The 72,089-nt window shown below is 44.4% G+C and overlaps 1 protein-coding gene and 1 non-coding gene across 4 annotated transcripts; both read left to right on the forward strand.

Annotated features, from left to right (window-relative positions):
• Window positions 1-11,953: 11,953 nt before the first annotated feature.
• Window positions 11,954-26,121, forward strand: LOC100279542 (uncharacterized). Of its 3 annotated transcripts, none has more exons than XM_008656589.4 (5): window positions 11,954-12,358; window positions 17,577-17,773; window positions 17,912-18,101; window positions 23,850-24,241; window positions 24,981-26,121. In XM_008656589.4, exons 1-5 carry the CDS (start codon window positions 12,253-12,255, stop codon window positions 25,518-25,520), a joined length of 1,425 nt encoding a protein of 474 aa, XP_008654811.1. In that variant the 5' UTR covers window positions 11,954-12,252; the 3' UTR covers window positions 25,521-26,121.
• A 3,563-nt stretch (window positions 26,122-29,684) lies between these two features.
• On the forward strand, window positions 29,685-29,889 carry LOC111590065 (U2 spliceosomal RNA). The gene has a single exon (XR_004852351.1). It is a non-coding gene; the product is annotated as a U2 spliceosomal RNA (small nuclear RNA).
• Window positions 29,890-72,089: the final 42,200 nt, after the last annotated feature.

Here is a 72,089-nt window from a genome sequence, read left to right on the forward strand (position 1 = left end):
AACCGCCGAAGCCGAGTACATTGCCGCAGGTCATTGTTGCGCGCAATTGCTTTGGATGAGGCAAACCCTGCAGGACTACGGTTACAAATTAACCAAAGTCCCTTTGCTATGTGATAATGAGAGTGCAATCAAAATGGCCGACAATCCCGTCGAGCATAGCCGCACTAAGCACATAGCCATTCGGTATCATTTTCTTAGGGATCACCAACAAAAGGGGGATATCGAGATTTCTTACATTAACACTAAAGATCAATTAGCCGATATCTTTACCAAGCCTCTTGATGAACAAACTTTTACCAAACTTAGGCATGAGCTCAATATTCTTGATTCTCGCAACTTCTTTTGTTAGATTGCACACATAGCTCATTTATATACTTTTGATCATATCTCTTTTGTATGCTATGACTAATGTGTTTTCAAGTCTATTTCAAATCAAGTCATAGGTATATTGAAAGGAAATTGGAGTTTTAGGCGAAGACAAAGGCTTCCACTCCGCAACCCATCCTTCGCCGTCGCTCCAAGCCACTCTCCATCTTTGGGGGAGAGAACAAAAGGACTTCATCTTTGGTATAATCTTAACTCATTTGTTTATGACCAAAGAGGAAGTCATTACTTCGAGGGCTCTAATAATTCCGTTTTTGGCGATTCATGCCAAAGGGGGAGATAGTATGAGCCCAAAGCAAAAGGACCGCACCACCACCCATTTCAACAACTTAGTGTTTTCCAAGAGTATTTATCAAATTGGTATCCTATTGTGTTCAAAAAAAAGGGGGGGAGAAAGTAGTATTTCAAAAATGATATATCAAAACCCTCTTGAACACTAAGAGGAGGATCTCCTTTAGGGGGAGTTTTGTTTAGTCAAAGGAAAAGCATTTGAAACAGGGGGAGAAAATTTCAAATCTCGAAAATGCTTTGCAAAACTCTTATTCACTACCTTTGACTATTTGCAAAAGAACTTTGAAAAGGATTTCCAAAAGAGTTTGCAAAAACAAAACTTGTGGTGCAAGCGTGGTCCAAAATGTTAAACAAGAAAGAAACATTCCATGCATATCTTGTAAGTAGTTATATTGGCTCAATTCCAAGCAACCTTTACACTTACATTATGCAAACTAGTTCAATTATGCACTTCTATATTTGCTTTGGTTTGTGTTGGCATCAATCACCAAAAAGGGGGAGATTGAAAGGGAATTAGGCTTACACCTAGTTCCTAAATAATTTTGGTGGTTGATTTGCCCAACACAAATAATTGGACTAACTAGTTTGCCCAAGTGTATAGATTATACAGGTGTAAAAGGCTCACACTCAGCCAATAAAAAGATCACGTTTTGGATTCAACAAAGGAGCAAAGGGCCAACCGAAGGCACCTCTGGTCTGGCGCACCGGACTGTCCGGTGTGCCACCGGACAGTGTCCGGTGCACCACCGGACATGTCCGGTGCACCAGAGGACTCCAACGCAAACTCGCCACCTTCGGGAATTTCCAGAGGCACTCGCGCTATAATTCACCGGACTGTCCGGTGTACACCGGACAGTGTCCGGTGCGCCACGGAGAGCGGCCTCAGGAACTCGCCAGCTTCGGGAAACTCCAACGGCTAGTCCGCTAAAATTCACCGGACATGTCCGGTGTGCACCGGACTGTCCGGTGCGACCCCGGAGCAACGGCTACTCGGCGCCAACGGCTACCTGCAGGGCATTTAATGCGCGCTCTGCGCGCGCAGAAGGCAGACGCGCCCATTCCGGCGCACCGGACAATGAACAGGTGTTGTCCGGTGTGCACCGGACACCCAGACGGGCCCACAAGTCAGAAGCTTCAACGGTCAGAATCCAACGGTAGTGATGACGTGGCGGGGGCACCGGACATGTCCGGTGTGCACCAGACTGTCCGGTGCGCCATCGTGCAGTCAGCCTCCCAACGACCACATTTGGTGGTTGGGGCTATAAATACCCCAACCACCCACCATTCATGGTATCCAAGTTTTCCACTTCTCAACCACTTACAAGAGCTAGGCATTCAATTCTAGACACACCAAAGAGATCAAATCCTCTCCAATTCCACAAAAGGCTTTAGTGATTAGAGAGAGAGATTTGTCGTGTTCTTTTGAGCTCTTGCGCTTGGATTGCTTCTTTTCTTTCTCACTTGCTCTTGTGTTCAACACTCAATTGTAATCAAGGCAAGAGGCACCAATTGTGTGGTGGCCCTTGCGGGGAAGTTTTATTCCCGGCTTTGATTTGAGAAGAGAAGCTCACTCGGTCCGAGGGACCGTTTGAGAGAGGGAAGGGTTGAAAGAGACCCGGCCTTTGTGGCCTCCTCAACGGGGAGTAGGTTTGAGAGAACCGAACCTCGGTAAAACAAATCCGCGTGTCTCACCTCACTATTTGCTTGCGATTTGTTTTGTGCCCTCTCTTGCGGACTCGATTATATTTCTAACTCTAACCCGGCTTGTAGTTGTGATTATTTTTGAGAATTTCAGTTTCGCCCTATTCACCCCCCCTCTAGGCGACTATCACTCTCGGACTCGTTTATATTTCTAACGCTAACCCGGCTTGTAGTTGTGCTTAAGTTTTAAATTTTAGATTCGCCCTATTCACCCCCCCTCTAGGCGACTTTCAATTGGCATCAGAGCCCGATGCTTCATTAGAGCTTAACCGCTCGAAGTGATGTCGGGAGCATCCGCCAAGAGGGAATTCGGGATCGGCGAGAAGTCAGCTACAAGCCATGGGAAGGCTCCATCCGGGGAGTCCGCTAACAAGGTGAAGGGATCCCCTTCACACAACAAGTCGCGTCGGAGTGGTGACAAAAAGAAGATGAGGAAGGTGGTCTACTACGAGACCGACTCTTCGTCGCCATCCACCTCCGGCTCCGACACGCCGTCCGTAACTTCTAAGCGCCATAAGCGCAAGAAGTTTAGTAAGATTCCCCTACGCTACCCTCGCATTTCCAAACGTAGTCCATTACTTTCCGTCCCATTAGGCAAACCACCTATGTTTGATGGTGAAGATTATAATATGTGGAGTGATAAAATGAGGCATCATCTAACCTCACTCCACACTAGCATTTGGGATGTTGTTGAAATTGGAGTACAGGTACCATCACCGGTGGATGAAGACTATGATTCGGACGAGGTCGCCCAAATCTGGCACTTCAACTCTCAAGCCACCACTATACTCCTCGCCTCTCTAAGTCGAGAGGAGTATAACAAGGTGCAAGTATTGAAAAGTGCCAAAGAAATTTGGGACGTACTCAAGACCGCGCACGAAGGAGATGAGGTGACCAAAATCACCAAGCGGGAGACGATCGAGGGGGAGTTCGGTCGCTTCCGGCTTCGCCAAGGGGAGGAGCCACAAGACATGTACAACCGCTCGAAGACCTTGGTGAACCAAGTGCGCAACCTCGGGAGCACAAAATGGGATGACCATGAGATGGTCAAGGTTATTCTAAGATCCCTCGTTTTTCTTAATCCTACGCAAGTTCAATTAATTCGAGGAAATCCTAGATATACACTAATGTCTCCCGAGGAAGTGATAGGAAATTTTGTGAGCTTTGAATTGATGATCAAAGGCTCAAAGAAAATCATCGAGCTAGATGGCCCCTCCATGCCCGAAGCACAACCGGTCGCATTCAAGGCAACAGAGGAGAAAAAGGAGGAGTCTACATCAAATAGACAACCCATCGACGCCTCTAAGCTTGACAATGAGGAGATGCCGCTCATCAACAAGAGCTTCCGCCAAATCCTCAAGCAAAGGAGGGGGAAGGATTACAAGCCCCGCTCCAAGAAAGTTTGCTACAAGTGTGGTAAGCCCGGTCATTTTATTGCAAAATGTCCACTATCTAGTGACAGTGACAGGGGCGACGACAAGAAGGGCAAGAGGAAAGAAAAGAAAATGTACTACAAGAAGAAGGGCGGTGATGCCCATGTGTGTCGTGAGTGGGACTCCGATGAGAGCTCCTCCGACTCCTCCTTCGACGAGGATGCCGCCAACATCGCCGTCACCAAGGGACTTCTCTTCCCCAACGTCGGCCACAAGTGCCTCATGGCAAAGGACAGCAAAAAGAAGAAGGTAAAATCAAAATCCTCCACTAAATATGTATCCTCTAGTGATGAAGATAATGCTAGTGATGAGGAGGATAATTTGTGCATCCTTTTTGCCAACCTAAACATGCAACAAAAAGAAAAATTAGATGAATTAATTAGTGCTATTCATGAGAAGGATGAACTCTTGGACACCCAAGAGGACTTCCTAATTAAGGAAAATAAGAAGCATGTCAAGGTTAAAAATGCTTACGCTCTAGAAGTAGAAAAATGTGAAAAATTATCTAGTGAGCTAAGCACTTGCCATGATACTATTGTCAACCTTAGAAATGAGAATGCTAGTCTAATAGCTAAGGTTGATTCAAATGTATGTGATGATTCAATTTCCAATCTTAGAGATGATAATGCTAATTTGCTTGCTAGGATTGAAAAATTGAATGATTCTCTTGCTAGCCTTAGAAATGAAAATGAAAATTTTGATTGCTAAGGCTAAAAATTTAGATGTTTGCAATGTTATAATTTTCGATCTTAGAGATAACAATAATATTTTACGTGCTAATATTGTTGAACTTAATTCTTGCAAACCCTCTACATCTACCATTGAGCATGTCACTATTTGCACTAGATGTAGAGATATTAACATTAATGCTATTCATGATCATATGGCTTTAATTAAACAACAAAATGATCATATAGCTAAATTAGATGCTAAAATTGCCGAGCATGACTTAGAAAATGAAAAATTTAAATTTGCTAGAAGCATGCTCTATAGTGGGAGACGCCCTGGCATCAAGGATGGCATTGGCTTCCAAAAGGGGGACAATGTCAAACTTAATGCCCCTCTTAAAAGATTGTCTAACTTTGTAAAGGGCAAGGCTCCCATGCCTCAGGATAACGAGGGTTACATTTTGTACCCTGCCGGTTATCCCGAGAGCAAAATTAGGAGAATTCATTCTAGGAAGTCTCACTTTGGTCCTAATCATGCTTTTATGTATAAGGGTGAGACATCTAGCTCTAGGCAATCAACCCGTGCAAAATTGCCTAAGAAGAAAACTCCTACTGCATTAAATGATCATAACATTTCATTTAAAACTTTTGATGCATCTTATGTGCTAACCAACAAATCAGGCAAGGTAGTTGCCAAGTATGTTGGGGACAAACACAAGGGCACCAAGACTTGTGTTTGGGTACCCAAAGTTCTTGTATCTAATGCCAAAGGACCCAAAACCGTTTGGGTACCTAAAATCAAGAACTAAACTTGTTTTGTAGGTTTATGCATCCGGGGGCTCAAGTTGGATCATCGACAGCGGGTGCACAAACCATATGACAGGGGAGAAGAAAATGTTCTCCTCCTACGAGAAAAACCAAGATCCCCAACGAGCTATCACATTCGGGGATGGAAATCAAGGTTTAGTCAAAGGATTGGGTAAAATTGCTATATCTCCTGACCACTCCATTTCCAATGTTTTTCTTGTAGATTCTTTAGATTACAACTTGCTTTCAGTTTTGCAATTATGTAAAATGGGTTACAACTGTCTTTTTACAGATATAGGTGTTACTGTCTTCAGAAGAAGTGATGATCAATAACATTTAAGGGAGTGTTAGAGGGTCAGCTATACTTAGTAGATTTTGATAGAGCTGAACTCAACACTTGCCTAATTGCTAAGACTAACATGGGCTGGCTCTGGCATCGCTGACTAGTACATGTTGGAATGAAGAATCTTCACAAGCTCCTAAAGGGAGAACACATTTTGGGACTAACAGATGTTCATTTTGAGAAAGACAGGATTTGTAGCGCATGTCAGGCAGGGAAGCAAGTTGGTGTTCATCATCCACACAAGAACATCATGACGACTGACAGGCCACTCGAGCTCCTACATATGGACCTATTCGGCCCGATAGCTTACATAAGCATCGGCGGAAGTAAGTATTGTCTAGTTATTGTGGATGACTATTCTCGCTTCACTTGGGTGTTCTTTTTGCAGGAAAAATCTCATACCCAAGAAACCTTAAAGGGATTCTTGAGACGGGCTCAAAACGAGTTCGGCTTAAGGATCAAGAAGATTAGAAGCGACAACGGGACGGAGTTCAAGAACTCTCAAATTGAAGGCTTCCTTGAGGAGGAGGGCATCAAGCATGAGTTCTCTTCTCCCTACACGCCACAACAAAACGGTGTAGTGGAGAGGAAGAATCGAACTCTATTGGACATGGCAAGAACCATGCTTGATGAGTACAAGACTTCAGATCGATTTTGGGCCGAGGCGGTCAACACCGCCTGCTACGCCATCAACCGGTTGTATCTACACCGAATCCTCAAGAAGACATCATACGAACTCCTAACCGGTAAAAAGCCCAATGTTTCATATTTTAGAGTCTTTGGTAGCAAATGTTTTGTTCTTGTTAAAAGAGGTAGAAAGTCCAAATTTGCTCCTAAGGCTGTAGAAGGCTTTTTACTAGGATATGATTTAAACACAAGGGCATATAGAGTCTTCAACAAGTCCTCTGGACAAGTTGAAGTTTCTTGTGACATTGTGTTTGATGAGACTAACGGCTCTCAAGTAGAGCAAGTTGATCTTGATGAGATAGGTGATGAAGAGGCTCCGTGTGTCGCACTAAGGAACATGTCCATTGGGGATGTGTGTCCTAAGGAATCCGAAGAGCCACCACATGCACAAGATCAACCATCTTCCTCCACACAAGCATCTCCACCAACTCAAGATGAGGTTAAGGCTCAAGATGATGAAGGAGAAGATCAAGAAGTTGAGCCACCTCAAGAGGAGAGCAATGATCAAGGGGGAGATGCCCATGATCAAGATGAGGAAGATGAACAAGTTCCAAGGCCGCCACACCCAAGAGTCCACCAAGCAATTCAACGAGATCAACCCGTGAACACCATCCTCGGCGATATTCAAAAGGGGGTAACTACTCGATCTCGTGTTGCTCATTTTTGTGAACATTACTCTTTTGTTTCCTCTATTGAGCCACACAGGGTAGAGGAAGCACTACAAGATTCGGATTGGGTGGTGGCGATGCAAGAGGAGCTCAACAACTTCACTAGGAATGAGGTATGACATTTAGTTCCACGTCCTAACCAAAATGTTGTAGGAACCAAGTGGGTCTTCCGCAACAAGCAAGATGAGCATGGTGTGGTGACAAGGAACAAAGCTTGACTTGTGGCCAAGGGATACTCACAAGTTGAAGGTTTGGATTTAGGTGAAACCTATGCACCCGTAGCTAGGCTTGAATCAATTCGCATATTATTTGCCTATGCTACTTACCATGGCTTTAAGCTTTACCAAATGGACGTGAAAAGTGCCTTCCTCAATGGACCAATCAAGGAAGAGGTCTATGTTGAGCAACCTCCCGGCTTTGAAGATAGTGAGTACCCTAATCACGTACATAAACTCTCTAAGGCGCTTTATGGGCTCAAGCAAGCCCCAAGGGCATGGTATGAATGCCTAAGAGATTTTCTTATCACTAATGGCTTCAAAGTCGGAAAGGTCGATCCTACTTTATTTACTAAAACTTTTGATAATGATTTGTTTGTATGCCAAATTTATGTTGATGATATTATATTTGGGTCTACTAACGAATCGACATGTGAGGAATTTAGTAGGATCATGACACAGAAATTCGAGATGTCGATGATGGGGGAGTTGAAGTACTTCTTGGGATTTCAAGTGAAGCAACTCCAAGAGGGCACCTTCATTAGCCAAACAAAGTATATTCAAGACATTCTAAGCAAGTTTGGGATGAAGGATGCCAAACCCATCAAGACACCCATGGGAACCAATGGGCATCTCGACCTCGACACGGGAGGTAAATTCGTCGATCAAAAGGTATACCGGTCGATGATAGGTTCTCTACTCTATTTATGTGCATCTCGACCGGATATAATGCTTTCCGTATGCATGTGTGCAAGATTCCAAGCCGACCCTAAGGAAGCTCACCTTACAGCCGTAAAACGAATCTTGAGATATTTGGTTTATACTCCTAAGTTTGGGCTTTGGTACCCTCAGGGATCCATATTTGATTTAATTAGTTATTCGGATGCCGATTGGGCGGGGTGTAAAATTAATAGAAACAGCACATCGAGGACCTGCCAGTTCTTGGGAAGGTCTCTGGTGTCTTGGGCTTCAAAGAAACAAAATTCCGTAGCTCTTTCTACCGCCGAAGCCGAGTATATTGCCGCAGGCCACTGTTGCGCACAATTACTTTGGATGAGGCAAACCCTTAGGGACTATGGTTACAAATTAACCAAAGTTCCTCTTCTATGTGATAATGAGAGTGCAATCCGCATGGCGGATAATACCGTTGAGCATAGTCGCACTAAACACATAGCCATTCGGTATCATTTCTTAAGGGATCACCAACAAAAGGGAGATATCGAGATTGCATATATTAACACCAAGGAACAATTAGCCGATATCTTTACCAAGCCACTAGATGAACAAACCTTTAACAAACTTAGGCATGAGCTAAATATTCTTGATTCTCGAAATTTCTTTTGATGTCTTGCACACATAGCTCATAATTATACCTTTGATCATATCTCTTTCATGTGCTATGACTAATATGTTTTCAAGTGTATTTCAAACCAAGTCATAAATTGAAAGGGAATAAGAGTCTTCGGCGAAGACAAAGGCTTCCACTCCACTCCATCAAGTTACTCATCCTTCACCGTCGCTCCGAGCAACTCTCCGTCTTTGGTATAATCTTCACTCATATTTTGTTCGCCAAAGGGGGAGAAAGTAGTTACCAAGGGCTTATATTTCACTCAAGTATCCGTTTTTGGCGATTCATGCCAAAGGGGGAGAAAGTATTAGCCCAAAGCAAAAGGACCGCACCACCACCAATTTTCAATATTTGAGTTAAGAAAGGATTTCTGAAATGATGAATTTTTCAATTGATATCTAAGGGGAAGAAAGTAGTATTTTCAAAATTGGTATATTAAAACCATCTTGAACACTAAGAGGAGGATTTTATTAAGGGGGGGTTTTGTTTAGTCAAAGGAAAAGCATTTGAAACAGGGGGAGAAAATTTCAAATCTTGAAAATGCTTCTCAAAATCTTATTCATTTATCTTTGACCATTTGCAAAAGGACTTTGAAAAGAATTTACAAAAGAACTTGCAAAAACAAAACATGTGGTGCAAGCATGGTCCAAAATGTTAAAAATAAAGAAACAATCCATGCATATCTTATAAGAATTTATATTGGCCCAATTCTAAGTAACCTTTGCACTTACATTTATGCAAACTAGTTCAATTATACACTTCTATATTTGCTTTGGTTTGTGTTGGCATCAATCACCAAAAAGGGGGAGATTGAAAGGGAATTAGGCTTACATCTTTTTTCCTAATTGATTTTGGTGGTTGCACGCATGATTAAACGTGGTTATTGCACTTCGTCGACCCTGTTGAGCGCAACTATAAAAGGGTTGGCCTTCAGGGGAAAATAACAGCCACATACAACTCCACCATTGAGCCTTCTTGTCAGCGTGCCGCCAAGCAACTCATGGATCGTAGTCCACGAGCAACCAAAAAGGTCACCCTCTCTAAAGGCATCTACAATTGCTTGTTAACGGCCTAGCCAAGTAGATTGGATGATCTCCAGCTGCTCCAAGTGACAAAGGATAGCTTCTGCAGCAGGCGTGACAAAACTAAATTCAAGTTGGAAGACATGTGGCATGCACTTTGTCATCAACCAAAGTGGTGCATGTGGCACATTGTCTTCGATTCCGGCGATGGGAGCAAACGATCCCACCTCAACATGGAGGACAATTATAGCTACACATCGCCTGATAGTGTCGAACCACCACACCCTATTGGTCGTGATAGGGCTAGAGGGCAACACAAGGGCAAAGGGCTAGCAACGAGTAGTAGTGAGACCCCTGGCAAGAAGAAGACAATAGCAAAGCAACTCTAGTGGTCAGCGAGAAGTTAAATTATACAAAATTGTACGAGCATTACACCAAGTTGATGAATCAGAACATCGACGACATGAATGATGACATGAGAAGGCTTTACATGTTGCATGTTAAAAATTTGGCTAAACCATTAAAAAGAGACGACCATGGAAATAAGGAAGACAAATTGGACAAATAAATCTAAAAGGTTGAATTGAGAAGACAAATGTTCTGAAATTGAGAAGGCAAATGTTCTAAAATTGAGAAGGAAAATTAGATTGAAGACCTGCTGGTGTCAAGTACTGCTTGAGGGTGTCCGGCGGCATCTCGTCGAGGTCAACCCAAATCTTCTCGGCTACGAGGCGTTGGTGGAAGGGACAACGACGGAGTTATGGTCTGCCCGACGCTGTCAAAGACGTGGTTCGCTCGACGGCTACAGTTGCCAGAGAGTTTGAAGGCGTCAGGGGAGGTGCGGCGGCGGCAGCTGTAGCGCGCGGGTGGGTGGAGGGAGGAGGCGTCGTGCTCTGCACGCCTGGTCTCTTCAGCTAGGAAGGCGTAAATCGAGTAATCTGCACGGGAAATCGACGAAAAACTGAGATTGGGAAGGATGGACACATGCGAATATCTGACAACCTCGGCTAGATTTTTCTGGCGCGCGCCAAGTAGGGAACACAGGTAAGGAACCGTTGGAGGCTTGTTTTCATGATTTTTCTTAAACGTGATTTAAGAAACACAAATAGAGAGCTGTTGAAGATGCTCTAAGATGTTACTGATAATGTGTTTTTGTTTTTCATTGCCACCATATCGTGGCTAGCTTGAACCCAAGGCATTCTATCGTACTTACCTATACGCCAGTATGATACTATATGCATTTTTCTATTTACCGATAGACCACTACGATACTATATACTCTCTCCATTCTAAATTAAAATCTGTTTTAACTTTTTAGTAAATTTATACAACAATTAATATATATGTTTTGTATATATGTTTAGGTTTATTATAATCCATTTGAATATAGACATAAAAATTAGGAACTAAAACAAATACTATTTTAGTACGTAGGGAGTACATTTTTGCGAATTTGGGCACTATCCCGCCTCTCCCAAAACCCTAACTCAAAGTCTCACACGGAATTATTTTAGCACATATAGGGGTGGTAATGGCTCACGATCCAAATAATTCTTCATAATTTATTTGAACCCTTAATTACTTTTAGTTAAAAAATAAAAAATAAATAGAAATAGAGCCCAATATTAATCTGATCCGATTCTTAAATTTTAAGTGTAAAATTTAGAACCTATTACCACACATAAAAATAGATAACACATTTATTTTCTGTTAACACAGTTGGAAGTTTTCAAGGTCACTTCTCCTATATTGACTTCGATCAACTTCTGATACGAAGACCACTTTTGAGAAATCATCGTGCACCTTTTCTTTTATGCAGTTATTAATAAATCTGCAATATTTTGTTGTAAAATACACACTATTACTTTCTATCAAGTTGCTTTGTAATATCTTTGGTCAATACACACTCAACTATGATGCTAAAACTATTTAGTAATGTACGTAAGCACTTGCTACATGCTTAAGCAACCATCAATGCTGCATTAACATTATTATACCCTCTACGTCTGATCTGATGAAAATACATCACATTCACGCCTTCAAAAACATATAAGTCTATGATCTGTAATTATTCAAAATTTATAAAATAGTACTAACCATAAATAGAGACTACACCAAAAAAAAATACTATAGAAATAAAAAAATGTGTGCGCAACGCCACACAAAAATTCCAGTAATACTTTATTCGTTCGTAAAGAGTCAAAGCATCTAAAATTTAAACAAATTTATAAAATAAAAATAATATTTATAATATAAACCAATATTATTAAATTCTTTAATACTTTTATAGTATATTTGAATTTATAATTTTATCTATATTTTTTAAAAGTTTTACAATGTGAAAGGGAGGTAGTAGTATTATATAAAAAATTTCGCACGGGCTGACGTGGACTGAATTCCGGAAAGGACGTCTCCTCCAGTCCTGCTTGCTCTCTCTAGAGCTGACTTTAGGACATTGGAGGCTTTGACGCCTTCGGTGTCCTTGCGTCCGCGTCGTGTCCGCGCGCCTGCTGCCCGCCAACCCGCCTCTCCCAAATCCCATCCAAATTCCTCCGCGTCTTTCGAAGATCATATTTTGGGAGGGGCACCGCCCCCAGATCGGGGAGGAATCCCCATTCCGTCTGGTGGGTCGGTCTCCCCTGTCCGTTTTTGGCTCTTTTCCCCTCTCACAAGGGCGGCTCTTGGATGGGCTGCCTGCCGTGCTTCGGGTCGGCTGGTGAGGGGGCGGCCAAGGAGGGCGGTGCGCGCAAGGACGGTACGTCGGATCTTCGCGTCACCCGGGTCGAATCAGGTGGCGTTCCTTGGAATTTGGAAAGAGCTGGATCTTGGATGCGTTTGTGGTAGGAAATGACCCTTAATTTCTTGTGAAGTGGCCCGCTGATGCGTGCAAAGCCGGGATTTGGGTGGGTAGTGTTACAGAATGAGCGAAGCTAGCTGTTGTGGCCGTATTTTAACTGTTTATGTTATTGGATTTAGATATGATAGAGCTGAAGTTAATCTCTCCTATTTCGTTTATCAAACGGCATTTAGCATTTGTGGAATTAGTATTTATGTTGGGGTATATGATGAAGTGATGTTAGCTTACCTTGTTCGAGGAGTTTAATATGTGGAAGAGAGGACGACTATCAGAGTTCTATGCACCTTTCTTCATGAAGGGGAGAGCTTTGTGCATCCTTTGTTCATAAAGTAGCTGGGATAATATCCCTTAAACTAAAAAAGGACCATAACCATCGCCTTGGAAGTCATAGAGTAGTAGAGCTTAGGCTCATAAAAAATATGTTCTTTCACAGATAAGAACTGACAAATATTTGTTGAGTAAATTTCATTGAACCACCACATAGATGATACAAGTGGGTACCCAATGCTATTTTAGTTCATCTCTCCCCACCAAAATTAGTTATTACATGTCATGCTGTTTTAGTTCACTTCAGAAAGTTTTGATCACCCCAGTGAACCCAGCAAGTGGACCTTGCATCCCTAACCCCAGATCCTTGTCTTAACTGGGAAGACTGAAGCCAAATTTATTTCAAGTCAGCTCGTTTCTTGTTTTGTAAAACACGCACGAACATACTCTGTGGACAATGGGGTGGGTGGGTATGTTATATGTTTATCTTCTATTAATGTAAATACACAATTCTCCTGTGTATTCACAGAAAAAGAAAAGAAAACCAGACTCATGTCTTGCCAAGCGAAACTACCACTGGTTTTGGCCCCCTTCCACAAACTACCACTATTCTCCTCCTACATTATCCTGAGCAGTGAGCATCTGAGCCAACTCGGCAGTGTCACATAGTGCAAAACAGAGTAAAACAAAGTAGTGGTAAAATGTGACAATGACAAGTGGGCCCAGGTGCTGAGGATACTGTAGGAGGCATAGCTTTATGAGAAGCGCCCAAAGTAGTGTGGTTCTGTGAAATGGCCTTCAGAAGTTATGTGACAGTTAGGACAGAAATGTGGTAGTTTTGGGAAATTTACTCTGATTTGTTTGATGATGATTATTGAGCACATATCTGCCTGCCATATCCCCTAGATTTTGCCCTGCACTCTATAATCATGTGATATTGATTAGCATCAGTAGCTTCGGTTTTATCTTTTCTTTGTTTGTTATGTATTTCACCAGTAGATTTAAGTATCCCTTTATTTATTTATTTTTCTTGAAAGCGCAGGAGAACTGCGCGATAATATATTAAAGAAGAGGGGCAGATACAAGAACAAACTGGGGGCCCCTACGGCGGCCAATAACAGGCATACAGAAACCCATCCATGACTAAAAAACTAACAAGAACTACCACAATGCTAGCTAACTAGCAGGGAGGCCCAGAATGGGGGCGGTGAGCAAAGACAACTTTGCACAAGCCATCTTCCAAAGGTCAACCTCCAACCCAACTCTTCTAATTGCGTCAGCAATACTGGGGCTCTTACTGTCAAATACACAGCCATTGCGCTGCTTCCATAAGGTCCAAACTCCCAGAATGACTAGAGAATTGAGGCCATCCCTTGCAATTCCAGAGTCCTTAGTGCATAACGTTCTCCACCATTCAAGGAAGGCACTATCCTCAGATTGGGGGGCAAGAAGCTGAAGGTTCACTTGAAGAAGCAGTTTGAACCAAAATTCTCGAGCAAAAACACATCCAATCAACATATGGTCCAAGGTTTCTTGATCCTGGTCACATAATGGACATCTCTCCGGATGGTCCATGCCTCTTTTCTGCAGCCTATAATTATATGCTGTCCAAACCTTCCTGTGTGCGACCAACCACATAAAAAACTTGGTTTTTGGAGGAGCCCAAGTTTTCCATATTCTATGAAAAGGCTCAAACTCAGAAGATCCCATAAAGAAACCCCTATATGCTTCCTTTGAGGAGAACTTTCCGTTTGAAGCTAGGCGGAAAAAAAATGCTTGTCTTCAACTTGAGGTCTTAGAACAATTGAGTCAATTAAATCCCACAAGATGAGAAATTCATTGATAATTCCAACAGAAAGAGCTCCCTGAATGTCAGAAATCCAGCTCTGATTAGAGATAGCATCCACCACTGTTCTCTTGTTAACCCTTCTCTTAGGAAAAGTATCCCTTTATTTATCACTTAATTCTTCCAGTTTAAAAAATCAGCTGTATTAGGATTTTAGGTAGTCAAATTTCTTTAACTTAGCCCATCAATACATGCACAGTTACATAAGTTGACAACACATGATTGATTTTATTAGATTTTTTGTAGACCAAGGCATTTAGCCCTGCTTATTTTGAAAGCATCACATAAGTTTTGCTGGGGATACCAGTTTACAAGAACTGCGGAGCCCAGTTAAAACTCACCTCCACTAAAAGCCAACACCAGGCCCTACCCAACCAGAGAAACACTAACAAAACAGGTAGGTTGCTACAACGAAAAACAAAAAGGAGGAAACCACAGCAAGAGAGAAATTCTGAATAGCAAAATGAAAAGAAGGAACAGCTAAGCCACAGATGCTTTGCCTTTAGCCTCCTTTTTCTTCATGTCTTTTGGCAACCAGACGCTCCTAGTTGTTTGACACCATCTTTCCGTCTAGGCACATTTCACTATCTTGAAAGTCCATCCTTTATCTTCAACAGGAATTCCTCCATCTTGTCTCTGTCTTCCTTCTTCGTCGTCATCTGCCACTGGTTTAGAAAACCAAGACATTGAAGCCACTTGTTTAGGAGATTTAAGCATTTTTTTGGAGAAAACTAGACCATTTCTTGTTTTCCACAACACCCAATCCACACCAACTACTATCACCCACAAGGACTTGTTCCTATCTCCACCATCTTTGTTCAGGCACAGCTCCTGGAATTTATCAACGATGGTGGTATTTTCGGCCAGCCCAAGCTGTCCTGACCCAGCACCAGGCCACCATCGCTATAAGGCATCTGAACAGCAGATGGTCCACTTGATTTTTACTAGATAGCATATAACTTCCACTATTTCGAATGATATATCACTACAAAAATCACAAGTAAAAGTGTCACATTGGAGACTGTCACTTTCTTAAATGACTTACATTTGGAATCAGAAGGAGTACTATGTTTTTAGATTAAAGTCCATATCAGTGGGAATGGGATGGTCAAACTTTGCTCTGAGAGACTAGATATTCACATTTTAATCACGTGAAAAAACAAAATATATACACTGTTGCATTATTTGGTGGGCTTAGACACTATTGTACATCAGTGGGATATGGAATGTGCATATTAGAATTGTTATAGTTTGTTAGTTGCGTAGTTAATACATGTATGTTTTCAGTTATATATATTAGACCTTTATAAGAAACACAACTCTGTATATTTGCAAGTATGGAACGTGGCCGACAATATTATTTTACACCAGGAGGTGCCTTAGCAGCACAGGTGGCGCCTTAGTCTGGTTCCTGTTCTAGTAAGGCTGCATACAATGCATTCTTCTTTGTGTCCATCAAGTTTGTGCCTTGGAGGAGAATTTGGAGATCCTCGGCAACCCTGGGGTGTAAATTTTTTTTGTGTCTTGCTGTCAAAAAGTGGTCTGGATGGCTAATCAAAATTGTACAAACAATATTGTACAAACATAGTTTAACGCATCCTGCTGCTAGCTTATTGTGTGATCAAGCTGAAGAGACCATCCTGCATATTTTAGTTTCTTGTATTTTCGCTCGGCAGGTCTGGACCTTGGTATTACAGAAGCTTGGACTTGTGGCACTAGCACCTGATTCTGATGTAACAAGTTTCCCCAGCTGGTGGTGTGGTGCTATCAAGAAGATACCTAAGGACGTGAGGAAATGATTTAACACTTAAATTATCCTGGTAGCTTGGAAAATATGGAAGCATCGAAATGCATGTGTTAGCTCAAACGTGCAAATGGTTTTACAGGCGGTGGGTACTGAGAGAATCCTTTGGTGCTCTCCAGGAGCTTCTGCTCTTTAGGAGCTGCTCCCCCCCCCCCCCTTCAGATTAGGTTTGAGTTTTCCTGGTTGTGGTTATTTGTATTTTTTTTAGGTGTGGGTGTGTGAGTCTCAAGGTTTTCCTGGGAGAAGGTTCCATGCCCTCTCCCCCTGGTGTTCTTTCTTCCATCTTAATGAAATGACATGCAGCTCTTCTGCATGGTTCGAGAAAAAAATTACTGTAAGGTATCTCTATCTAATATCAGAAGCAATATGGTTTCTTCTAGAAACCTTCTTGAACTGTGCACATGAACAGCCATGTTGTCCCCTGTCTTTCCGTTATCATCCATGACGCTTGGAACTAGAGTTGTTTATGTGCAAAGTTCAGAATCTATCTTTTGTATGCCTTCTATGATCCAGTAAGAATCAAAACACAATTCACATTCTATCAATGCTTACTGGTCAAACAGTCCATGTACCAAACGGCAAACCTCTTACTCATACATGCATGCAGATGCAGGCGGCGTGTTCGAGCCCAACACACCACATCATTAGAGCATTTGTTTTACAAAAGAGGCTGCCATGGCATTTTTTTATGAAAGAAGAGATCTGTGAGGGGAAAGGATAAGCTGTGCTGTGTGCTTGAGCACATGAGTCTCATACGTTATTAGGCTGGGAGTGGGAGCGCTGGTTGAGGTTAAAGTGTGCTGGACCAGGAAGTGGTGGCCCAAGTTGACCTTTATTCATTTTATTGTATTACTTTTATTGTTCTCTTTAAAACATGTAATTTATGTATAGCCCAATAAAGATGTGCATCAACCAGTTGCTTGGACCCTGGGTCATCGGCCTCATAAACTTGGGTTGGGTTTGCATACCAAGTCCTAAATTGTCATTAAATGATATATTCTATTTTCTAAATGTTGACAGTAAGATCGTTACTCTTAGCAACACATGGGTATGTTTGCTAGTAAAGATAGGTGCTAAGTGCTCTAGATCAACTTATTCCGAAATACTTGATGCACCGAATTTCTTTTAGTTTTCATTTACTGCTTTAACTTCGCATTTTCGGTTGTAGTTCATCTTGATTATGTTGAACCCTTTAACCCGGATGTGACCTAACTCTAGACTAACTTCTGCTTTAGATAAATCAAAACCACAGGGTGGACTAGACTCTAAGAAGGATGCAGTCATTTTGAGGGAGGGGAATAATCAACATATTGCAGCACACACTTTCACTTTTCGTGAACTTGCAGCTGCCACTAAGAACTTCAGACAAGATTGCTTATTGGGTGAGGGAGGTTTTGGTCGTGTTTATAAAGGACGTTTGGAGAATGGACAGGTTTGTGATTCAAAATGCTTTGATGCTTCCGTATTCCATTTTTCTTATATTGACCCTCTTGTATTTTATGATATGGTTGATATATAGGTAAGAATACATTTTCTTCAGTGTAACACTTAACCAAACTACATCGTGCAGGTTGTTGCAGTGAAGCAACTTGATCGCAATGGCCTTCAAGGAAACAGGGAGTTTCTGGTTGAGGTTCTAATGCTTAGTCTGTTGCACCATGACAATCTAGTAAACTTAATTGGATACTGCGCTGATGGAGACCAACGTCTTCTTGTATACGAGTTTATGCCATTGGGATCACTTGAGGATCATTTGCATGGTAAGTTTGCTACAATTATCAATATTTATTACTAAGACACTTATCTTGAAAGAGTTCTATTAAATAGCTTCAATCAACAAATCTTTTCTGAGAAATCTAAATGGACGTAGGCATAACCGCATCACTTATGGTAGTTCTAAAACCCATCCTTCTACATTTGATATGCTTTGTTTTGTGGACAATGGGCATGTAGCCAGGTTATTTCTTATTGAACATTTAGTACTTGGAATTTTGCAGTTTTAGAGCTTCTTAGATCACCATCCAGGAATGAAAACGTTTTTTTTCATTTCCCTTTAATTATGACTTGTGATTTGTTGAGAAACTCTTATTTTTTTCTTGAAAAAGATATTCACACACTTATTCTTGTGGGAGAATAAGTCAAGGGGAAATCATAGATTGATTAATTTAGGAGCAAGGCTACAAATTATATAGGCAAGGATGCCAAGTCGGACGATTTGCTAGTCGTTCTGGCTGACCGACTAGGACGATTAATCGCGACTAGTCGGACGACTTGGGCGATTAATCGCGATTGGTCCAAACCGACTTGGACGATTAATCACGACTAATCGCGATTAATCGGACGACTTGAAAACAAAACAGAACCAATCTATGGTAATCCTTGCCTAATACAACTTGTTATTGGAAACCCTAACCCTAACAGGGGTTGGGTGGTGTATTATAGACTTGGGTAAACTGGGCCAGGCCCATTACAGAGGGGCGAGACAGTAATTCCACAGGGAAAACCCCAAACCCTAAACGGGTATTCTAACACCCCCCCGCAGTCACAACTCTATCCTGTACAGATGTTGAGACTGGAGCGAAAGTCTAAAAATACACTCGACGGTAATCCCTTGGTGAAGATGTCAGCGAACTGCAGCGTGGTGGGGACGCTGAGAACCCGAACATCACCGGCAGCGACACGCTCGCGGACGAAGTGCAGGTCGATCTCCACGTGCTTCGTGCGCTGATGCTGCACGGGATTGGTGGAGAGGTAGACCGCGCTGACGTTGTCGCAGTAGACGAGGGTGGCGCGCTGAAGGGGACTATGGAGCTCGTGGAGGAGCTGTCGCAGCCAGGAGGCCTCTGCCACGCCGTTGGCCACGGCGCGGTACTCGGCCTCAGCGCTGGAGCGAGAGACGACGGGCTGCCGTTTGGCGGCCCAAGAGACGAGGTTGGCGCCCAGGAACACGACGTAACCGGAGGTGGACCGGCGCGTGTCGGGACAGCCAGCCCAGTCAGCGTCGGTGTAGACCACGAGCTCCGACGTCGGGGATGGTCGCAGTAGGAGGCCGTAGTCGAGGGAGCCGCGGAGGTAGCGCAGTATCCGCTTGAGAGCGGTGAGGTGGGGCTCCCGCGGAGTGTGCATATGAAGGCACACCTGCTGGACAACGTAGGCGATGTCGGGCCTGGAGAAGGTGAGGTACTGGAGTGCGCCGGTCAGGCTCCGGTAGGACGTCGCATCGGCGACCTGAGGCCCGTCGTCCTCAGAGAGCTTTGCCTGAGTGTCGATAGGCGTGGAGCAGGGCTTGCAGTCAGACATGCCAGCCCGCTCTAGGATGTCGATGGCGTACTGGCGCTGGTGGAGGAAGAGACCCTGAGGCCGGCGCTCGGCGGTGATGCCGAGGAAGTGGTGAAGGGGCCCCAGGTCCTTCATGGCGAATTCCCGCTGAAGGGCGACGATCGTGCGATGAAGAAGGTCGGCGGTGGATGCCGTGAGCACAATGTCGTCGACGTAGAGCAGGAGGTAGACGGTGTCGTCGCCGGGCCGATAGATGAACAAGGACGTGTCCGACTTGGCCTCGACGAAGCCGATGGAGGCCAGGTAGGAGGCGAAGCGACTGTACCAGGCCCGTGGCGCCTGCTTGAGGCCGTACAGGGACCGGTTCAGCCGGCAGACCAGATCCGGACGGTCAGCGTCGACGAAGCCGGTGGGCTGGCTGCAGTAGACAGTCTCCGTCAGAGTGCCATGGAGGAAGGCATTCTTGACGTCGAGCTGGTGGATCGCCCAGTCACGGGAGAGGGCGAGGGAGAGGACGGCGCGAACAGTGGCGAACTTGACGACGGGGCTGACGGTCTCGTCGTAGTCCACTCCGGGGCGCTGGGTGAAGCCCCGAAGGACCCAACGGGCCTTGTAGCGGTCGAGGGAGCCGTCCGAGGTCAGCTTGTGGCGAAATAGCCACTTGCCGGTGACCACGTTGGTGCCTGGTGGACGTGGCACCAGGTCCCAGGTGTGGTTGGCCAAGAGGGCCGCGTACTCCTCCTCCATAGCACGACGCCAATGTGGGTCAGCGAGGGCAGCACGAACGGAGGAGGGCACAGGGGATGCGTCCGTAGGAGTGTAGGTCGTATCCGCTGCCAGGATCAGCCGGTCGACGGGGCGAAGAACGCCGGCGGCGCGCCGAGTCACCATCGAGTGGACGTGCCCGGGGTCGCGGTGGATGGCGACCGGGTGGTATACTGACGACTCGGAACGGGCCGCCGGAACGTCGGGAGCGGCGGGTATGGCCGGCTCGCGACGGTGATAGACGACGGCGGGGTCGGCAAAGCGGGCCGTGCTCGTCGACGGGCCCGAGTCGGCAGGCGCCGAGGTGGCGGCGTGGCTGCGACGGTGGTAGACGAGCGCGGGGTCGGCGAAGCGAGTCGGGGTCGACGGGGCCGCGCGTGGCACAGGCGGGGTCGTTGGGGCCGCGCGTGGCGCAGGCGTGATCGACGGGGCCGCGCGTGGCGCAGGCGTGGTCGACGTGGCCGCGTGTGGCGCAGGCGGGGTCGACGTGGCCGCGCGTGGCGCGGAAGAGATCGTCCGTGGTGGCGTCGTGGCTGTACGAGGAGCAGGTAACGGCGCAAGACGGGGCGCCGGGGGTGGGGGAGGAATCGGGTCGGACTCGAGGAGGGAGTCAAGATCGGTGGGTGGGGTGGAGCCAGCAAGGGGAAACACATCTTCGTCGAAGACGACGTGACGGGAGATGATGATGCGGTGGGAGGTGAGGTCTAGACACCGGTACCCCTTGTGGTCAGGAGAGTAGCCAAGGAATAGGCAGCGGGTGGAGCGAGGAGAAAGCTTATGAGGAGCGGTGGCGAAAGTGTTAGGGTAGCAGGCACAGCCGAACACACGAAGGTGGTCATAGGAAGGGGTTGTGCCGTATAGGGCGAAGTGAGGTGTAGGGTGGCGCACCGTCTTCGAGGGAAGACGGTTGAGGAGGTGGGTGGCGGTGTGCAGGGCCTCTGCCCAGTAGCTGGCAGGGAGAGACGCCTGGAAGAGAAGGCACCGGATCATATTGGTGGTGGTGCGAATCATGCGCTCGGCCCGGCCGTTCTGAGCAAAGGTGTAGGGACACGAGAGACGCAACTGGACGCCGTGAGTAAGGAAGAAAGAACGGGAGGCGTTGTTGTCGAACTCGCAGCCATTGTCGCACTGCAGGGCACGGACCGGGCGCCGGAACTGGGTTGAGACCCAGGCGAAGAAGTGAGTGAGGGTGGGAAACGTGTCGGACTTCAGGCGAAGGGGGAAAGTCCAAAGGAAATGGGAGTAGTCATCCAGAATGACCAGGTAGTATTTGTAGCCGGAGAGGCTTAGGACAGGAGACGTCCAGAGATCACAGTGGACAAGATCAAAGACCTGAACAGCCCTGGACGTGGAAGTGGAAAAAGGAAGACGGGTATGGCGGCCGAGCTGACAAGCATGACAGAGGCGTTCAGAAGAGCCCCGAGTATATGATATGTCAGAGTGGCCAGAAAGCTGGGACATGACGTCAGGTCCAGGGTGCCCGAGGCGACGGTGCCAAATGGCGGAGGAGGTGGTGGTAGTAGCAAGAGCATGGGATGTGGTGGTAGTAGTAAGTGCAGGAGATGAGGCTACTGTGGTGTGGGTAGTGGAGGGCAAGTGAAGAGAATAGAGAGGGCCGGAGCTGTCACAACGAGCGAGCACAACATGTGTGGGAAGATGGCGTATGGTGAGACCCCAGGGGTCGAACTCCATAGAGCACTGGTTGTCACTAGTGAAGCGACGAACCGAGAGGAGGGGATGAGTCAGTCCGGGAGCAACAAGGACGTCGTTAAGGCAGAATGGTCCTGGAAGAACCGATGCACCTACTGAGGTGACCGGGAGGGTGGAACCGTTGCCAACGACGATGGAGGAAGGATGTGAGGGGTGTGGTGGATGGGAGTGGAATAACGAACTAGTTGTGGGGGTAGTGTGGAAGGAGGCCCTGGAGTCAACCACCCAATCGGTGGTGGGAGGGGAAGGTGGTGGTGGTGAAGGTACGGTGTGAGCGGAGAGGGCTAAAGAAGGTGCCCCGATAGAGGCGCTAGGGAGGGAGGTAGATGACACGGGCTCAACCGCTAGTGAGGCGATCGCAGCACATGGGAAAACAAGCGGTCCAGGCACGTGACGGCCCGCCTGAGGGTGGATCTCGACACAGTCCCGGAGAATAGGGTTCCAGACTGGATCGAAGGACACGAACATGCCCCGGATGAGATGACCGTTGTGGAGGAGGGCACGCACAGTCACAGGAGCGTCTTGCGAGGTAAAGCTCATGAATGGCGGGGGTGACGCCATGAAACCGATGTGGGTGGGGACAACACTGGTAGAAGAAGCGCAACTGCGCAAGAAGCGAGGAGGGCCGTCCAGAAGGGCGCGCGCAGCCACAAGGATCGAGTCGGGCAGCGGCCGCGGTGGCGCGGCTGGGAGTAGAGGCTGACAGCGCCCCGACGACAAGGGAAGAGGAGGCCGCAGCGGGGAGCGCTCGCGGCAGGGAGAAGGGTGGCTGGGGGCCAGTGGCCGACGGGAACGAGGGGAGGAGGCCGACTGTAGCGCCAGAACAGGGAGAAACGACGACGCTGGCAGAGGGAACGGAGCTCGCGCGAGGTGCTCTGCGCGCACGGCGTAGCGCTCCACGGGGTACGGGCACGTGGCCAGGACGGAGCTGCGCGCAGAGCGGAGGCTGCGCGCCGTCGGCAGAGGACCCGCGGCCTAGAGATGACCAGCGCGGCCTCCGAGGGCACTGGCGGCCCCAGACCAGGAGGCGGCGCGAGCGTGACCGCCGGAGAGGAGGGGGAGAGCACGGCCACCGAGGGGAGGACGCGTGCAGGGAGGGCGCGGCCGCCGATGGGCGCGACCAGCAGAGGGGCGGCGGCGCCTGAGCTGGCCGGAGATGGAGGGGAAGGGGCGGCGTCCAGCAGGGGAGGGGCTGGCGGCGGCTGGAGAGGAGAGGAGGAGGCGGCGGCCGGAGCAGAGGGGGGCAGGGTCGGCGGCGGCCGGCGCGAGTGGAGCAGGGCCGCGCGGAACCGGCGGTGCAGGAGGGCAGCGCAGGTGCCCAGCCCAGGCGGCCCACGCGGAGGAGGCAGCCGGCGGCGCAGTGGAAGCAGGGGAGAGCAGAGGAAGGTGGCGACGGCTGCTGTGGGAGAGAGGAGGAAAAAAAAACTGGCTCTATACCATATTGGAAACCCTAACCCTAACAGGGGTTGGGTGGTGTATTATAGACTTGGGTAAACTGGGCCAGGCCCATTACAGAGGGGCGAGACAGTAATTCCACAGGGAAAACCCCAAACCCTAAACGGGTATTCTAACACTTGTAACCAATCAGGTAAGATCGTACAGGGCCGGCAACAGATCACACCCGTGAGGCAATAGGCCTGGACTACTAGGCCTATAAATTATAGACTAACAGCCCAATCTATATAGTCTAACAATTCTCATATGCCAAAATTTCCCTGAATAAAATTTAATCATATAATTAACTTTTATGTTAGATATTCCACCTGATAAGGAACCTCTGGACTGGAATACACGTATGAAGATTGCTGCTGGTGCCGCCAAGGGCTTAGAGTACTTGCATGATAAGGCAAGTCCTCCTGTTATTTACAGGGATTTCAAGTCCTCAAACATTCTACTCGGTGAAGGGTTTCATCCGAAGCTATCAGACTTCGGCCTTGCCAAACTTGGCCCTGTTGGTGACAAGACTCACGTTTCAACACGTGTCATGGGAACTTATGGCTACTGTGCTCCAGAGTATGCAATGACAGGGCAGCTTACAGCTAAATCTGATGTATATAGTTTTGGTGTTGTGTTCCTTGAACTGATTACTGGCCGCAAAGCAATTGACAACACAAAACCCCATGGAGAGCAAAACCTAGTTGCATGGGTATGTTTGTTTTGTCTACTTAATTTTCTTCATAAAAATAATCATTTGCCTTCAGTTTATCAATGAAAAGGTCACACAGCCTTTGCATTTCTTGAGATAAAGTGAATAAAAATATATAATAGTGCATCTAACAAAAAATACAGGAAGGTTTTGTCAAAAGAATTACTATTGGATTAAACTGTTTTCTTGATCTTGAACAATAAAACAGTTCCAAGAAATAGGAACTGAATAGGTCAGTGCAACCTGTTTAGTCAGCAGAATAAATGGCCAACCAAGGAGTTTTTACGAAGCCACATGGATTGTTGCAGTCAAGCAAATCAGTTGCTTTTGAGTTACTCTGCAATGGTTTTCCCTTTTACTATCGTTTGATGGTTCTTTTTCTTTTAACACCTCTTCAGACGACCAGTATTTATGGTGCTGAACTTCTACTTTGTGCTACTTCTTAAACCATTCCATTTTCTTTTTTTTTGTTCCTTGAACACCATCTCCAAATTCTAAAGCATGATACCATTGCTATACTTGATCACATTATTTTTGAAAATGGTATAGAGTGCTTGTGGCATCAGTGGTTCCTCCATAAAGTAACTTTCCATTGGTGTGATATGATGCCTGGAATTAGTTATGCCAAAAAATGTCTTGTACATATTCTTTTGCTGCTTAGTCTTATATAAACATCACTCTGGATATATGTTCTGAATTATAAGTTTGGATACCTTGTTTATAGTCGACATTTTTGCAGGCTCGTCCTCTATTCAAGGACCGCAGAAAATTCCCTAAAATGGCTGATCCGTCACTTCAGGGCTGTTTCCCCATGAGGGGACTGTATCAAGCTCTAGCTGTTGCTGCAATGTGTTTGCAAGAGCAGGCTGCTACCCGCCCCTTTATAGGTGACGTGGTCACTGCTCTTTCATACCTAGCTTCTCACACATATGATCCAAATGCGCCTGCTCAACATAATCGGAGTAATTCATCTACTCCGAGGGTTAGCCGAGGTGGTGGGAGCAATGACCAACGCCGTCTCCGCTCATCAAACCACCACTCTCCAGATTTGAGAAGGGAAGTCACCACAGCATCAAGATACGACGATGAGGTTAGCAGGGCAAACTCTGGTACTGGTTCTGGTCGCCGGTCTGGCTTGGATGATGCGGATATGTCAGGCTCACAATTGGGTAGCCCTGCTCACACTGGAAGGAAGAGGGGATCTCCTAGGACTTCTGAAAGCCAGCATGCTATAGCAGAGGCCAAAACATATGGGGAAAATTCAAGAGGCAGAAAGTGACCAAACTCTCAGAGCAGCATTGACCGTATGAGCAGAATGCTGAACCAGATGGTTCATCCATTCATCATTCATAGAAAAAAAAAATGATAAGTTCCTTGCTAGCGCCAGACAGGAACATTGCATCAGTCCATCTAGGTCCCTTGGTCTTTGTGAATAGAGCTTTCCTCTTTTCCCTTTACGGGCTATTGCCACTGCTTCTTAACTTCTCCATACAAATATCATTGCCACCACAACCACCATCAGAACTCCCATTCCTGTCATCTATTCCTCATGAATGCGATCATCATGCTTACGAGCCTTCGTCGTCACGGTGTATAACAACATTCGGTTCACAATGTGGAGGTAAGGCAAACATCTGCTCTGGGGAGCACAGGATCTCATCCAGTTGGGCATCTTCTGTTGCTGTTGCATGCTGGGTGTCAGCAGTCACACCATTGTCGAGGGGTGTGATGTTCTTTTTCTTGAATGGTTTGTACCTGGGGTTACAGCAGTTCACCTGTGTTTGATACATCTGCCTTGTGACATTTTTGTGTTGAGTTGTCGGAACACATCTATTATCATCTCTACCATAAAATTGTTGTGGCCCTTGCATCTTATCCTATGCATGCTGTTTTGAAAACTGCTTTTGTCCCCCCCCCCTTTTTTTTGGTGCACTAAACTTTCATCCATTAGATTTTTTATCGCATCAGAACTGGATGCCCATCATGACCGGTGATATATCCATTCACTTCCAATGATCTTTTCTTGAGGATACTCCCTCTGTCACAGAAATAGTGCACCTATGGATTCACGCTGGTTAAACCCTTTTTTAAATTGACTAGATTTGTAGAAAACATTAGCAATATTTGTATCTCTAAATAAATTTAATGATACTAATTACGTACACTTCAGAAGCCATGAGTCTGGAAACTGGGAAACCAGCGTTCAAAGCTGGAGTCTGAAAGGTAACATTCTATACTATTACAAGCATACCAAATCTCAGCAACCTTGGTCTGTTGGATACCAGGACATTGCTATGTTTGACCTTCGCCCAACACAGCATGCGGTTGATGACAGCTTGCGTCTTCCCTCCCCTTTCAAGAGCACTATCCACCTCTGCGGAAAAGATGTACCGCCGGAGAAGAACACTTCAGAAGATGTGTGCAACTTCTCAATCACCATTTTGTTACGAGAATACCGAAGAGCCCCAAGTCAATTCTTTCAGCAGCTTACTCATTTTCATACTCATATTCAAACTTCACTCTATAAACAGTATAATTTATAGTACAAAACAATGTTTTAGATAGGGCTGGCAAAATGCTCGTGACTCGTCGGCTCGGATTGACTTGTTTGAAATTTTTTACGAGTTGAGTTAACATTCTAGCTCAGTTCGTTAACAAGCTTGCTCGGTTTGTTAACGAGACAGCTCGCGAGCTATCATATTTCAGCAAAAATAAACTATATGCATATCATTTACATAATAATTGATGAATATATTATATGTGTGTGATGTCTATAGCCTATAAGTTAATAATTGATGAATTGTGTCTATGTGTTAAATTGGTCTATATGAATAAAATTGTGGGTTAAACTAATAAACATGTGTGTGAATTGTAAATTGATAAGTGATGAGTTGTGTCAATTTGGAGTTACATTGATGTAGTCTGTGAAATTATGAGTACAATTACTATTTCTTGTTGTTAAATTAGTTTAGGATTAACTAGAAATTGATTATTATATACATATTGCTTTCGAGCCAGCTCGAGCTCGTAAACGGTCCGAATCGAGCTGACTCTGTGACTCGTTAGCTTAACGAGCCGAGCTGACTCGATATCCGGCCTTAGTTTTAGGTAACGAGTGAATTACTAGACATTGTCTTATACACAAATGGTTTGGGACGTTGTAGTGTCATACAATACAACCAGCTCCCTCAAAAGCCTAGCCTTGAGACTAAGAAAAAGTCCTAGCGGAGAGTATCACACGCAATGTCAATTCTTCGTCGGGAAATGGCTTCTCATCTTCATCCCCGTGTGAAGAAAAAATATCCATCCCCAATCCTACAAACGTTTAGGGCAATGTTTGGGAGAAAGGGGGTGGAGGGGTTAAAATTTCTTTACTATTCAAAATTAAATACTAAGAGGATTTTAGTCCCTCTATTTTCCTTGCTTCCAAACATGCTTTTACGAGAGCTTTTTTTCATCTCCATCTCCATCTCCATCGAGAATTTTATCCCCACGAGGATTCCGTTCCTATTAGAAAATGCAATATTTGAAAGAAAATTTAAATTGATTATATCAAATCAATATGAATTGGACAAACAAGATTTATAAGAGATATCTATTTTAGAGTTTAGTTTACTATTTTACGATGGACTTAGTATTGAGTTTAAAATATAATTTTAACAAGTCATTAGACTAATTTAGATCAAGAGAAGTTTATGAGGCGAGTACGTGGGGAACGAGGATGGTTCTCTGTCTTCGTCCCTACGAACCTGTGAGACTAAATCTTCTCTATTTCGATTCTCGTGGAGACTATAATCATCTCATAAGGACAAGTTTAGTGACAACAGAAGTGGAGGACATCTATGTGGAGGAAATCTCTTATTCAAAAGAAGTTTCCTCCTCTATAGATCTCTCCAATTCTTTTGTTAGGAAACTAGCTCTAATAGGAAAAATTATCCGTAGGGAATTGAGAATCGGGTCTATATTACCGTCTCTTAACACATGCCCACCGTATGCATCGTGCATTGTTTCCATCTTGTCACAAAAAGGAGGCATTTGACGTTGCCTTTCGAGGCCCTTTGATGTAGGAGAGAAGCCATATGCAGCTTATGATGTTGCATTTGCCGAAGTATTTTTTTTAAATAAGGGCATTTTGCATTTCCAAATATGTCTAGTTCCTTTGTAAGACGCTCCATGAGTCCCCAAGCGGTAGACACATCCAAAACCGGCGGAGGAAAAAAATCAAATAGTGAAGTATACATGTATACATCTTTATCTCTAAGCTAAAATTATACATAAGTAGAAGTTTTAACCATAGTTGTTAACTCTAAATATACATTCATATATGTCTAGTCAATAAAACAGACCTATTTTTATGTTTTATGCTCTATACCTAAATATAATATTGAAATTTTATAAAAAATAGAGAAAAATAAAATAAAATCGGTATGTGCCATGCCTAGCTCGTCATACCGCACCTAAGGTCCAGACATGGTGATCGAGACAGGTCGTGCTCGGGTTGGGCTAAACCATATTATGACATGGGCCATCCAATAGGTCCGACCCATTTGGACATGCATACCTATACTATACACTAGTGATGTGCTCGCGCAGGCAAGCAGCGGTACAAGTAAGAAGATGGCTCATGTAGATGGGCTACTAGGTGTCAGCGTAATAGAGGTTAGGGTCATCTATTAAGGTACAAGAGGATTTTTAATTTTGTAAATTCAGATTTAGTTAGGTTCAATTCGAGATTGAGAAGAGAAGGGGCACCGACACAGGCACTAGTCGTGGCACCGTTGCTCGCCACACGCCTGTGAAGCTGAAGTCGCAAAGACGCGAGAAGGATACTCTGCCACCAGCGTCACAAGCTGCTTGAGACTTTAGGCTGCTTACCCTGGTGGCGACAAGTAGGTGAGGGGGAGGAGGAAGGGGTGACAACAACGATCAGGGATTGGTGTCGTCCGAGTGACCTCACGAGGATGGTGTAAGGATTGGAATTGTAGTTTCTCACCATATAAAATGTATTTATGTAGGTTACATGATAGACACATTGTGATCGGCACATTATGATCGGGTACAATGACAAGTTCAAATAGAGCATAAATTATTGTAAAAGTTTAGAACATGTTTGAACATCTATTTTATTTAAAAAGGTCTACCTATATGATATACAGAAACCGTAGTAATGCACTGACAACTAACTAGTCTCTGTTCCTTTAAAGCGTCAGTTTCGTGCGTCGTGCGTAAGCGTGTAGTTCTGTCTCTCCCCCCGCTTCTCGGTTCTCGCCTACCAGTAGTAAGTCGTTACCCCACATATGGACCGTGAGAAACCACTCAAAGCCAACACGATAGGAAGTCGTTCGCAGCGCAAACGCTACAACATAGTACCACCTCGCTAGCTCAAGGATGACGAGCGACCGATCGAGCTATTGGAAAAGGGTACTAGGCTCCTTTTCAACTAATATCTTTCTCGGTCTTTTGACTAAGATAAATTGTAATATTTGATGTATCAATTTAATAGCTGGTATGTGGACCATATATTCACTTTGATATTAAATTTATTTTTTGTGGTTTTTATGGGTATAGTCCATCAAACTGGTTTGGTTTACTGGACCCTCACGTATCTCTCAGCTGTTGCATTGGTGGTAGGGCTTGACTCATCTCAGCTAATAACGTCGAATATGATTGTATGGTGTTGATATTATACTATTATAGATAGATATATCCGTTGTAGCCCCGTAGGCGGAGGAAAACTAAGGACAATTCTTTTTATTAGGCTTGAATTCAATCTAGTGGACGGCATAAGCACACACACATACAAAAGACCACGGTCAATTAATAGTCTTTGGGGTCCGGAGCGCAAGAAAAGATAGTCGGCCAGGCTGTCGCTCGGATGTCCTGAGTCCTGACGGATGCCCTGCGTGGCGTTGGCGCGTCTAGATGAGTCTCCTCTGAAGTGGGCGGTCGCGCCGTACAAGAAAAAAGAAGACCGTGCCGGCCGGCTGTTTTTGCGCCCCACAGCCACAGTGCAGCTGCTTCCTGCCGTGAGTGCTGGCGTGGCGTCCGATCCCTTTTGCACGCGGACGGGACAAATCTGCTTTTATTGCATACATATAAAACACCTGCAGTATATGTCTAAAATAGCTGAAACAATTAAAACATGCGTTTGAAATTAGGTGTGTGTATCACTTGGCAACATATACAGCATTTGAATGTACTCTTACAGCATACGTATAAAACATTTAGAACATGCACTTACAAGCAACAAACGTGCATATGCATTGCAACATATATGTAATATTAGATCTACTTTTACAATACTCAGATAAAATACTTGTAATATATTACCTCTTAAAATACCTATAACACGTGACACATACACTTTAATTTCAACTTGTGCTTTTAGCGCAGTATCTGAAAGGGAAATGTGCCCTTGAACTATTTCTATATTGTTTTGTTGATTAGACACGCTATGTGTGAACTAATATAATATTGAGCAAAGGAATATATAGATGGATCAAGTGTGAAGGTACATTCTAGACACTTAGTCAATTGTTTTATGTGCTAAACTTGCTTTTCTAAGTGACAGGAACTAAATTAAGTCAAGTCCAAAAGGAGCAAGAGGAGTCCAGCTGAAACGACCAGTGGAGCACCAGCTGCGGGTGCACCGGACAGTGTCCGGTGCCCAGGCTGGCTCAGCGACGAACTCGCTGCTCTCGAGAATCACCGAGGACACCGCGGCTAAAATTCACCGGACTGTCCGATGAGCCAACAACGTCCGCGCCAACGGTCAGCAGCGCGATTCGCATGGAGCAAAACACCAAGCCTCCATTGAACATCCTAAGACGCCTAGACTCCGCAAGCACGCATCCGGATCATTGTGTTTGAGATTTGAGCACTTGTTGAGTTGTGAACTCGCTGCGCTGTGTTTGTGTGCTCGTTTCTTGACTTGTGTGTGTGTCGCTGTTGTGACTCTAGCTCTTGCTTGTGTTTCTATTCCCTCCCTTACTCTTGTGGTTTTCATTGTGATCAATATTGTAAAGGTGAGAGGCTCCAACTTGTAGAGATTCCTCACAAAGGGAACATCTGCTATAAGGAAGAAAACCGTGGTATTCAAGTGAATCATTGGATCGCTTGAAAGGGGTTGAGTGCAACCAGGGACGAGCCGGTAAATTTAGAGGCCCTGTACTAAAATTTCAAAAGAGGTCCATTTTATAGAAAAAATATAATCAAAATTACATTGTAATAGAATTCATGTATTCTGAATTGCAAAAGGTTTACTAGATGTGTTTGAAGAGCAGCAAGCTAGCTGCTAACTAAGTTCAACTTAGATGGTGTGATGCTAGTTTACTCACTGATGTATATTGTTTAGACTAACTACTGAGCTAAGTGAAAGGGAAATGTGCCCTTGGGCCATTTCTAAGTATTTTGGTGATTGAGTGCCAACACAAGTGGTCATGTGTTAATCTATGCCAAATGATGGACAAAGTGAAAAACAACATAAATGTATGTTTCTAAGACTTAGTACTGTGGTTTAACGACTAATGTATTGTGTCTAAGTGCTGGAAACATGAGAAATCAATTTGGAAAAGAGATGGATTTGTTCAGCCAAAGACAGTTCAGACTGGGAGCACCGGACTGTCCGGTGGTGCACCGGACAGTGTCCGGTGTGCCAGGCTGGCTTTGGCGAACTGGCTGCTCTCGGGTTTCGTCGACGGCATACGGCTATAAATCACCGGACTGTCCGGTGGTGCACCGGACTGTCCGGTGAGCCAATGGTCAGCCGGGCCAACGGTCGACCGCGTAATCCGCGCGCGACGCGTGGCAGAGCCAACGGTCAGAAGGGGGCACCAGACTGTCCGGTGTGCACCGGACAGTGTCCGGTGCGCCAATGGCTCTGGATCTTCAACGGTCGGTTGCGCCAAAACAGGAAAGAAATCCGCACCGGATAGTGTGTCCGGTGTTGCACCGGACTGTCCGGTGCGCCAGTCGACAGAAGGCAAGAATTGCCTTCCTGGAATGCTCTCAACGGCTTCTAGCTGCCTTGGGGCTATAAAAGGGACCCCTAGGAGCATGGAGGAGTACACCAAGCATTCTCTAAGCATTCCTAAGCACCAAGACTCCAATTCCGCGCATTTGATTCTTTGTGATAGCAACTAGAGCTCCATTTGAGTAGAGAACTCTCCGGGTTGTGTTGTGAGCTCGAGTTGTGACTTGTGTGCGTGTTTGTGCTCTGATTTTGTGTCTTGTGTGCGTAGCTCATCCCATCCTTACTTCCGTGCTTCTTTGTGAACATCAAATTGTAAGGGCGAGAGGCTCCAAGTTGTGGAGATTCCTCGCAAGCGGGATATAGTAAAACAAAGCAAAACACTGTGGTATTCAAGTGGGTCTTTGGACCGCTTGAGAGGGGTTGAGTGCAACCCTCGTCTGTTGGGACGCCACAACGTGGAGTAGGCAAGTGTTGGACTTGGCCGAACCACGGGATAAACCACTGTGCCTATCTGTGTTGATCTTCTTGTGGTTATTGTGTTTTGCAAGAACTCCTCTCTAGCCACTTGGCTTTATTGTGCTAACTCCTAATCAAGTTTTGTGGCATTAAGTTTCAAGTTTTTACAGGATCACATATTCACCACCCCCCTCTAGGTGCTCTCAATTGGTATCAGAACCGTTCTCTTCAAGAAAGGGACTAATCGCCCAAAGGGATGGATCCTAAGGGAAAGGGGATAGTGATCAACGACAAGGAGAAGGAGTCCTTCATCAATGAGCCGAAAGACGACAAGCCTACTGACTCGGGCTCAAGTCATAAGAAGAAGGAAGGGAAGAAGAAGAGGCGCATCAAGAAGATCGTCTACTACGACGACAGCGACGAGTCCTCTTCTTTCCAAAAGGACAACGATGACAACGACTACGAGAAAAAGAAGATAGTTAACTCGAACTTTTCTTTTGATTACTCTCGTATGCCGCATAGTTCAAATGCACATTTACTCTCCATTCCACTTGGTAAACCTCCTCACTTTGATGGAGAGGACTACGGATTTTGGAGTCACAAAATGCGTAGTCACTTGTTCTCTCTCCATCCAAGCATATGGGAGATAGTAGAGAGTGGAATGCAATTTGATAGTACTGATAGTTCCATATTTATCAATGAGCAAATTCACAAAAATGCACAAGCTACTACTGTTCTTCTAGCATCATTGTGCAGGGATGAATACCATAAGGTGAGCGGCTTGGATAACGCCAAGCAGATCTGGGACACCCTCAAGATCTTGCATGAGGGGAACGACGTCACCATGCTCACCAAGATGGAGTTGGTGGAAGGTGAACTTGGGGGATTGGCAATGATCAGGGGAGAGGAGCCAACCCAAACGTACAACCGGCTCAAGACCCTCGTCAACAAAATAAGGAGCTATGGAAGCACACGATGGATGGACCACGACGTCGTCCGCCTAATGCTAAGGTCTTTCACTGTCCTTGATCCACATCTTGTAAACAATATTCGTGAGAATCCTAGGTACACCAAGATGACGCCCGAGGAAATACTTGGGAAGTTTGTAAGCGGGCGGATGATGATCAAGGAGGCAAGATACGTTGATGATGCGTTGAATGGCCCAATTCACGAGCCTCAAACCGTTGCTCTCAAAGCAACGAGGAGAAAGGAAGTGCTACCTAGCAAGGTGGCGCAAGTGGAGGCGGCCGGGCTTAATAAGGAAGAAATGGCCCTCATCATCAAGCGTTTCAAGACGGCGCTAAAGGGTCGCAAGGAGCATCCCAACAAGAACAAGACGAAGGGGAAGCGCTCATGCTTCAAATGTGGTAAGATTAGTCATTTTATCGCTAATTGTCCCGATAATGATAGTGACCAGGAACAAGAGAACAAGAAGGAAAAGAAGAAGGCTTACAAGAAGGCTAAGGGCGAGGCACACCTTGGCAAGGAGTGGGACTCGGATTGTTCGTCGTCCGACTCCGACAACGAAGGACTCGCTGCCTCGGCCTTCAACAAATCATCCCTCTTCCCCAACGAGCATCACACCTGACTCATGGCAAAGGAGAAGAAGGTAAACACTCGAAAGTCTACTTATGCTTCTTCTAGTGATGATGAATCTAGCGATGATGAAATAGACTACGCTAGTTTGTTCAAGGGCTTAGATAGAACTAAGATTGATAAGATTAATGAATTAATTGATGCTTTAAATGATAAGAATAGATTGTTAGAAAAGCAAGAGGATCTTTTGTATGAAGAACATGATAAATTTGTAGAGGCACAAAAATCTCTTGCTTTAGAAGTTAAAAGGAATGAAATGCTTTCTTATGAACTATCTACTTGCCATGAGACCATTTCTAGTTTAAAAAGTGTTAATGATGATTTAAATGCTAAACTAGAAGTAGCAAATAGATCTAACTCTTGTGTAGAACATGTTGTGATTTGCAATAGGTGTAAAGATTTTAATGTTGATGCTTGTAGTGAACACCTAGTTTCTATTGCAAAGTTAAATGATGAAGTGGCTAGTCTTAATGCCAACTTAAGACTAGCAAAAATGAATTTGATAAACTAAAATTTGCAAGGGATGCCTACACTATTGGTAGACACCCCTCAATTAAGGATGGGCTTGGCTTTAAGAGAGAAGCCAAGAACTTAACAAGTCATAAGGCTCCCATCTCCGCAAAGGAGAAAGGGAAGGCCCCTATGGCTAATAGTGCTCAAAAGAACCATGCTTTCATGTACCATGATAGGAGATATTCTAGGAATGTTCATTATGATAGAAGTTACAATGATGTTGTTTCACATGCCATGATTGCTTCAAGTTCTTCTATTATGCATGATAGAAGTTTGGCTAGGAAAAATGTCATTCATCATGTGTCTAGGAGAACTGTTCATGTACCTAGGAAAATTAATGAACCTTCTACAATTTATCATGCTTGCAATGCTTCCTTTGCAATTTGTAGAAAGGATAAGAAGGTGATTGCTAGGAAATTAGGGGCAAAATGCAAGGGATATAAAACTTGCATTTGGGTCCCTAAGACCATTGTTACTAACCTTGTAGGACCCAACACGAGTTGGGTACCTAAGACCCAAGCCTAAATTGCCTTGCAGGTTTATGCATCCGGGGGATCAAGCTGGATTATCGACATCGGATGCATAAACCACATGACGGGGGAGAAGATGTTCACCTCCTACGTCAAGAACAAAGATTCCCAAGACTCAATCATATTCGGTGACGGGAATCAAGGCAAGGTTAAAGGGTTAGGAAAGATTGCTATTTCATCCGAGCACTCCATTTCTAATGTGTTTTTAGTTGAGTCGCTTGGGTATAATTTGTTGTCCGTTAGTCAATTATGCAATATGGGATATAATTGCTTATTCACAAATGTAGATGTGTCTGTCTTTAGAAGGAGTGATGGTTCATTAGCTTTTAAGGGTGTATTAGACGACAAACTCTACTTAGTTGATTTTGCAAAAGAGGAGGCCGGTCTAGATGCATGCTTAATTGCTAAGACTAGCATGGGCTGGCTGTGGCATCGCCGTTTAGCACATGTGGGGATGAAGAACCTTCACAAACTTCTAAAGGGAGAACATGTGATAGGTCTAACAAACGTAACCTTCGAAAAAGATAGACCTTGTGCAGCTTGTCAAGCAGGTAAACAGGTGGGAAGCTCTCATCATACCAAAAATGTGATGACCACATCAAGACCTTTGGAGTTGCTTCATATGGACCTCTTCGGACCCGTCGCCTATCTAAGCATAGGAGGAAGTAAGTATGGTCTTGTTATAGTTGATGATTTTCCCCGCTTCACTTGGTTATTCTTTTTGCAGGATAAATCTGAAACCCAAGGAACCCTCAAGCGCTTCCTAAGGAGAGCTCAAAATGAGTTTGAGCTCAAGGTGAAGAAGGTAAGGAGCGACAATGGGTCAGAGTTCAAGAACCTTCAAGTGGAGGAGTACCTTGAGGAGGAAGGAATCAAGCACGAGTTCTCCGCTCCCTACACACCACAACAAAATGGTGTGGTAGAGAGGAAGAACATGACGCTCATAGACATGGCGAGGACGATGCTTGGAGAGTTCAAGACCCCCGAGCGGTTTTGGTCGGAAGCCGTGAACACGGCTTGCCACGCCATAAATCGGGTCTACCTTCATCGCCTCCTCAAGAAGACTTCATACAAACTCCTAACCGGTAACAAACCCAATGTGTCTTACTTTTGTGTATTTGGGAGCAAATGTTACATTCTAGTGAAGAAAGGTAGAAATTCTAAGTTTGCTCCGAAAGCTATAGAAGGGTTTTTGTTAGGTTATGACTCAAATACAAAGGCGTATAGAGTCTTCAACAAATCATCGGGTTTGGTTGAGGTCTCTAGCGACGTTGTATTTGATGAGACTAATGGCTCTCCAAGAGAGCAAGTTGTTGATCTTGATGATGTAGATGAAGAAGACGTTCCAACGGCCGCAATTCGCACCATGGCGATTGGAGATGTGCTACCACAGGAACACCAAGAGCAAGATCAACCTTCTTCCTCAACAATGGTGCAACCCCCGACTCAAGATGATGAACAGGTTCATCAAGAAGAGGCGTGTGATCAAGGGGGAGCACAAGATGATCATGCTATGGAGGAAGAAGCACCTCAAGCCCCTCCAACTCAAGTTCGAGCGACGATTCAAAGGAATCATCCCGTCGACCAGATATTGGGTGATATTAGCAAGGGAGTAACTACTCGCTCTAGATTACTTAATTTTTGTGAGCATTACTCTTTTGTCTCTTCTATTGAGCCTTTCAGGGTAGAAGAGGCCTTGCTAGATCCAGACTGGGTGTTGGCCATGCAGGAGGAGCTCAATAATTTCAAGAGAAATGAAGTTTGGACACTGGTGCCTCGTCCCAAGCAAAACTTTGTGGGAACCAAGTGGGTGTTCCGCAACAAACAAGACGGGCACGGAGTGGTGACGAGGAACAAGGCTAGACTTGTGGCAAAAGGTTATGCCCAAGTCGCAGGTTTGGACTTTGAGGAGACTTTTGCTCCTGTGGCTAGGCTAGAGTCAATTCGCATATTGTTAGCCTATGCCGCTCACCATTCTTTCAGGTTGTTCCAAATGGACGTGAAGAGTGCTTTCCTCAACGGGCCAATCAAGGGGAGGTGTACGTGGAGCAACCCCCTGGCTTTGAGGACGAACGGTACCCCGATCACGTGTGTAAGCTCTCTAAGGCGCTCTATGGACTTAAGCAAGCCCCAAGAGCATGGTATGAATGCCTTAGAGACTTTTTAATTGCTAATGCTTTCAAGGTTAGGAAAGCCGATCCAACTTTATTCACTAAGACTTGTGATGGTGACCTATTTGTGTGCCAAATTTATGTCGATGACATAATATTTGGTTCTACTAACCAAAAGTCTTGTGAAGAGTTTAGCAGGGTGATGACTCAAAAGTTTGAGATGTCGATGATGGGCGAGTTGAACTACTTCCTTGGGTTCCAAGTGAAGCAACTCAAGGACGGCACTTTCATCTCCCAAACGAAGTACACGCATGACTTGATCAAGCGGTTTGGGATGAAGGACGCCAAGCCCGCAAAGACTCCAATGGGAACTGACGGACACGTCGACCTCAACAAAGGAGGTGGATTGAAAGGGAAAGGTGGACTTGGACCATGAAAGACTTCCACTGCACTCCGATAAAAGGGTAACTTACTCCAAGTTCATCTCAGTGTCTCTTATTGCCTTTTGCTCTTAATTGACAATTTTGGTAAGGCAATGAGGTTTAAGGGCCAAAAATGATCCCGTTTTGGTGCTTGATGCCAAAGTGGGAGAAATTAAGGGCCAAAGCAACAAATGGATCAGCTACCACTTGAGAATTTTTGAAAATAGTAGAGTTAGGACTTTTGATTTGTCACAATTCTAAATGTCTCTTTTTGTCAAAAGTTTGTCTCTTGTGGGGAGAATGTTAGATTATGGGAAATAGGGGGAGTTTTTGAATCAGTGATCAATTTCTCTTGGAATATCTTTCTCTATGCCTCAATAAGAGAGTTTGACTTAGAGATAGGAAATTGAGTTTGATTTGCAAAAACAAACCAAGTGGTGGCAAAGAATGATCCAAATATGCCAAATTTGATTCAAAACAAATCTGTGTTCTTATTTGCATTGATGTTGCACATCTTTGTATTGCTTTTATTGTGTTGGCATAAATCACCAAAAAGGGGGAGATTGAAAGGGAAATGTGCCCTTGGGCCATTTCTAAGTATTTTGGTGATTGAGTGCCAACACAAGTGGTCATGTTTTAATCTATGCCAAATGATGGACAAAGTGAAAAACAACATAAAGGTATGTTTCTAAGACTTAGTACTTTGGTTTAAGGACTAATGTATTGTGTCTAAGTGCTGGAAACAGGAGAAATCAATTTGGAAAAGAGATGGATTTGTTCAGCCAAAGACAGTACAGACTGGGAGCACCGGACTGTCCGGTGGTGCACCGGACAGTGTTCGGTGTGCCAGGCTGGCTCTGGCGAACTGGCTGCTCTCGGGTTTCGTCGTTGGCGTACGACTATAAATCACCGGACTGTCCGGTGGTGCACCGGACTGTCCGGTGAGCGAATGGTCAGCCGCGTAATCCGCGCGCGACACGTGGCAGAGCCAACAGTCAGAAGGGGGCACCGGACTGTCCGGTGCGCCAACGGCTCTGGATCTTCAACGGTCGGCTGCACCAAAACAGGAAAGAAATCCGCACCTGACAGTGTCCGGTGGTGCACCGGACTGTCCGGTGCGCCAGTCGACAGAAGGCAAGAATTGCCTTCCTGGAATGCTCTCAACGGCTCCTAGCTGCCTTGGGGCTATAAAAGGGACCCCTAGGCGCATGGAGGAGTACACCAAGCATTCTCTAAGCATTCCTAAGCACCAAGACTCCAATTCCGCGCATTTGATTCTTTGTGATAGCAACTAGAGCTCCATTTGAGTAGAGAACTCTCCGGGTTGTGTTGTGAGCTCGAGTTGTGACTTGTGTGCGTGTTTGTGCTCTGATTTTGTGTCTTGTGTGCGTTGCTCATCCCATCCTTACTTTCGTGCTTCTTTGTGAACATCAAATTGTAAGGGCGAGAGGCTCCAAGTTGTGGAGATTCCTCGCAAGCGGGATATAGTAAAACAAAGCAAAACACCGTGGTATTCAAGTGGGTCTTTGGACCGCTTGAGAGGGGTTGAGTGCAACCCTCGTCCGTTGGGACGCCACAACGTGGAGTAGGCAAGTGTTGGACTTGGCCGAACCACGGGATAAACCACTGTGCCTATCTGTGTTGATCTTCTTGTGGTTATTGTGTTTTGCAAAAACTCCTCTCTAGCCACTTGGCTTTATTGTGCTAACTCCTAATCAAGTTTTGTGGCATTAAGTTTCAAGTTTTTACAGGATCACCTATTCACCCCCCCCTCTAGGTGCTCTCAATTGGTATCAGAACCGTTCTCTTCAAGAAAGGGACTAATCGCCTGAAGGGATGGATCCTAAGGGAAAGGGGATAGTGATCAACGACAAGGAGAAGGAGTCCTTCATCAATGAGCCGAAAGACGATAAGCCTACTAACTCGGGCTCAAGTCATAAGAAGAAGGAAGGGAAGAAGAAGAGGCGCATCAAGAAGATCGTCTACTACGACGACAGCGACGAGTCCTCTTCTTTCCAAAAGGACAACGATGACAACGACTACGAGAAAAAGAAGACGGTTAACTCGAACTTTTCTTTTGATTACTCTCGTATGCCGCATAGTTCAAATGCACATTTACTCTCCATTCCACTTGGTAAACCTCCTCACTTTGATGGAGAGGACTACGGATTTTGGAGTCACAAAATGCGTAGTCACTTGTTCTCTCTCCATCCAAGCATATGGGAGATAGTAGAGAGTGGAATGCAATTTGATAGTACTGATAGTTCCATATTTATCAATGAGCAAATTCACAAAAATGCACAAGCTACTACTGTTCTTCTAGCATCATTGTGCAGGGATGAATACCATAAGGTGAGCGGCTTGGATAACGCCAAGCAGATCTGGGACACCCTCAAGATCTCGCATGAGGGGAACGACGCCACCATGCTCACCAAGATGGAGTTGGTGGAAGGAGAACTTGGGAGATTCTGAGAGCACCTAGAGGGGGGGTGAATAGGTGATCCTGTAAAAACTTGAATTTTAATGCCACAAAATTTTGTTAGAAGTTAGCACAATAAAGCCAAGTGGCTAGAGAAGATTTCTTGCAAGACACGATAACCACAAGAAGATCAACACAAATAGACACAGTGGTTCATCCCGTGGTTCGGCCAAGTCCAATACTTGCCTACTCCACGTTGTGGCGTCCCAACGGATGAGGGTTGCAATCAACCCCTCTCAAGCGGTCCAAAGACCCACTTGAATACCATGGTGTTTTGCTTTTTACTATATCCTGCTTGCGAGGAATCTCCACAACTTGGAGCCTCTCACCCTTACAATATGATGTTCACAAAGAAGCATGGAAGTAAGGGGGGGATGAGCAATGCACACAAGACACAAAATCAGAGCGACAATACGCACACAAGTCACAACACGAGCTCTCAACACAACTCAAAGAGTTCTCTACTCAAATGGAGCTCTAGTTGCTATCACAAAGAATCAAATGCGCGGAATTGAAGTCTTGGTGCTTAGGAATGCTTAGAGAATGCTTGGTGTTACCCTCCATGCGCCTAGGGGTCCCTTTTATAGCCCCAAGGCAGCTAGGAGCCGTTGAGAGCATTCCAGGAAGGCAATTCTTGCCTTCTGTCGCCTGGCGCATCGGACAGTCCGGTGCACCACCGGACACTGTCCGGTGCGGATTTCTTTCCTTCTTTAGCGAAGCCGACCGTTGGCGGTTCAGAGCCGTTGGCGCACCGGACACTGTCCGGTGCCCCCTTCTGACCGTTGGCTCTGCCATGCGTCGCGCGCGGATTACGCTACCGACCGTTGGCCCGACCGACTGTTGGCTCACCGGACAGTCCGGTGCACCACCGGACAGTCCGGTAAATTATAGCCGTACACCGCCGTCGAAGTCCCGAGAGCAGCCAGTTGACGGACGCCAGCCTGGCGCACCGGACACTGTCCGATGCACCACTGGACACAGTCCGGTGCACCACCGGACAGTCCGGTGCACCCAGACCGAGTAGCCTTTTGGCTGTACACAGCCAACTTCTCCAAAATTGTTTTTCCTATTTCTAGCACTTAGACACAATACATTAGTCTTCAAAACAATGTACTAAGTCTAGAAACATACATTTATTCTTGATTTGCACTTCTTGAGTCCTTGGCACAATTTAACACTTAGGCACTTGTGTTGGACACTCAATCACCAAAATACTTAGAAATGGCCCAAGGGCACATTTCCCTTTCAATCTCCCCCTTTTTGGTGATTTATGCCAACACAACAAAAAGCAACTAAAAGAAGTGCAACATCAATGCAAATGAAAACACAAACTTGTTTTGATTCAAATTTGGCATATTTGGATCATCCTTTGCCACCACTTGGTTTTGTTTTTGCAAATCAAACTCAATTCCCTATCTCTAAGGCAAACACACTTGTTGACACATAAAGAGAGTTGTTCAAAGAGAAATTGATCAAAGATTTCAAAAACTCCCCCTATTTCCCATAATCAAATATTCTCCCCACAAGAGATCAACTTTTGACAAAAAGAGACATTTAGAAGTTTGACAAATCAAAAGTCCTTACTCTACTATTTTCAAAATTCTCAAGTGGTAGCTGATCCATTTGTTGCTTTGGCCCTTAATTTCTCCCCCTTTGGCATCAAGCACCAAACGGGATCATTTTTGGCCCTTTAACCCCATTGCCTCACCAAAATCTTCAACTAAGAGTAAAAAGGCAATAAGAGTACAAAGATGAACTTGAAATCAGTTACTCTTTCATCGGAGTGCAGTGGAAGTCTTGCATGGTCCAAGTCCACCTTTTCCCTTTCAGATTCGCAATGATCAGGGGAGAGGAGCCAACCCAAACGTACAACCGGCTCAAGACCCTCGTCAACAAAATAAGGAGCTATGGAAGCACACGATGGACGGACCACGACGTCGTCCGCCTAATGCTAAGGTCTTTCACTGTCCTTGATCCACATCTTGTAAACAATATTCGTGAGAATTCTAGGTACACCAAGATGACGCCCGAGGAAATACTTGGGAAGTTTGTAAGCGGGCGGATGATGATCAAGGAGGCAAGATACGTTGATGATGCGTTTGTTGGGGGCCTTCGGCTTCCGAAGGTCCTCAAAAACATGATTTGACAATGTTTTCCAAGTGAAATATGTGAATAGGTGTCTTCGGAATCGGGTTACAGGTATAAAAGAGTATGGTCAAGACGAAGCTTGAGTGGGACGGAAGGCGATTGTGACGAAGGATGAGATGATCACGAAGCTATGCGCAGGTAAGCTTCGGCATGACAGCAGAAAAGGGGAACCGACTTAAAGATGAAAAGCCAAATTAGACCCTGAAGAATTACTATAGAGTTATTGATAAATGTAAAGGGCATTAATGTAATTTTACACGGGCTGCGTCCCGTGCCTATAAATAGATGAACAATACTCCTGTACTGTTCACGCTGACTTGGCATTCGCTTTTCGCATCACGCCTGTACCTTTACTTTTCATCAATCCGAAGGTACATTTATAATTTGTCATTATGAATTTGATAATGCAAATAAAAATAAGTTGATGATAATATCTGTATTATTATTTGTATTTCATACATGTATTCTTCCTTATTATCTATCGAGGTCACGAAGGTCTTTTCCTTCATAACCTTCGTCCAGAATTCATTATATCCGAAGGGATATAATGTCTTGAAGGACGAAGGACTTTAACATTTAACACTTTTTATGTTGCCTTGTTCTTAACTCTTAGCATTTGAGAACAAGTCCCCAACATTGGCGCCCACCTCCGGTGAACTCACGTCCATTTTTTGAGTTTTGAACACCTTCGGCAAGCATCACCTTCGTCATGCCGCCGAAGAAAGCTTCAGCCACAGGGGCTGCCACCCTGCAGCCGCTGGATCCCAATCAGGATATCCTTTCTCTTAGGGAGGCCCGAAGCCAGAAGAGGAAGGCCACCAGTCCAACGCCTTCGGAGGACGACTTGGATCAAGAAATCCAAAACTTGGAGATGCTCCATCAACAGGTTCAACGAAAGAAAGAAAAGATGGCTCGTCTAGCTGACCTACAGAGGCAGATAGATGAAGCTTCCGAAGAAGTTCGTCATCTTGCTCAAGATGACCAGAACCGAAGGCCTCCGCGCAGAGAGCTTCATCAGGAGGGCTTCTACAATGAGGACGACTGGTATGAAGATTTCCATCATGGAAATTTTGCTTTTGATGATGCTTCTCCTCTGTCAACAGAACTGCAGGCTACACCATGGACCCAGTCTTACAAGCCACCCCAGCTCCCCATGTACGATGGTCATTTAGACCCGAAGCAATTCTTAAAGAGCTATGAAGCAACCATATCTTCGTATGGTGGCAATACTGCAGTCATGGCAAAGTCTTTCGTCATGGCTGTCAAGAGTGTTGCACAAACCTGGTACTCCTCTCTTAGGCCAGGAACAATCACCTCATGGCAAAAGCTGAAGGACATGTTGATAACCAGCTTCCAAGGGTTTCAGACGAAGCCGGTCACTGCTCAAGCTTTATTCCAGTGCACCCAGGATCACAAAGAATACCTTCAGGCGTATGTCCGAAGGTTCCTACGTCTGAGGGCACAGGCACCAACAATGCCCAATGAAAGTGTCATTGAGGCCATGATTAATGGACTTCGGCCGGGACCTTCAGCGCAATACTTTGCCAGGAAGCCTCCTCAAACTTTGGAGAAGTTGCTCCAGAAGATGGATGAGTATATTCGAGCTGACAATGATTTTCGCCAAAGAAGGGAGGAAGCATTCAGGTTCTCTAAAATGACCAGGGGCTTCGGAGGAAGATTCCATCCGAAGCACGTCAGGTCAATTCACAACTCTACTCAAAGTGATGATAGAGGAAGTCAACATCAAAGGCCACAATATTCCTCGCAAGCTTCGAGGCAGCAGCAAAGCTCTTTCCGGCCGCCAGCGCCAAAGGGCAGAGGCGCCAGGGGCTTCGAGGGAAGATTTGGGGATCAGCCAAGAAAAATTTACTGCCTATTCTGTGGTGAAGACAAGGGCCATACCACCAGGATGTGCCATGTTACCATCCAGAAGCAAAAGGAGATAGCAGAAGCTGCAGCGCAACAGAGTCAGCCGAAGCAAGTCATGCATACTGCTTCGTACCATTCGCCTTACATTCCAGAATATGTAGGTAATAACCCTGCAGCTTCTGTTGCTTCGGCAAGTCAACCCAAGCATCTTGGCAACAGCCTCCACCGCCACCACCAACGCAACGAGGTCAGCAGCCAGAAGGGAGTCAACACACTCACCTTCAGCGGGACTTCAGAGAGGAGTCCGAAGCTCGCACAGTCAATAGCACTATGCCAGAGTCGAAGCATATTTACTGACAAATATCCTACCTCGACAGCAGCTTTTCGCATTTTCGCATTTCAGTCTTACTTTCTTTTTAATAAGGAACAATTATAGGAAGTCTAAGTGCTTTTTATCATTTGTCAATCTCTTGTAACAGTTTCGCTTTTTACCATAATGAAAATATATCTTCTCCATAGGCTTAAGTTGCCGAAGCATAAGAATTTACGGTGGCAAGGAGGACCTTCCATTTATCAAAAAATTGTTCTAAGGAACGCAATACAATTTCTTCGAAGCAGCAAAAAGTCGTTCCTAAGGGAGCGCAGTGTAAGTTTTCTGCTCAAAAGTCGTTCCGAAGGGAATGCAGAGCTTACAGCGAAAAATAAACGCTGATTCCGCTGAAAGTAAAAGGCGAAGAAGCTCCTAAGGGGGGCTTACAACGAAAAATAAACGTTGATTCCGCTGAAGTAAAAGGCGAAGAAGCTCCTAAGGGAGGCTTACAGCGAAAAATAAACGCTGATTCCGCTGAAGTAAAAGGCGAAGAAGCTCCTAAAGGAGGCTTACATTGAAAAATAAATGTCGACCTTCGGCAAATATCATTTTGCATAACATCACATCATTACATCATTTGCATAGCATAACATCATACATCATAGTGCATCAACAACACAAGAAGGGGGGTCTCAATATTGATATTCGAAGATCGTTTTGAAGAAATAGTGACACGGCACAAACAATAGCCATTGAAGAATTATATCTTCGTCAAACTCTGAAATGGAAAGATCTATTGATTATTGATTTCACGAGGATTGGTTACTGATTTTATGAGAACACGGATATTATTTACGAAGCATGAAAAGAAGGGAAGGTGTTTTTTCGCCGAAGGCTCAAAAACGGTATGTATATGATGTTTCATGCATCGTAAAGAATAGAACTATAAACAGCTAATATATTACATCTAAAGTTACACAATATTACACATGATTCTCAACAAACATTACATTCTAAATGTTTTTACAACAGCATCTAATCTTCCCTTAGGACTACTTCTGCAGCTTCGTTTAAAAGCTGATCAACAACTTTATCCATGATAGCTTCGGCCATTTGTCTAATTTCGTCATCCCCCTTCGTGTGGGGGCCCGGAGATGGCTCAGCAGGTTCTGAGGGAAGAGTAGATACAAATTTATTACTATTACAAACCGTGAACGAGTTCGAAATCAAAAAATTACAACAAAGAGTCAAAAACCACTAGTTAATACCTATTTGCCCTTCGGGCTCTGCGCTTTTATCAGCGGCCTCTGCTACTTTTCTAGCATCATGAATGCCTTTTTCGCTTTTTTTGAATAATTTCTTGGGCCATTTCCCGGCCGCCATTGTCCCAGATGTCGGTGAAAATTTTTCCACCGACCAGGCTTGCTTCGGCCGAGGGGTCTTTTATATCTTCGGAGGATAAGGCAGTTTCGGATTGTCCTAAAGATTTCAGATGCTCACAGCCTTTCCTCTCCAAAATAGTAGCAATCCACCTGGCACCCGAAAAGGCACATATGTCTCTGCGGCTATTCAAAATTTCCTCAAAGGCCTCAGCTTCGTAACTGATCCATTCAATCGGGCCTTCGGGGTTACCCCTTGTGAAGTTTTCCTCGCTCGAGAATGCGCCAACGCTGGCGAAGCTAGTTTTTATTTTCTTAGCGCATTCTATAGATTTGTCATAACACCTTTTCTTGGATGCTCGAAGCTCTTCAACGTTTCCTTCTAAATGATTTGCCCACTGATCGCTAAGTTCTCGTTTCGTCTCTTCAAGTATGCGCTCTTCTTTAGCTCTGACTAACTGTTTTCGAAGATCTTCAATTTCGCTCTTCTGAGCCTCAGCTTGAGCTTTAGAAGTAGCTTCGTCTTCCTTTATCTTATCCACCAATGTAAGCAGAATTTTATCTTTTTCCAAAGCTTCGTTCCTCAGCTTAATAACCTCTGTTCGCAGGTTGTTGAAAGCAATATTATAGCTCTCGTCTTCAGCATTCTTTTGCGCTCTCAAAGCGTTGCTAAGTATTAAACCCTATATGAAAAGAATTAGTATAAGAATAAAAGAATAATTTAAAAATTATAGATTTCCAAATATACAATTTTCGTACCTTCAGACTATTATATGCAAGGCTATCTGCAAGATCGTTTTTTGTCATAGCGCAGAGGCCAGCTTCAAGCTTCGGGAACCCCATACTTCTAGCCATCTCCCGGCAGACAGATAATTCTTTGTTGTGTGGGAGGCAGTATAAGAAGTCATCTTCGTATGTGCCATTGAATACTAAGGCCCCCTTTGGATACTTCAATTCTCGGGCATAGTGATTAGCTTCAAAAATCTCTTCTTCAGATAATCTTTTTCCCGAAGCATGTCGTACAATATAATCGAGGGCTTTGGAGGATGCTTCGGGGGCAGCAGTGTCAGTTTCTTCAACCAAAGTTGGCTCTGCCATTTTTGTTTCTTCGGCTTCCAAGGGTTTTACCTTGGTGGGCTCTGAAGGCCCAGCTTCAGTTTCAGATTGTTGCTTTGAAGCTTCGGCAACAAAGGCTTCAGTATGCACTTCAGAAGTTTCAACAGTTTTCTTCGGAGTTGTGCTTGAAGACTTAATTGTCTCCAAAACATCCAGCACATTAACCATCCTTTTTTCTTTTCGGGGTCACTGCTGGACCCTTTTGGCTTTTTACTGCCTCAATTTTTGCTGAAGGACTTAAAACTTCTGATGTTTTTGTTTCTTCAGTCCTCGGTTCTTCTATCTTTTCTGTTGCTGGCACTTCGGCCAGCTCTTCGATTTTTGGCAGCAGAATTGGTTCTTTAGCTTCGGTGGCCGAAGAGGTCTCACCGACAAACTCAGGCACTGTGTCCGGTTCAATATAATGTGGCCGTTGTGTGAGAACCTTTACCCTTTTCCTCTTCGGCGCCGGCTCGCTAGGAGCGGCTGAAGCAGTTTCCTTCGCAGAAGATGTATTCTTTCTTTTTGACCCCGCGCTGGATAACGGTAGTCGGGGTAGACAAACCCAATTGCATCAAATACTCGGTTGAGCCTCTTCTTCTTTCGGCCTCCGAAGGCCGCTGATAATGCAGTATCTTCGGCCTTTGAGTATACCCCAAGCAATTCATCACTTACGGTCTCAATGCTTTTTAGCCAGTCGTCATCTGGCTCGACGAATTTATCCCCATATTGGAATGTGTATTTTAGCTTAACTAATCCACCTTCGTCAGTTTCTTTAATGGTCTCCTTCGGCATTTCCCACTTTTCCACAAGTGGCCATACTCTGAACGCAATATGTTCTTGGACCAAATCCCTTGTCCCAATAAAAGAGCAAACCACGCCGAAGGCTCTCTGGCATTCTTCGGCTGCTTCATTCATTTCCACCTTCGGCCTCCGGAGGCCGAAGCGCTGCCAGATGGGGCGCATAATGATACCTTTAATATCTTCCCGTGATTTCAAGTCATTCTTCACATAAAACCATTCCGTCATCCAGTCACCGGGCCACCTCTTTCGAAAGGTTGGCACGGGACAGCTTGACCCGGACCGAGCGCCGAAGCTGTAGCAGCCAAAATTGTTGTGATACTGCTCTTTACCCCAGGGTTTTGTCTCATACAATAGCTCATGTATGTTGCAGAAACTTTTTGCATTTGGTTCTAAACCTTGGCTCCTTACGGCCCAGACGAAGATGCCCATTCTTATGATTGATTCGGGAGTAAGTTGATGAAGGTAGACTTCAAATGTCTTCAGTAGTTCCACGACAAAACTGCTCAAGGGAAACCACAATCCAGCCTTCAGGAAGCTTCGGAAGATTACGACTTCATTCTCTTCGGGGGTAGGCACAGTCTTCTCCCCGTCATCTGCCCTGACAATAGACATGTCTCGAAAATACCTTCCCCTCATGGTATCAAGTTGACTCTGTTTAATGCTCGATTTTCCGAAGACTGTGTGACTTGGTCGCCACGGTCGATCTTCAGAATCTTCACCCCCACTTTATACATCATAGCTATCACTGTCACCAGTGTCTTCAGATAAGCCCTCCAGGGTCTCCCTAGTGATCTTCTCTGTATTGGTCTTTGCTATTGACTGAACAAAGCCGAGATGCATCTCCTCAGAAAGGCTCAGCTTCGATTCAGCAACAGTTTTCTTATCTTCAGACATCTTCGCAAACGCTGAGAAAGTGCTCTCGAAACCAAAGCTTAAAAATTTAAAAAGCCAAGCAAGTGTTGTTGCGCACAGGCTAAAAGTTGGGTGAGCAAGAGCAGATGGCAAGAAAGTGTGCCAAATCAACTCGTGGTGAGCTCTTATTTATACACCTAGTGCGATGAAAACTGGAGGATCCCGCTTGTCAAAGACTGTTGCTATTCTAGCAAAGGGGAGGTGTTTTTTCGGACCTTCGGCTTAAAGCCTTCGTCCATGTCGCAATATGAATTTATCATTCCAGCAAATTAATATTGCGAGGGGCTACTGTTGGGGGCCTTCGGCTTCCGAAGGTCCTCAAAAACATGATTTGACAATGTTTTCCAAGTGAAATATGTGAACAGGTGTCTTCGGAATCGGGTTACGGGTATACAAGAGTATGGTCAAGACGAAGCTTGAGTGGGACGGAAGGCGATTGTGACGAAGGATGAGATGATCACGAAGCTATGCGCAGATAAGCTTCGGCATGACAGCAGAAAAGGGGAACCGACTTAAAGATGAAAAGCCAAATTAGACCCTAAAGAATTACTATAGAGTTATTGATAAATGTAAAGGGCATTAATGTAATTTTACACGGGCTGCGTCCCGTGCCTACAAATAGATGAACAGTACTCCCGTACTGTTCACGCTGACTTAGCATTCGCTTTTCGCATCACGCCTGTACCTTTACTTTTCGTCAATCTGAAGGTACATTTATAATTTGTCATTATGAATTTGATAATGCAAATAAAAATAAGTTGATGATAATATCTGTATTATTATTTGTATTTCATACATGTATTCTTCCTTATTATCTATCGAGGTACGAAGGTCTTTTCCTTCATAACCTTCGTCCAGAATTCATTATATCCGAAGGGATATAATGTCTTGAAGGACGAAGGACTTTAACATTTAACACTTTTTATGTTGCCTTGTTCTTAACTCTTAGCATTTGAGAACAAGTCCCCAACAGCGTTGAATGGCCCAATCCACAAGCCTCAAACCGTTGCTCTCAAAGCAACGAAGAGCAAGGAAGTGCTACCTAGCAAGGTGGCGCAAGTGGAGGCGGCCGAGCTTAATAAGGAAGAAATGGCCCTCATCATCAAGTGTTTCAAGATGGCGCTAAAGGGTCGCAAGGAGCATCCCAACAAGAACAAGACGAAGGGGAAGCGCTCATGCTTCAAATGTGGTAAGATTGGTCATTTTATCGCTAATTGTCCCGATAATGATAGTGACCAGGAACAAGAGAACAAGAGGGAAAAGAAGAAGGCTTACAAGAAGGCTAAGGGCGAGGCACACCTTGGCAAGGAGTGGGACTCGGATTGTTCGTCGTTCGACTCCGACAACGAAGGACTCGTCGCCTCGGCCTTCAACAAATTGTCCCTCTTCCCCAACGAGCATCACACCTGCCTCATGGCAAAGGAGAAGAAGGTAAACACTCGAAAGTCTACTTATGCTTCTTCTAGTGATGATGAATCTAGCGATGATGAAATAGACTACGCTAGTTTGTTCAAGGGCTTAGATAGAACTAAGATTGATAAGATTAATGAATTAATTGATGCTTTAAATGATAAGAATAGATTGTTAGAAAAGCAAGAGGATCTTTTGTATGAAGAACATGATAAATTTGTAGAGGCACAAAAATCTCTTGCTTTAGAAGTTAAAAGGAATGAAATGCTTTCTTGTGAACTATCTACTTGCCATGAGACCATTTCTAGTTTAAAAAGTGTTAATGATGATTTAAATGCTAAACTAGAAGTAGCAAATAGATCTAACTCTTGTGTAGAACATGTTGTGATTTGCAATAGGTGTACAGATTTTAATGTTGATGCTTGTAGTGAACACCTAGTTTCTATTACAAAGTTAAATGATGAAGTGGCTAGTCTTAATGCCCAACTTAAGACTAGCAAAAATGAATTTGATAAACTAAAATTTGCAAGGGATGCCTACACTATTGGTAGACACCCCTCAATTAAGGATGGGCTTGGCTTTAAGAGAGAAGCCAAGAACTTAACAAGTCATAAGGCTCCCATCTCCGCAAAGGAGAAAGGGAAGGCCCCTATGGCTAATAGTGCTCAAAAGAACCATGCTTTCATGTACCATGATAGGAGATATTCTAGGAATGTTCATTATGATAGAAGTTACAATGATGTTGTTTCACATGCCATGATTGCTTCAAGTTCTTCTATTATGCATGATAGAAGTTTGGCTAGGAAAAATGTCATTCATCATGTGCCTAGGAGAACTGTTCATGTACCTAGGAAAATTAATGAACCTTGTGATGCTTCCTTTGCAATTTGTAGAAAGGATAAGAAGGTGATTGCTAGGAAATTAGGGGCAAAATGCAAGGGAGATAAAACTTGCATTTGGGTCCCTAAGACCATTGTTACTAACCTTATAGGACCCAACACGAGTTGGGTACCTAAGACCCAAGCCTAAATTGCCTTGCAGGTTTATGCATCTGGAGAATCAAGCTGGATTATCGACAGCGGATGCACAAACCACATGACGGGGGAGAAGAAGATGTTCACCTCCTACGTCAAGAACAAAGATTCCCAAGACTCAATCATATTCGGTGATGGGATTCAAGGCAAGGTTAAAGGGTTAGGAAAGATTGCTATTTCATTCGAGCACTCCATTTCTAATGTGTTTTTAGTTGAGTCGCTTGGGTATAATTTGTTGGCTGTTAGTCAATTATGCAATATGGGATATAATTGCTTATTCACAAATGTAGATGTGTCTGTCTTTAGAAGGAGTGATGGTTCATTAGCTTTTAAGGGTGTATTAGACGACAAACTCTACTTAGTTGATTTTGCAAAAGAGGAGGCCAGTCTAGATGCATGCTTAATTGCTAAGACTAGCATGGGCTGGCTGTGGCATCGCCGTTTAGCACATGTGGGGATGAGGAACCTTCACAAACTTCTAAAGGGAGAACATGTGATAGGTCTAACAAACGTAACCTTCGAAAAAGATAGACCTTGTGCAGCTTGTCAAGCAGGTAAACAGGTGGGAAGCTCTCATCATACCAAAAATGTGATGACCACATCAAGACCTTTGGAGTTGCTTCATATGGACCTCTTCGGACCCGTCGCCTATCTAAGCATAGGAGGAAGTAAGTATGGTCTTGTTATAGTTGATGATTTTTCCCGCTTCACTTGGGTATTCTTTTTGCAGGATAAATCTGAAACCCAAGGAACCCTCAAGCGCTTCCTAAGGAGAGCTCAAAATGAGTTTGAGCTCAGGGTGAAGAAGATAAGGAGCGACAATGGGTCGGAGTTCAAGAACCTTCAAGTGGAGGAGTACCTTGAGGAGGAAGGAATCAAGCACGAGTTCTCCGCTCCCTACACACCACAACAAAATGGTGTGGTAGAGAGGAAGAACATGACGCTCATAGACATGGCGAGGACGATGCTTGGAGAGTTCAAGACCCCCGAGCGGTTTTGGTCGGAAGCCGTGAACACGGCTTGCCACGCCATAAATCGGGTCTACCTTCATCGCCTCCTCAAGAAAACTTCATACGAACTCCTAACCGGTAACAAACCCAATGTGTCTTACTTTCGTGTATTTGGGAGCAAATGTTACATTCTAGTGAAGAAAGGTAGAAATTCTAAGTTTGCTCCCAAAGCTGTAGAAGGGTTTTTGTTAGGTTATGACTCAAATACAAAGGCGTATAGAGTCTTCAACAAATCATCGGGTTTGGTTGAGGTCTCTAGCGACGTTGTATTTGATGAGACTAATGGCTCTCCAAGAGAGCAAGTTGTTGATCTTGATGATGTAGATGAAGAAGACGTTCCAACGGCCGGAATTCGCACCATGGCGATTGGAGATGTGCGACCACAGGAACACCAAGAGCAAGATCAACCTTCTTCCTCAACAATGGTGCAACCCCCGACTCAAGACGATGAACAGGTTCATCAAGAAGAGGCGTGTGATCAAGGGGGAGCACAAGATGATCATGCTATGGAGGAAGAAGCACCTCAAGCCCCTCCAACTCAAGTTCGAGCGATGATTCAAAGGAATCATCCCGTCGACCAGATATTTGGTGATATTAGCAAGGGAGTAACTACTCGCTCTAAATTAGTTAATTTTTGTGAGCATTACTCTTTTGTCTCTTCTATTGAGCCTTTCAGGGTAGAAGAGGCCTTGCTAGATCCAGACTGGGTGTTGGCCATGCAGGAGGAGCTCAATAATTTCAAGAGAAATGAAGTTTGGACACTGGTGCCTCGTCCCAAGCAAAACGTTGTGGGAACCAAGTGGGTGTTCCGCAACAAACAAGACGAGCACGGAGTGGTGACGAGGAACAAGGCTAGACTTGTGGCAAAAGGTTATGCCCAAGTTGCAGGTTTGGACTTTGAGGAGACTTTTGCTCCTGTGGCTAGGCTAGAGTCAATTCACATATTGTTAGCCTATGCCGCTCACCATTCTTTCAGGTTGTTCCAAATGGACGTGAAGAGCGCTTTCCTCAACGGGCCAATCAAGGAGGAGGTGTACGTGGAGCAACCCCCTGGCTTTGAGGACGAACGGTACCCCGATCACGTGTGTAAGCTCTCTAAGGCGCTCTATGGACTTAAGCAAGCCCCAAGAGCATGGTATGAATGCCTTAGAGACTTTTTAATTGCTAATGCTTTCAAGGTTGGGAAAGTCGATCCAACTTTATTCACTAAGACTTGTGATGGTGACCTATTTGTGTGCCAAATTTATGTCGATGACATAATATTTGGTTCTACTAACCAAAAGTCTTGTGAAGAGTTTAGCAGGGTGATGACTCAAAAGTTTGAGATGTCGATGATAGGCGAGTTGAACTACTTCCTTGGGTTCCAAGTGAAGCAACTCAAGGACGTCACTTTCATCTCCCAAACGAAGTACACGCATGACTTGATCAAGCGGTTTGGGATGAAGGACGCTAAGCCCGCAAAGACTCCAATGGGAACTGACGGACACGTCGACCTCAACAAAGGAGGTGGATTGAAAGGGAAAGGTGAACTTGGACCATGAAAGACTTCCACTGCACTCCGATAAAAGGGTAACTTACTCCAAGTTCATCTCAGTGTCTCTTATTGCCTTTTGCTCTTAATTGACAATTTTGGTGAGGCAATGAGGTTTAAGGGCCAAAAATGATCCCGTTTTGGTGCTTGATGCCAAAGGGGGAGAAATTAAGGGCCAAAGCAACAAATGGATCAGCTACCACTTGAGAATTTTTGAAAATACTAGAGTTAGGAATTTTGATTTGTCACAATTCTAAATGTCTCTTTTTGTCAAAAGTTTGTCTCTTGTGGGGAGAATGTTAGATTATGGGAAATAGGGGGAGTTTTTGAATCAGTGATCAATTTCTCTTGGAATATCTTTTCTATGCCTCAACAAGAGAGTTTGACTTAGAGATAGGAAATTGAGTTTGATTTGCAAAAACAAACCAAGTGGTGGCAAAGAATGATCCAAATATGCCAAATTTGATTCAAAACAAATCTGTGTTCTTATTTGCATTGATGTTGCACATCTTTGTATTGCTTTTATTGTGTTGGCATAAATCACCAAAAAGGGGGAGATTGAAAGGGAAATGTGCCCTTGGGCCATTTCTAAGTATTTTGGTGATTGAGTGCCAACACAAGTGGTCATGTGTTAATCTATGCCAAATGATGGACAAAGTGAAAAACAACATAAAGGTATGTTTCTTAGACTTAGTACTTTGGTTTAAGGACTAATGTATTGTGTCTAAGTGCTGGAAACAGGAGAAATCAATTTGGAAAAGAGATGGATTTGTTCAGCCAAAGACAGTTTAGACTGGGAGCACCGGACTGTCCGGTGGTGCACCGGACAGTGTCCGGTGTGCCAGGCTGGCTCTGGCGAACTGGCTGCTCTCGGGTTTCGTCGTCGGTGTACGGCTATAAATCACCGGACTGTCCGGTGGTGCACCGGACTGTCCGGTGAGCCAATGGTTAGCCGGGCCAACGGTCGGCCGCGTAATCCGCGCGCGACGCGTGGCAGAACCAACGGTCAGAAGGGGGAACCAGACTGTCTGGTGTGCACCGGACAGTGTCCGGTGCGCCAACGACTCTGGATCTTCAACGGTTGGCTGCGCCAAAACAGGAAAGAAATCCGCACCGAACAGTGTCCGGTGCGCCAGTCGACAGAAGGCAAGAATTGCCTTCCTGGAATGCTCTCAACGGCTCCTAGCTGCCTTGGGGCTATAAAAGGGACCCCTAGGCGCCTGGAGGAGTACACCAAGCATTCTCTAAGCATTCCTAAGCACCAAGACTCCAATTCCGCGCATTTGATTCTTTGTGATAGCAACTAGAGCTCCATTTGAGTAGAGAACTCTCCGGGTTGTGTTGTGAGCTCGAGTTGTGACTTGTGTGCGTGTTTGTGCTCTGATTTTGTGTCTTGTTTGCGTTGCTCATCCCATCCTTACTTCCGTGCTTCTTTGTGAACATCAAATTGTAAGGGCGAGAGGCTCCAAGTTGTGGAGATTCCTCGCAAGCGGGATATAGTAAAACAAAGCAAAACACCGTGGTATTCAAGTGGGTCTTTGGACCGCTTGAGAGGGGTTGAGTGCAACCCTCGTCCGTTGGGACGCCACAACGTGGAGTAGGCAAGTGTTGGACTTGGCCGAACCACGGGATAAACCATTGTGCCTATCTGTGTTGATCTTCTTGTGGTTATTGTGTTTTGCAAGAACTCCTCTCTAGCCACTTGGCTTTATTGTGCTAACTCCTAATCAAGTTTTGTGGCATTAAGTTTCAAGTTTTTACAGGATCACCTATTCACCCCCCTCTAGGTGCTCTCACTAAGAAGTTTTTTAGGCCCCTCAAAATTTTGGGCCCTGTGCAATCGCACTTGTTGCACATGCATGAGGTCCGACCCTGAGTGCAACCCTCGTCCATTGGAACGCCACAACATAGAAGTAGGCAAGTGTTCTACTTGACAGAACCACGGGATAAAATCGGTGTGTCATCTGTTGTTATCCGTGTGCGATTCTCTCTGCTTCTACTCACTTGATAATTGCTCTAAGTTTAATACTCACCTTGTGAAGAGCAATTAAGTGAAGAAGTCATCTCTTTCTCTCTAGACATAGCTCTAAGTTCAAATCTGAAAAAAATAAATTAAACGAACTAAATCTAATAGTTATAGCAAACACTTTGATAATTGTGCCAAAATTAAACATGTAGGTCTATATACTGTAAGAACACACAACAAAAAGTTTGGTGAAAAAAGAAAAATACTTTACTGAGTGTCAAGGAAAGACTTGTCGAGTGTCTACCATGGGACACTCGGCAAAGAAGTTAGTTGTCGAGTGTCAACTCCTGACATTCGGCATAGTTAACGGCCGTCAACTATAGACGGCTGCTAACGGCCATTTGCCGAGCGTCGAGTTTCGCCGAGAGCTTGATACTTGACAAAGCTTACTTTGCCGAGCGTCAGTGTATACCAAGAGTTTTGCGCTCGACAAGAAAGGTTTGTGTCGAGTGTCTTTGTACGCCGAGAGTGGCACACGACAAAGCAAGTTTTATCGAGTACCCGATAAATTGCCCTCGACAAAGTGTTGGGCACTCGACAAAGAGCCGAATTTCGTAGTGTTAGCCCCCAACCAACAAAAGAACCGAACGGGTACTAAATATTGACTTACCAATTCGAGACAAGAACTAGTACTAAAGTTCCATTTTTTGTACGATCAAAGCAACCAAAACTAAACATTGACATTTTTAGTCCTGGTTGTCTAGTACCAGTTAGGAATCTAATATTATAGCCGGTTTTCAACTAGCACTGATTTTACTTTCTCCGGCGGTGGAAGAGACTTAACTTGTAGATTAAGCTTACCGATGTTTGAATGGATGGGGCTAAGCATACTAGATGTTTAATACTAATTAGAAGTATTAAATATAATCTAATTACAAAACTAATTATATAAATGAGAATGAACGGTAAGACGAGTCTATTAAGTCTTATTAGTACATGAATCGATCATGTGCTGTTACAGTAAATATTTGTTAATTATAAAATAATTAGACTTAATAAATTTATCTCGTTGTTTAGTCTTTATCTATGTAATTATTTTTATAATTATATTATATTTGATAATCTCAATTAACAGTAAACATCCGACGAGACATAGCCTAAACTTTAGTTAGCGAACCAAATACCTCCTAAAAACTTGTTCGGTTAGAAATAGATTAAAGGAGATTAAATCTCTTATTAGTTAAAATTAAATAGAAATAGATTTAATTCCTCACGATCCACTTAGATCCCCTTGTAACGGAACAAGAGACGAAGCTATTGATATCCCAAAATGAATGAACGTAGGATGACGATCAGGTGGGGTACGGCTAGCTGTTGCTAACTGTTGCCAGCTAAGCCACTACCACATCCAGCATAGTACACTCGATTCGGTGGCTCAAACGTCTTTGTTGCACTTTTTTCCGTATGGTCCAATGGCCATGTCCTCAACCCCATGCAACCCCACCTTATGATGTGGTGACCATTTCATCAGGTGCTCTGGTAAATAATCCTATGCACTATAAAAAAAATTATGTTTGTTCTATTATAGACTAGAATTGAGCGTCATGTGGTTCTTCTTTTCATATTTGGATGGTGTTTCAGTTAATGTCTTGGATTTTAATTTTGAACCTATAGCGAGGTTAAATTCTACGTGCATATGCTTGTAGTAACTGTGGACTGTTACTTCTTCAGAAAAAAAACTATATATTGAATTTCCACAGCAAAAGAATACTAAAAGCCCTATTTAGATACTCACTGTGATTTGATCGATTATATAATAGATAATTCTAATAAAAACTCTTGGTTACCATAATCCAGATGAAACTAGGTCATAGAGGATTATGGGTGACGAAAGTCCGTGTTGCCTCTCACATGGCTTATCCAACTTGTCAAATTATAAAAGATAAAATAGGAATTTCTCACTTTAACAAACCATAACCAATCACCATAATCCATAAGACCTAAACACTACAGTTATTATAATCTATAATATCCTAATTCAAATAATTTTATGTAAAATCCAGATTATAATAACCGACCCGTGTCGTAACATGTCTTGCTTTGGAACATATCCATGTGGAGGACTACTGTGTGGAGCGGCATATCTGTCGGTTGAAACAAAGTGGGAGACAAGTTCAGATGCGTTTGGTTGGTAGAGCTTCAGCCTATTGTTGTTTTTTTTATGGTGGAACTTGAAAATTGCGGGTCTAGCAGCTCCACCGCGGACTTCCAACGATTCCCCGAAGCTGCTCTCCCTCGCTGCTTTTGCTATATGTTCGGCGACGGACTCCTTCCAACGGTGCCCCTCGCCGGTCCTTTGCACGGGGAAGAGTAGAAAATCTTCCTATTTTAACTGATCATTGTTTTTAACGGTGAAATTAATAATTTTCAAGTTTAATCATCTAATAACAATATGTATTATACTACGAATATTGTATATATATTAAAAAAATAAAATATTGATTTATAAAAGTCAAATAACTAAATAAAAATTACGTTTGGTTAGATGAGAAAGTTAGAACACGAAATATAACATCTCAGGCCACAACCACGAAAGGCGGATCACGCGAGATGGAGCTCTCGCAGGTAGGGAGGTGGGCCGACCTTCTCGAGGACATTGCTTTAGTCGTCGCCTCCTCCCTCCAGGTCAGTGCCCTCTCTCAGGCTCTCTCACTCGTTCTGCTGGTGTGTGCGTGCTCAGTGGCTGCTCACGCTTTTGGCACAGACCTGTGACGCTTACTGCATCTGGGAAGCCTCTTTCGCTGCAACCGGCCATCTATCGTGGTGTCGGCGTCGGTGTTCCTGTGCAAGTAAGGATAGGCATTTTAAGCCCGAACTCAAATAGACTGAATTGTTGGTCTATTCAGGTTTTCGGGTTCATATTGGGTTCCTGTGTGCGCTATATTCCAAGGTATGGACTAGGGTTCGGTTCCTAACCTTTACAACCCAAATAGACCGAATAACCCAAAATATATGAAAACTATTAGTATGTCACGATATTATTATGAGATCTATGAACTTATTAGCTAAAAATTATGATATCATCTTAATTATAGCATATATGTGTGTCCATATAATATTGTAATAGCCACTTATCATAATAATAGTACCTCTATTTAATTATTAATTGCATTTGTTTCAACAAAAAAAACACTAGTCTCTCTATAATTTGGTCTATTCGGTGGACCGAATTGATCGAATCGAAATTGTCGGTCTATTCGGATTCGGTTCCTAAAATTAATCAAGTTCGGTTTGGTTCTCATTTTTCAGAACCTAAATCGATTATCCTAATAGACCGATCGCCCACCCCTATGTGTAGGTACAACAAAGAGGGGGTAAAGTGAAGTGCTTGTTGTAGCCATATTCTGATCGTGGGGACATCCTAACTCAATCTGACTGAAATTCGAGTTTCTAGACATATATCTCCGGGACTTCTAGTATTAATGTATCGCCATGCCTTTTAGGATGTTATCATGCTAATTGTTAGCAGGTATGGATGAACTTTTGCATAACCTTGACCTAAGGTCAAAGTATATGTTTGTTTGATATTATAATCTTTCCAGATTATGTTTGTTATTGCCTCGTTCATGTGGTGTGGTTGCGGGCATATTTATGAAATAGATGTATTTGATTGGTGAAGTTTAGGGTTAAGATGCAAATTATGCGAGAAGTTTTTGGTGTGATGCTCTATCTAATTGACGTGCTATGCATGTTAGTCCGGAAAAGTGGTTTAGAGAGTTAGTTAAATTACTTCTATTCTTATTTTGAGTTTTTGGTGTTCTATATTGGAGAGCCTAGATTTTGATAATCTTTTGATGCATGCTCTAGCCTAGGAAAATATAGAACTTATGCATAGTTGTGGTTTCTTGTTTGGATTAGATCCAGTTAAGCTAGAGAATTGTTCTTGTTGTACTTAGTGATATATCGACATCTAGTGTTTGCTTATGAGTGTTGTAATGCGCCTCACCATTAAGTGTTCAATTTTCTATCATGTAGCATCATATTATCTTGTGCCATTCCTCCTAATGTTCATTCATGTGCAACACACATCTCATTTAGGTACATTAGATGATGGTCGTGCGGAATGAAGTGCGTGGATAGGAGAAGATCTCAAGACAATTTCGGCGGATCGGCCTGAAGATGGATGGACTGATCGAGTGATAGGAGATTTGATGCTCGTCGTGCGACTAACGTAGTGTTGGATTCTAGGCAAGCCCCGGCCCATTCACCAATTTTCTTGTTGTTTACAAAGCTTTTGTCACTTGATATGATGCATTAAGTGATAGGAATTGTGTGATCAAACAAATTGATGCATTAACATCCTTGAGTAATCGAATAATCATTTCTTGATACCTGTTTTATGAAAAACTAGTGATGCTTAGCCCTGCTTAATGGGATAGGGTTTTGAAACTTATTTTGATTATTGGTTATTGTTATGTGTGAAAGAACTTGAGTTAGTTAATTAATATGAGACTAAGCCCTCCTTAAGTGATTGATCTAGATTAGGCTAATCTAGATTCAGGAAAGTATTTAACCTGGTAAGTTAAAAGATGGCTTAAGGATATACTTTATTAAGCTTTTATGCAAAAGAGTCCTTGAATTCTTGTTTAACCTTACCTTGAGTCCTCAAAGCCTACATACCCTTAGAGTCTTTCCTTTAGTCGAGTAAGTCTTGTGGAGTATTTGTATACTCAGGGTTTATCCCACCATGTTGTTGTAGGTGATGGACTTGTTCTACTGTGGATAGTAGCTAAGTGTCGGTGGGCTCGACCTTCTCATATAAGTATCTCATCTATTTTTATTTCGAGGATTATTATTTGTGCTAGCATCTATTTCAAACTTATAGTTGTATTCATATTATTATAAGTTGTGTTACTTTTGAATCAAATTTGTATTCACTCAAATATTGAAATTTGTAAACTCTTTATAATATAAATTCCATTGCAAACTTCAGTATGTGATCTATGTTTGCTTAACCATGCAATCTTGGTCATATGTAGTTTATCCGAGTTCTCTTGGGATACTTGAGACATATTCTTTTAAGTTATCTGGTACACATGCATAGTCGTTTGAGGTCTTTGGGATGAAGACATGTGCATGTCGTCCATATAATTTAGGAGGTTCTACCACAGTTGTGTAGCTACTCCTTCCCAGTTGCCTAAGTCTGATAATGTAGCTCGTGGATCTGCAGAAGCCTTCGGCGCTAGTGATCACACCCTGGCTGTGCACTACCCAAATATACACAAAGAGTATAACTATAACATTAGGAGTGAATTGATGCATGGAGATTTCATATTTCTAAGGACTTCGGCAATCATCTTAAACATCAGTAACTCGTCTAAACCACTATCTCATCATACCTCGACTCCAAGGTGGTCTCACTACCAGCAAATCGAACCTTGTCCTTATCATTAACATAGTTGAGCCATTGGGGCATCTTTATCCACAAACTCTTCCTCTTTAGCAACCTTAGCCTAAGTTGTTGCCCTCATAGCTCCGGAGATTGGCACCATATCTAGGGAATCTTTATTCTTCTAAGCAGCTTCAGACGAAGTTGGGGTCGTCATTTTAGCCATTGTGTGGATTCTAGCCATATGGTGATTTAGCCGAAGTTCACAAAAATGATTTAGGAAACGGAAAAAGCTTTGGTGGTAGAGAAATTGGTGGCAGCAGATTGGTATGAGCAGTAAATGTCGTGGTAATCGCATGAAACCGACTAGCTTATATAGCTTGGTGGGCGTGGGAACCGAGGAGATGCACCACTCGCGTCCGCTGCCTAGTGGGTCGCGGTAACTTATTTCCTTCCGTTTTTAATAACGTGTTCAGTGAGGTGTTTTTCGGATCTTTGGCATGAGACTTGTATCATTTCTGTGGTATGAGCTCGTTATGAAAACGAACTAATTCTGCGAGGGGCTACTGTTGGGGTCCTCATTAGACAAAGGTCCTCAAAGCGTTGTCTTATCAATTATTCATAAATCTGTTTCATGTTTAATAGAGTAAAATGTCGAAGGTCGACTTCGTACGGGATGACATGCAGCTTTAGATATAAAGCTACGAGCTTCGATTTGGCGGCGTGCACGTGTAATTCAGAAGCTAGCCAAAGCAAGGCGAAACCCTTAAGACTTTCAAAGTCGCCTAGAGGGGGGGTGAATAGGGCGAATCTGAAATTTACAAACTTAATCACAACTACAAGCCGGGTTAGCGTTAGAAATATATTCGAGTCCGAGAGAGAGGGTGCAAAACAAATCGCAAGCGAATAAAGAGTGTGACACGCAGATTTGTTTTACCGAGGTTCGGTTCTTGCAAACCTACTCCCCGTTGAGGTGGTCACAAAGACCGGGTCTCTTTCAACCCTTTCCCTCTCTCAAACGGTCCCTTGGACCGAGTGAGCTTCTCTTCTCAAATCAATTGGGAATCAAACTTCCCGCAAGGACCACCACACAATTGGTGTCTCTTGCCTTGCTTACAAATGAGATGATCACAAGAAAGAATGAAAGAAGGAAGCAATCCAAGCGCAAGAGCTCAAAAGAACACAACAAATCACTCTCACTAAACACTAAAGCTTTGTGTGGAATTGGGAGAGGATTTGATCACTTGGGTGTGTCTTGTATTGAATGCTTAGCTCTTGTAAGTGGTTGGAAGGTGGAAAACTTGGATGACTTGAATGGAGGGTGGTTGGGGGTATTTATAGCCCCAACCACCAAACTAGCCGTTTGGTGGAGGCTGCTGTCGTATGGCGCACCGGACAGTCCGGTGCGTCACCGGACACTGTCCGGTGTGCCAGCCACGTCACCAGGCCGTTGGGTTCCGACCGTTGGAGCTCTGACTTGTGGGCCCGCCTGGCTGTCCGGTGGTGCACCGGACAAGTCCTGTAGACTGTCCGGTGTGCCACCCGCGCGTGCTCTGACTTCTGCGCGCGCTGGCGCGCATTCAATGCGCCTGTAGTCGACCGTTGGCGCGAAGTAGCCATTGCTCCACTGGCTCACCGGACAGTCCGGTGTGCACCGGACATGTCCGGTGAATTATAGCGGAGCGGATTCCCGAAGCTGGCGAGTTCAGAGTCGCTCTCCCCTGGAGCACCGGACACTGTCCGGTGTGTACCGGACAGTCCGGTGAATTATAGCGAAGCGCCTCTGAGAATTCCCGAAGGTGAAGAGTTTGGCTTGGAGTCCCCTGGTGCACCGGACACTGTCCGGTGCGCCAGACCAGGGCACACTTCAGTTATCCCTTGCTCTCTTTGTTGAACCCATTTCTAGGTCTTTTTGTTGACTTAGTGTGATCCTTTGGCACCTGTATAACTTATATACTAGAGCAAACTAGTTAGTCCAATTATTTGTGTTGGGCAATTCAACCACCAAAATCAATTAGGAAATAGGTGTAAGCCTAATTCCCTTTCAATCTCCCCCTTTTTGGTGATTGATGCCAACACAAACCAAAGCAAGTATAGAAGTTCATAGTTGAACTATTTTGCATAATGTAAGTGCAAAGGTTACTTGGAATTGAGACAATATAAATACTTATAAGATACGCATGGATTGTTTCTTTAATTTTTGACATTTTGGACCACGCTTGCACCACATGTTTTGTTTTCGCCGAAGACTCCAATTCCCTTTCAATACACCTATGACTTGGTTTGAAATTCACTTGAAAACACATTAGTCATAGCATATGAAAGAGACATGATCAAAGGTATACTTATAAGCTATATGTGCAAGACATCAAAAGAAATTCCTAGAATCAAGAATATTTAGTTCATGCCTAAGTTTGTTAAAAGTTTGTTCATCTAGTGGCTTGGTAAAGATATCGGCTAATTGATCTTTAGTATTAATGTATGCAATCTCGATATCTCCCTTTTGTTGGTGATCCCTTAGAAAATGATACCCAATGGCTATGTGTTTAGTGCGGCTATGCTCAACGGGATTATCCGCCATGTGGATTGCATTCTCATTATCACATAGAAGAGGAACTTTGGTTAATTTGTAACCGTAATCCCTAAGGGTTTGCCTCATCCAAAGTAATTGCGCGCAACAATGGCCTGCGGCAATGTACTCGGCTTCGGCGGTAGAAAGAGCTACGGAATTTTGCTTCTTTGAAGCCCAAGACACCAAGGATCTTCCCAAGAACTGGCAAGTCCCCGATGTGCTCTTTCTATTGATTTTACACCCCGCCCAATCGGCATCCGAATAACCAATCAAAACAAATGTGGATCCCCTATGATACCAAAGCCCAAACTTAGGAGTATAAACAAAATATCTCAAGATTTGTTTTACGGCCGTAAGGTGAGCTTCCTTAGGGTCGGCTTGGAATCTTGCACACATGCATACGGAAAGCATAATATCCGGTCGAGATGCACATAAATAGAGTAAAGAACCTATCATCGACCGATATACCTTTTGATCTACGGATTTACCTTCCGTGTCGAGGTCGAGATGCCCATTTGTTCCCATGGGTGTCTTGATGGGCTTGGCATCCTTCATCCCAAACTTGCTTAGTATATCTTGAGTATACTTTGTTTGGCTAATGAAGGTGCCCTCTTGGAGTTGCTTTACTTGAAATCCCAAGAAATAGTTCAACTCCCCCATCATTGACATCTCGAATTTTTGTGTCATGATCCTACTAAACTCTTCACATGTAGATTCGTTAGTAGACCCAAATATAATATCATCAACATAAATTTGGCATACAAACAAATCATTTTCAAGTGTTTTGGTAAAGAGTGTAGGATCGGCCTTTCCGACTTTGAATCCATTAGTGATAAGGAAATCTCTAAGGCATTCATACCATGCTCTTGGGGCTTGCTTGAGCCCATAAAGCGCCTTAGAGAGTTTATAGACATGGTTAGGGTACTCACTATCTTCAAAGCCGAGAGGTTGCTCAACATAGACCTCTTCCTTGATTGGTCCATTGAGGAAGGCACTCTTCACATCCATTTGGTAAAGCTTGAAGCCATGGTAAGTAGCATAGGCTAATGATATACGAATTGACTCAAGCCTAGCTACGGGTGCATAGGTTTCACCGAAATCCAAACCTTCGACTTGGGAGTATCCCTTGGCCACAAGTTGGGCTTTGTTCCTTGTCACCACACCATGCTCGTCTTGCTTGTTGTGGAAGACCCATTTGGTTCCTACAACATTTTGATTAGGACGTGGGACCAAATGTCATACCTCGTTCCTAGTGAAGTTGTTGAGCTCCTCTTGCATCGCCACCACCCAATCCGAATCTTGAAGTGCTTCCTCTACTCTGTGTGGCTCAATAGAGGAAACAAAAGAGTAATGCCCACAAAAATGTGCAACACGAGATCTAGTGGTTACCCCCTTATGAATGTCGCCGAGGATGGTGTCGACGGGGTGATTGAGAGCACCTAGAGGGGGGGTGAATAGGTGATCCTGTGAAACTTGAAACTTAATCCACAAAAACTTGATTAGGCGTTAGCACAATAATGCCAAGTGCTAGAGAGGAGTCTCAACAAAACACAATAACCACAAGAGATCGATCACAGAGATGGCACAGTGGTTTATCCCGTGGTTCGGCTAAGACCAACGCTTGCCTACTCCACGTTGTGGCGTCCCAACGGACGAGGGTTGCAATCAACCCCTCTCAAGCGGTCCAAAGACCCACTTGAATACCACAGTGTTTTGCTTGCTTTACTATATCCCGTTTGCGAGGAATCTCCACACTTTGGAGCCTCTCGCCCTTACACTTGAAATTCACAAAGAAGCACGGAGTAAGGGAGGGATGAGCAACACACTCAAGACAAGAAATCATAGCAACACCACGCACACAAGTCGCAACAAGAGCTCCCAACACGACTCAATGAGTTCACAACTCAACTAGAGCTCTAATTGTTATCGCAAGGAATCAAGAGCGCGGAATCGATGTCTTAGTGCTTAGGAATGCTTGGTGTGTCTCCTCCATGCGCCTAGGGGTCCCTTTTATAGCCCCAAGGCAGCTAGGAGTCGTTGAGAGCAATCCAGGAAAGCAATTCTTGCCTTCTGTCGCCTGGCGCACCGGACAGTCCGGTGCACCACCGGACACTGTCCGGTGCGGATCTCCTTCCTTATTTGGCGAAGCCGACCGTTGGCGCTTTGGAGCCGTTGGCGCACCGGACACTGTCCGGTGCACACCGGACAGTCCGGTGCCCCCTTCCGACCGATGGCTCGGCCACGTGTCTCGCGCGGATCGCGCGGCCGACCGTTGGCCCGGCCGACCGTTGGCTCACCGGACAGTCCGGTGCACACCGGACAGTCCGGTGAATTTTAGCCGTACGCCGTTAATTACTTCCCGAGAGCAGCAAGTTCGCCTGAGTCTGCCAGGCGCACCGGACACTGTCCGGTGCACCACCGGACAGTCCGGTGCACCCAGACTGAGCAAACTTTGGCTGAACAAAGCCATCTCTCTTCCAATTTGATTTCTCCTGTTTCAAACACTTAGACACAATACATCAGTCCATAAAACAATGTACTAAGTCTAGAAACATACCTTTTGACTTGATTTGCACTTTGTCCACCACTTTGTATAGATCAACACTTAGGCACTTGTGTTGGACACTAAATCACCAAAATACTTAGAAATGGTCCAAGGGCACATTTCCCTTTCAATCTCCCCCTTTTTGGTGATTTATGCCAACACAACATAAAACAAGTAGAACAAGTGCAAAATCACTTCAAATAAGAACTCAAAATTGTTTTGATTCAAATTTGACATATATGGATCATTCTTTGCCACCACTTGGTTTGTTTTTGCAAATCAAACTCAATTTCCTATCTCTAAGTCAAACACACATGTTGAACCATAATGAGAGCTGTTTCACGAGAAATTGATCAGGGATTCAAAAACTCCCCCTTTTTCCCATGATTAAGCCTTCTCCCCACAAGAGACCAACTTTTGACAAAAGAGACAACAAGAGAGTTTTGACAAATCAAAAAGCTCTATTCTACTATTTTCAAAATTTCTCAAGTGGTAGCTGATCCATTTATTGCTTTGGCCTTATTTTCTCCCCCTTTGGCATCAAGCACCAAAACGGGATCAATCTTGGCCCTCTAACCCCATTGCCTCACCAAAATCTTCAACTAAGAGTAAAAAGGCAATAAGAGTACAAAGATAAACTTGGAAAAGTTACTCTTTCATCGGAGTGCAGTGGAAGTCTTGCATGGTCCAAGTCCACCTTTTCCCTTTCAAACCTCCTTTGAGACTAAAATAAGCAGACTCAAGCACACGGTTAGTCTCAAAGGGTCAAGTTGTAGCACATCTCCCCCTAAATTTGTGCATCACTTGCAAAGGACTTGTGAGGTCCGGGGAGTGCTTGTACAACTTGAGCACCATAAACAAACAACAAAATGCTTAAGGAACATGATCAAGGCATAAAACACATGTATGCTATAAATCAATCCAAGTTCCGCGAATCTAAGACATTTAGCTCACTACGCAACTTGCAAAAGGTCTGCTCATCTAAAGGCTTGGTAAAGATATCGGCTAGCTGGTTCTCGGTGCTAACATGAAACACTTCGATATCTCCCTTTTGTTGGTGGTCTCTCAAAAAGTGATGCCAGATGTCTATGTGCTTTGTGTGGCTGTGTTCAACAGGATTATTGAAAGTCGCCTAGAGGGGGGGTGAATAGGGCGAAACTGAAATTCTCAAAAATAATCACAACTACAAGCCGGGTTAGCGTTAGAAATATAATCGAGTCCGCGAGATAAGGCGCAAAAACAAATCGCAAGAGAATAAGGAGTATGACACGCGGATTTGTTTTACCGAGGTTCGGTTCTCGCAAACCTACTCCCCGTTGAGGAGGCCACAAAGGCCGGGTCTCTTTCAACCCTTCCCTCTCTCAAACGGTCCCTCGGACCGAGTGAGCTTCTCTTCTCAAATCACTTTGGGGATCAAAACTTCCCACAAGGACCACCACACAATTGGTGTCTCTTGCCTCAATTACAAGTGAGTGTTTGATCACAAGAAAGAATGCCAAAGAAAAGAAGCGATCCAAGCGCAAGAGCTCAAATGAACACTACAAATCACTCTCTCTAGTCACTAAGGCTTTGTGTGGAGTTGGGAGAGGATTTGATCTCTTTTGGTGTGCTTTGCAATGAATGCTAGCTCTTGTATAGTGGTTGGAAGTTGGAAAACTTGGATGACTTGAATGTGGGGTGGTTGGGGGTATTTATAGCCCCAACCACCAAACTAGCCGTTTGGTGGAGGCTGTCTGTTCGATGGTGCACCTGACAGTCCGGTGCGACAGCCACGTCACCAAAGCCGTTGGGTTCCGACCGTTGGAGCTCTGACTTCTGGGCCCGCCTTGATGTCCGGTGGCACACCGAACACGTACTGTAGACTGTCCGGTGCGCCAGCATGGGCGTGCCTGACCTCTGCGCGCGCAGCGCGCGCATTTAATGCGTCGCAGGTAGCCGTTGGCGCCGAAATAGCCGTTACCCCGCTGTTACACCGGACAGTCCAGTGTACACCGGACAGTCCGGTGAATTATAGCGGAGCAGCCCAAATGAATTCCCGAGGCTGGCGAGTTCAGGAGGCCGCTCTTCCTTGGAGCACCGGACATGTTCGGTGTACACCGGACAGTCCGGTGAATTATAGCGGAGTTGCCTCTGGAATTTCCCGAAGGTAAAGAGTTTGGAGTCGGTCTTCCCTGGTGCACCGGACATGTCCGGTGGTGCACCGGACAGTCCGGTGCACCAGTCCAGGGTGCCTTCGGTTGGCCCTTGCTCCTTGTTTGAACCCAATACTTGGTCCTTTTATTGGCTAAGTGTGAACCTTTGGTACCTATATAACTTGTACTCTAGAGCAAACTAGTTAGTCCAATTATTTGTGTTGGGCAATTCAACCACCAAAATTATTTAGGAACTAGGTGTAAGCCTAATTTCCTTTCAATCTCCCCCTTTTTGGTGATTGATGCCAACACAAACCAAAGCAAATATAAAAGTGCATAATTGAACTAGTTTGCATAATGTAAGTGCAAAGGTTGCTTGGAAATGAGCCAATAAATGTTACTTACTAGATATGCATGAATTGTTTCTTCATTATTAACATATTTGGACCACGCATGCACCACAAGTTTTGTTTTTGCAAGTTCTTTTGTAAATTCTTTTCAAAGTTATCTCGCAAGATAGTCAAAGGTAAATGAATAAGAATTTTTGAAAAGCATTTTCAAGATTTGAAATTTTCTTTGTTTCAAATGCTTTTCCTTTGACTAAACAAAACTCCCCCTCAAATAAATTCTCCTCTTAGTGTTCAAGAGGGTTTTAAGATAACAATTTTGAGAATACTACTTACCCCCCCCTTAGAACATAAAGATATACCAATTTGAATTTTACCGATTGAAAAACTAAGTTTTTGAAATTGGTGGTGGTGCGGTCCTTTTGCTTTGGGCTCAACTTTCTCCTCCTTTGGCATGAATCGCCAAAAACGGAATCATTAGAGCCCATCGAAGTACTTTCTCCTCCTTTGGTCATAAAATAAATGAGTGAATATTATACCAAAGACGGAGAGTGATGTGGAGCGACGGCGAAGGGTGAGTAGTAGAGTGGAGTGGAAGCCTTTGTCTTCACCGAAGACTCCAATTCCCTTTCAATATACCTAGGACTTGGTTTGAAATATACTTGAAAACACATTAGTCATAGCATATATAAAATAGACATGATCAAAGGTATACTTGTGTGCTATGTGTGCAAACTAGCAAAAGAAATTCCTAGAATCAAGAATATTGAGCTCATGCCTAAGTTTGGTAAAAGATTGTTCGTCAAGTGGCTTGGTAAAGATATCGGCTAATTGATCTTTAGTATTAATATATGAAATCTCGATATCCCCTTTTTGTTGGTGATCCCTAAGAAAATGATACCGAATGGCTATGTGTTTAGTGCGGCTATGCTCAACGGGATTATCCGCCATGCGGATTGCACTCTCATTATCACATAGAAGAGGAACTTTGGTTAGTTTGTAACCCTTGAAAGGGAATTAGGCTTACACCTAGTTCCTAATTATTTTTGGTGGTTGAATTGCCCAACACAAATAATTGGACTAACCAGTTTGCTCTAGATTATATGTTCTACAGGTGTCAAAGGTTCATCTACAACTATACTAAATCGACTGTCCGGAATACCGTAGATTATTCCGGACAGGAGAAGCTTTTTGGAAAAACAGGCCAAGCGCGGACCGTCCGGGCCCTTGCGGCGGACCGTCCGCAACACAAGGATGACACTCGGACAGAACCAATGCAAAAATCCAAGTATGCACTACGGACCGTCCGAAGGAAAAGCAAGGACCGTCCGAGACCGTGCGCGGACCGTCCGGGCTCAGGCGCGGACCGTCTGGTAGGTGAGAAACCGAAAAACCCGAAGGTAACGGGTTCGGAAAAATGAATTATAGCGGCCTCGCGGACCGTCCGGGGTGCACGACCGGACCGTCCGCGACTGGCTTTATCTGACATCTGACGACGCATTAAATGCAATATAGCCGTTGATATAGCCGTTACTGCTGACCGTTGTGTTTTCAGCCGTTGATCTACAGGCGCGGACCGTCCGGACCAGGCGGGCGGACCGTCCGCGGTCGACAGAATGGAGCAACGGCTAGGAAGTGGTTGGTGGCTATAAATACAACCCCAACCACCTCCATTCACTTCATCCAAGCATTCCAACCTTCAACATTCAATACAAGAGCTAGCAATCCATTCCAAGACACATTCAAAGCCTCCATCTCTCCAAGTTTCACAATTGAGAAAAGAGATCATTAGTGATTAGTGACTTGAGAGAAAAAGTGATCCGTGTGTTATTCGTCGCTCTTGTCGCTTGGCTTTTGCAATCGTGCTTTCTTTATTGCAAACGGCTTCAAAGTCGGCAAAGCCGATCCTACTCTATTCACTAAAACTCTTGACAATGATTTGTTTGTATGCCAAATTTATGTTGATGATATTATATTTGGGTCTACTAACGAATCTACATGTGAAGAATTTAGTAGGATCATGACACAAAAATTCGAGATGTCGATGATGGGGGAGTTGAAGTATTTTCTAGGATTCCAAGTCAAGCAACTCCAAGAGGGCACCTTCATTTGCCAAACGAAGTACACTCAAGACATTCTAAGCAAGTTCGGAATGAAGGACGCCAAGCCCATCAAGACTCCCATGGGAACAAATGGGCATCTCGACCTCGACACGGGAGGTAAGTCCGTGGATCAAAAGGTATACCGGTCGATGATAGGTTCATTACTCTATTTATGTGCATCTCGACCGGACATTATGCTTTCCGTTTGCATGTGTGCAAGATTCCAATCCGACCCTAAGGAATCTCACCTTACGGCCGTAAAACGAATCTTGAGATATTTGGCTTATACTCCTAAGTTTGGGCTTTGGTATCCTAGGGGATCCACATTTGATTTGTTTGGTTATTCGGATGCCGATTGGGCGGGGTGCAAAATCAATAGGAAGAGCACATCGGGGACTTGCCAGTTCTTGGGAAGATCCTTGGTGTCTTGGGCTTCAAAGAAGCAAAATTCGGTCGCTCTTTCCACCGCCGAGGCCGAGTATATTGCCGCAGGCCACTGTTGCGCGCAATTACTTTGGATGAGGCAAACCCTGCGGGACTACGGTTACAAATTAACCAAAGTTCCTTTGCTATGTGATAATGAGAGTGCAATCAAAATGGCGGATAATCCCGTCGAGCATAGCCGCACTAAACACATAGCCATTCGATATCATTTTCTTAGGGATCACCAACAAAAGGGAGATATCGAGATTTCATACATTAATACTAAAGATCAATTAGCCGATATCTTTACCAAGCCACTAGATGAACAAACTTTTAACAAACTTAGGCATGAGCTAAATATTCTTGATTCTAGGAACTTCTTTTGTTGATTTGCACACATAGCTCTTTTATATACCTTTGATCATGTATCCTTCATATGCTATGACTAATGCGTTTTCAAGTCTATTTCAAACCAAGTCATAGGTGTATTGAAAGGAAATTGGAGTCTTCGGCGAAGACAAAGGCTTCCACTCCGCAACTCATCCTTCGCCGTCACTCCGAGCATCACTCCATCTTTGGTATAATCTTCACTCCCTTATTTATGACCAAAGGGGGAAAGAGTAATTCTAAGGGCTCTAATGACTCCGTTTTTGGCGATTCATGCCAAAGGGGGAGAAAGTATTAGCCCAAAGCAAAAGGACCGCACCACCACCTAATTTTAAAAAAGAGTTTCTCAATTGGTATGGTTCTCAATTGATAAATTTCAAATTGGTATCTTATTGTGTTCAAAA

This window comes from Zea mays, chromosome 8, assembly GCF_902167145.1.
Source record: "Zea mays cultivar B73 chromosome 8, Zm-B73-REFERENCE-NAM-5.0, whole genome shotgun sequence".
Classification (NCBI taxonomy): Eukaryota; Viridiplantae; Streptophyta; class Magnoliopsida; order Poales; family Poaceae; genus Zea; species Zea mays.

Excerpts from the sequence above, each read along its gene's own strand:
- LOC100279542 (XM_008656589.4), top strand. The coding sequence starts at position 12,253 with ATGGGCTGCCTGCCGTGCTTCGGGTCGGCTGGTGAGGGGGCGGCCAAG. Across the intron at positions 17,774-17,911 it reads GACGTTTGGAGAATGGACAG|GTTGTTGCAGTGAAGCAACT; the intron begins GTTTGTGATTCA and ends TACATCGTGCAG. Across the intron at positions 18,102-23,849 it reads ACTTGAGGATCATTTGCATG|ATATTCCACCTGATAAGGAA; the intron begins GTAAGTTTGCTA and ends CTTTTATGTTAG.